Source organism: Myiozetetes cayanensis, unplaced genomic scaffold, assembly GCF_022539395.1.
Source record: "Myiozetetes cayanensis isolate MyiCay16 unplaced genomic scaffold, myiCay2020 scf1, whole genome shotgun sequence".
NCBI classification, from domain to species: Eukaryota; Metazoa; Chordata; class Aves; order Passeriformes; family Tyrannidae; genus Myiozetetes; species Myiozetetes cayanensis.
Window position 1 is genome coordinate 385,725 of NW_026086604.1, and position 67,747 is coordinate 453,471.

Here is a 67,747-nt window from a genome sequence, read left to right on the forward strand (position 1 = left end):
TTTCTCCAGTGATCACTGAGAGGGTGGTGAGGACAAACCCAACAGCTGTCACTCTCTTCTCTTCCTCAGAAGGTTGGCCAAAACCTTCCTTCCCCAGGCTTTTTGGAGGTGTTGCTGTAAATATTTTTCCTGGCAGGGCTGAGGTGCCTCTCACAGCCCGAGGTTTCCAAAGAGCCATCAGGGCCTGGCCTTGTCAGGACCTGTGTGATCACGTGGGGGAGGCCACGGTCCCGTTTTGGTGCCTTCACGTCTTCTGCTCGTGTTATGAAAGAGGATCAGCAGGGCTGGACCTGGGACAAGGGGAAAATTCCCACCTCCAGTGGAAAAAACCACGGGAATTATCGACCAAGGGGTGTTGTTTCTCCCCAGATAGAGTCATAGCCTCGGGAAGGAGCGGGGTTAAATATTTTTTGGGCAATTCCAAGAGGGCCCTGGTGCTTCTCTCCGACCTCTTCTTCCCCCTCCCAACCATCCTCTTCGCTGCCCTTTTTCCCTTCAGACCCTGCAGAGTCTCCAATACCCCTGGAACAACAAGCCCTGGCCCTGGATCCGAGGAAGATGATTCACATCCAGGACTCTCCACCTGTTCCCTGTCCGAGCAGGGCGGTTCCATCCTGGTGGCAGCCCCGTGTCGGGGCCCTGTGCAGGGTGATGATGTTTGGGGTGTGCCCAAGCCGTTCCTGATGCCCTGATGGCGTGGATGGCATTTGGGCTGGGCTTGGGCCCTGTCTGGGGAGTCCATCAGGGCTTTGATGGGGTTGTGAATCACGAGGGTTGGCTCCAGGGGTGATGGGGATGGTTGATGTCTCCCCACGAGCCTCCGAGCTCGTGGGACTTGAAACAAGGACTGGAACAAAGCCCTTGGGGCCTTGGAGTTGAAGGGAATGTGACAAAATGGTTTGGGCTGAGGCCTCAAAGGACTCAAGTTCCTCGAGCAACATCAAAGCTCCTGGTGGCTCTCACAGCTGCCATGGAAGTCACAGCACCATGGAATCATGGAATGGTTTGGGTTGGAAGGGGCCTTAGGCACCATCCAGTTCCATTCCCCCCTCCATGGGCAGGGTTGCCAACCACGAGATGAGGTTGCTCCAAGCCCCACCTGACCTGGCCTTGAAGCCAGCATGGATTCTCCCAGGTATTTCAGGCAGACTGGGTGGATTTGGGCTATTCCAACCCTTCCTAACTTGGTCATCCTGCCACGGGAATGACCTGAGGAGCTCTGTCCTCTTGTCTGGAGCCTCCCAGAAAAGCTACAAACCCAGGAGTGTTTTGGGCAGGGGTGAACAGAGCAGCTGCCTGCAAGAGGCCCTAGATGGTTTTCCAAGTTGTCCCTCTTGGGTCTTGCTGGGTTTTTTTCCTGGTATTTTCTGGATCCCACAATTTCCCCTGTTCCCCTTCACCAAACCCTGTTGCTGTTGCACATCTGAACGAAGGAATTGAGCCTTCCCTGAGCTTCCAAGGAAGGAGGAGAGGACCTGCCCAGCTCAGCCTGGTGTTATCAGGAGCCAGGCTGGACCTCTTGCCCTCTGTGCACCATCTGCACAATTCAGGGACACGGTTTGGGGGTGGAAACTCCTCAGCTCATCCCCTTGTCGAGCTCCACTTTCCCACCCTGAGCTGAAACACAGAGAGCTTCATCCTCCACACACCAGGCAGGAGATCTGGGGTCAGAGCCACCCTTTCAGACACAAAAAAAATTAAAAAAAAAAGGGAAGAAAGTGGGGAGAGCTGACATTTAAACGTCCCTGGAGCTGGCACTTGCTCCGGCACGGGGTGAAAACACGCTTTGTGTGCCTCCAGTCGCACAAAAAGGACTGGCCTTGCACAACCCACTGCCAAGGTCTGGCACAAACATGCCCTGCTGGCTGCCAAGCTCCAAGTGGGGGAAGGTTTTCCTTTCTCCAAGCTCCCGGGCTCTGTTTAGTCCTCGGTCCCCTTCGTGCCACCCACCTGGCCCAGTTTCTGCTTGAGAGATTCACCCCCCACCCCCCTGCCCTCCCCTCTCTTTTTTTAATGTCCCTGGGAAGCGTTTTAACACCTCCCCCTCCGTGTTCTCCTGGCACCATCTGCCCTCCCACTCCCTCCCTTGGCTTTGCCCTGGATTTTCTTCCAGCTCTTTCCACGCCTTCGCTTGGAAAAACTGGGTTGTTCCCTCTGCTTCCAAAGGGAAGAGAGACCTTGCAGTGGCCCTGGGTGTGACTGCAATGCCAACTTTGCCCAAGAATAGCAGCTGGGGCATTGCCAGCCCCCAGTCTGGCTCCCAAAGTTCTGGCAGTGTCCTGCAGGGACACGGGGATGGGGGCCAGGTGATGCCCCTGATGCTTTTCACCACCCAGGTCGCACTGGAGCCCCTCAAAGTGGCTGGTTACAGTGGGATTTTGGGAATTCTACAACCCCCCCAGAACCTGAAAGAACTGATTTTAATACTTAAACAGTGTCTGCACACAACAAGGTGTCCATTTGTCACAGCACTGAGTGTTGCCACCACAGGAACAACAGCAAAACACACCTTATCTTATTTCTTACTTTCATTTTCCTGTTTAATTATTTCTCCCCAAAATTTGTGTGTTTGTTTTGACTCCAGTGGCTGTTTAAACTGGGATTTGGGGAATTCTACAACCCCCCAGAACCTTAAAAACCTGTTTTTAACACCTAAACAGTGTCTGCACACAACAAAATGGACATTTTCCACAGCACTGAGTGTTGCCACCACAGGAGCAACAGTGAAACCCATCCCATCTAATTTCTTCCCCTCACTTTTCTTGTTTAATTATTTCCCCCCCACCAGATTTGTGTGTTTGCTTTGACTCCAATGGCTGGTTAAACCGGGATTTGGGGAATTCTGCAACCCCCCCCCAGAACCTGAAAGAACTGATTTTAATACTTAAACAGTGTCTGCACACAACAAGGTGTCCATTTTTCACAGCACTGAGTGATGCCACCACAGGAACAACAGCAAAACACACCTTATCTTATTTCTTACTTTCATTTTCCTGTTTAATTATTTCTCCCCCAAATTTGTGTGTTTGTTTTGGCTCCAGTGGTTGGTTAAACTGGGATTTGGGGAATTCTACAACCCCCCCAGAACCTGAAAGAACTGATTTTAATACTTAAACAGTGTCTGCACACAACAAAATGGACATTTTCCACAGCACTGAGTGATGCCACCACAGGAGCAATAGTGAAACCCATCCCATCTAATTTCTTCCCCTCACTTTTCTTGTTTAATTATTTCCCCCCCAACTTTGTGTGTTTGTTTTGACTCCAATGGCTGGTTAAACCGGGATTTGGGGAATTCTACAACCCCCCCAGAACCTGAAAGAACTGATTTTAATACTTAAACAGTGTCTGCACACAACAAGGTGTCCATTTTTCACAGCACTGAGTGTTGCCACCACAGGAACAACAGCGAAACACACCTTATTTCTTAGTTTCATTTTCCTGTTTAATTATTTCTCCCCCAAATTTGTGTGTTTGTTTTGACTCCAATGGCTGTTTAAACTGGGATTTGGGGAATTCTGCAACCCCCCAGAACCTTGAAGAACTGTTTTTAACACCTAAACAGTGTCTGCACATAATAAAACGGACATTTTTCACAGCACTGAGTGTTGCCACCACAGGAACAACAGTGAAGCATCGATATTCCCTCCCAACCCATCCCATTTCTCACCCTCACTTTCCTTGTGTTTAATTATTTCCCCTCCAACTTTTCTCTGTGTGTTTGCTTTGATTTATTTTGCTTTGCATTAATATTTCCTTCCTCTCCCCCCCCTCTCCCTGCCTTTCTGGGTGAAATATTCCTCTTGTTTATTATTATTATTATTATTATCACCCTCCCCTTGCTCTAATCTCTTTAAATGCTTTCTCCCATTTCCACTTCCTGCAGCCCCATTTCTCACCCGCAGATTTTTCTGTTCAGCTGCACTTTGCTTTAACAGCCCTCATTTATTTCCTGTGCAGTTACTTGGTTTTCATTTCAAAGCCCTTTCTCCTCTCCTGGCCTGGGCTGTGTCTCCTCCTGCATTTTTTTTCTGCTCGATTTGCTCCAAGATGAGCTGGATTTTGGGGAACAATTCATTTTCATTTGGGGTCCTTTTGTGATGGGATGGAAGAGTAGAAAGTTCCATTTTTTTTTTGTTCTCCCAGCTGCCTGAGACAACCCTGATATGATAAATAAAACAAACATGTAGATTAATGCACACTCTTTCCCTCCACGCTCCAGCATTTTTTCCAGCCTGATGTTGCATTTATAAGGAATATTGTTTGGAAAGGATTTTTTTTTTTTTTCCCCACAGATTATTTCTGAAATATTGTTGCCACATTATCTGTCACGTGGGTCTTTCACATCCTGGCTAAAAGGGGAGTTAAAGATCTGTGCTCAAGGTCAGAAATGGAGTGGAAAACTTGGCCAACAGGATGTTCATCCCCTCCAACCTTCTCTGGACACAGAACCACCGAGGGCTGGAACTGCAGCAGAAAAGAAGGAACTGGGCAAAGGAGGAACGACCAGAAGGAAAAGACTCATCCCAGGGGTTGGGAATGGGCCCAGCTGACCAGGATGCTGCAGGAAGGGGATCAGAGACTCCCCAGGGAAGTGATCATGGAACCAACCCAACCAGAGTTTAAGTGTTTGGACAACACCCTGAGGCACGTGGAGGGAATTTTTGGGTTGTCCTGTGCGGGGCCAGGAGCTGGGCTCGATGATCCTCCTGGGTCTGTCCCAGCTCAGGATATTCTGTGATTTTATGAGGAATTTGGGGACACAAAGACCAACTGGATGTTCTTTATTCTGTTTCCACATCATTTGTGACCTTACAACCCTTTCCTTTGAGCTTCCCTTGGTCCCTTCTCCCTCCAAAGGCCCAGGGTCCTGCTGAGGTGTCTCCTTGACCAGGACTTGTTTTGTTTCTCATTCCTTTTCATTCCCATCCCACAATTCAACTCCTGCAGGTGTTTCCATGATGTTTCCACGAGCCATCTGGCAAGAGGTGTCGTGGGAGCAGAAGGAGGGAGCCCAGAAACACCGGAGAGGTCACGAGGGACTGGAAAAACCTGGCGGAGCCCAGAGCTGATCTGCAGGTAACAACAAACATCGTTGCTTGGAAACCTTGGATGGTTCTGGAGGACAGGGGAGCGAAGCAGAACAAGAGCATCAGCCCCCATCCCTGCCTGGAGCATGGGAGCCTCTGAGGGACAACCTGCAGGCACAAATAATGGCATCAGGGTTGGAACTGGGTGATCTTTGAGGTCCCTTCCGAGCCAAACCTTCCCCTGATTCTGAGCTTGCTTTTCTGTTCCAAGTTTCTTTGTGCAAGTGAGATAAACCCCGGGTGACTGGGGCCAATCCAGCAGCAAATCTCCTCCTGTCCCACTTCCCACAGACACTGAGCTCCCATTCCATGGCAGAGAGGAGGGATGGAGGATGGATTCCAGGTGACACCTCCAAGAGAAGAGCCATCCCAGCCCGAGAAGGGAGTCCCGCCTTGGGATCAGATAAATTGCTCCCCAAATTAGCAATACAGGCAGAGTCAGCAGGAGAGGGAAAAAAAAAAAAACCAACCAGATCGGATCTGGAGATGAGATTTGAGAAAACACCTCCAGCTGCAGCTTTGTCATTGGCTCCTACGCACAAACACACCCAGCCCTGATCATACCTTGGGCGCTGTCACTCCCCAACCCTCAAATTACTGTAATCAGAGGAAGGAAAAGACAACTCAGTCCTGGTATAAAACCTTCTTGTGGTGCCCCATCCCACACCTTTGGGGCTCTGAGGGCTCTCCTTCAACCATGAAGGCTTTGCTGGTTGCCCTGCTGGCGGCTGTCCTGTGTGCCCAGCCAGGTGAGGAGCCTGGGAGAGCCGGGAGGAGAGGGTGGGAATGGAAACAGCAGCAGAGAAATCCGGGGAAACACAATCCCTTCACCCAGGGATGGGAGGGTTTGGCAGCTTTCAGTGCAGCTGGTGAGGTCTCGGGGGTGAAGTTTTGTGTTGGACGCGTCGAGGAATATTTTGGGTGGTTTAATCTCAGTTTCTGGGTGAGTTCTGCAAAGGCACCTGGAAATATTTGGGGTGGTTTAGTCTTGGTTTCTGGGTGAGTTCTGCAGAGGCACCTGAAAATATTTTGGGTGATTTAGTCATTTTTTTCAGGTTGAGTTCTGCAGAGGTACCTGGAAATATTTAGTGTGATTAAGTCTTGGTTCTGGGTGAATTCTGCAGAGGCACCTGAAAATATTTTGGGTGATTTAGTAGGTTTTTTCAGGTCGAGTTCTGCAGAGGCACCTGGAAATATTTAGTGTGGTTAAGTCTTTGTTTCTGGGTGAGTTCTGTCCAGGTACCTGGAGATATTTTGTGTGATTTAGTCTTGGTTTCTGGGTGAGTTCTGCAGAGGTACCTGGGGATATTTTGTGCGATTTCATCTCAGCTTTTGGGTGAGTTCTGCCCAGGCACCTCAAAGATGAGCTCCCCCCTCTGGTTTCTCACACCCTCCCCTCTGAAGACAGACACAAAAACGGTCACTGGAACTAAGCCAAGCTCAGAGCCCTTGCCTTTGGTTTTTATTTTTGTTCCTGGGTGAAACTGGAGGAGCTGCTGTTGACAGGAGGTTGTGTGGCTGCTGTTGACACCCCATCTCCTGCCAGAGCTTCCCTTTCCTCCCCAGCAGTGACATTCCAATTCAGAAATGGGATTTTTGGAAGCCCGAGAGCTCTTTGCTGCTGGGCTTGAGGAGCTTCTCCAAGTGGGAGCGTGTTTGTGTTTGGATCCACATCTCCCTTGTCCTCTTCCAAACAGGAGGTGCAGCTGTAACTGGATAATTCTGTGGAAAGATCCAGCTGGGAAATGTTGGCCCCGTGCATGTGCCTGCAAGCCCAGGGAGCACCACAGGCCCTTTTGCACCGTTAAGGTTATTTCTGGCTGCACTTCCTAAAATTCCAGCTCCTGGAGGGTGGAGCCCAGATGCAGGAAAGGTTTTATAGCAGCTCTAATGGCTTAAGCTGTTCTTGTTTCCTGGCTGGAAGGCATTTTCCTGCCCTCAGTCAGGGAGCACAAGTGCATTGCAGTGGCTTTCAGGCACGTGCTGGGGTCGGGGCTCCTTCTGCAGCAGGAAGTGGTTTGAACAACTCTGGCAACAAAAGGAACTCAGAGAGGGCTCCAGGGGCCTTAAAATGTAATAAATCCTTGCTTAGCAGCAGGTCTGGGGTTTGCTTTGCCTGCCAAAGGACAGGAGCCCACAGCTCGGGTTGGGGAACCTCCAGAAGAGAGAAAAGAGGCTGAAAATATCCGTGTGATGGAGCAACAGGGAGAGCTGAGCAGGGAGTCAAAGAGGAGTTAAAGCCAGGATTCAATCCGAGTTCAAAAGCAAGGCTGGTTTTATCTCCTGCTCTGGAGAGCAACTGCACTTGCAACACCTGGAAAAGAGCACAGAATCATCAAATAATTGAGTGTTTTGGGTTGGAAAGACCTTAAAAATCACCCAGCTCCAACCCCCTGCCATGGGCAGGGACACCTTCCACTAGACCAGGCTGCTCAAAGTCCAACCTGGCCCTGAAGCATCTGGGTCAGTCCAGTGCTGAGACACCCAGAGCACACTCAAAGTACCTGAAAACACAGAGGGGAGGCCTTTTCTCCCCCTGCTCGTGACAGTCAGGGACTTAAATGGCTTTTAATTCTCTTTCAAAGCTGCCTCTGGAGCTGCCTATCCAAGTTCATGGGCAGATTGAGCTTCGGAGATGAGTTTGAACCAAGAGCAGCTGGGCTTTGGAGGGTCCCTGGCAGGGATTTCCTGGCTAAAAACAAGTCCAGAGTCAGTTAGGAGAGGCTTCTGTGCAGCACTTGGAGTCTTGCTGGGCTGGGAAAAGCAGGAGGAACCAAAGCAGGGAAAGTTCAGCCACACAGAGGACCCTCCCTGCTTTATAATTTGATCACCTTCAACCACTAGCTGGTAAGGATGGAGCAGGACTTCCCCAGAGCAGCTGAACTCCCTCTGTCACCCCTGACCCAAAAGGAGGAGCATTCCATGGAACTCTGAGCCGGAGGGAAACAACTTCCACCAGCGAATCCACCTCCAGGGAGCGGGATGGCTCCGTGCCTGTGTTCCTCACACAAAATCCCACCTGGAATCTTAACTCAGCTCGCTTGGGTTGTGCCCAGCAATGCCTATCCCAGCTCCTCCTGGTTTGGAAACAGCCCTGGCTGGGTGCTGAGTTAATAATATCCCTGGGAACACGGCGTTCCAGGCGCTGAGAGGAATAACCTCTCCATTGTCCAGAGCAACCTCTCCCAGGGAACTCCCTTTATTGTGGGGCTGTGCTTAGTCATTTTGCTCCCAGGGGTGTCCCAGGCATAAATTAATTCATGTCTGGGCAGTGTTTTGTAGATGGTGCCTGAAAATCCCTCAGACTGAGCTCACACCTGAGCACTGGGCCAGTTCCTCCTTCCTCTCCTTGCCAGTTCTTCTCCTCCTTGCAGCTCGTGAGCTTTGCTTTTTGGAGCTTGGCTTCCAACCAGGCCAGTGTGGACCCTGGGGAGAAGGAAAAGTCACCCGGGAACGCTGCTCTGGCTGCAAAATGTGGTTGCAAATTTAATCCCCCCTCCCCCCAAATCTCAAGTCAACGAGGAAAACTCATTTTCTTCCTCTGTGTTTCCTCCCTCAGCTCCATCAATCCAAACCAACCCCTTCTTTCACTCCTCACAAACACTTGTTCACAACACGCTTCTCACCTCGTGTTTTCCCAGGAGGGAATGGCTGGAAACCACTAATCTGTGCCACATGTGCTGTGGTTTTTTTTTTCCCAGCTTCCTCCCTGTTCTGCTACACGTGTGAAAACGAACATTCCAACTGGAACTGCCTCAAAACCTACAAGTGTGAAGACCATGAGAAGTTCTGCACGACCACGTACAGCTCTGCTGGGATTGGTGAGTGCCAGCAACACATCCAGGCTTTCCTAATCTATATTTTTAGTCCTGGGAAATGGTGATTATTTTTTTTTTTCAAGTTCTTTTTGGAAAGAATCGATGATTGAGGTTTAAGGATCGCAACACGTAATTTGTGGATCCCTCGGTGGTGCTTTGTGATCATAAAATGGTTGAGTTGGAAGGGACCTTCAAGATCATCTCGTTCCCATGGGCAGGGGCACTTTCCAGTATCCCAGGTTGCTCCAAGCCCCATCCAACCTGGCCTTGAACACTTCCAGGGATGGGGAATCCACAATTTTTCTGGGCAACCTGTGCCAGTTCCTCACCACCCCTGTGGCTGGAACACACAGATTTCAGGAGCAGACGCTGTTGCTTGACCTGGGAACTCTCCCACGTGCTCTGGGATGAAGGATGGAAAGGGATTGGATGTAAATAATGTGGATTTAGAGGCATTTTAGTGGCATTTTAGAGGCCATTTAGAGGGAGATGCACTGGCAGTGATTTCCTGCTGTCCTACGGGAAGGACAGAATCCCACAGTGATTTAGGTTGGAAAAGGTCTCCAAGATGGAGCCCAACCTTTGACCGGTCTCCACCTGGTCCCCCAGACCACAGATTTAGGTTTGGTGTGGGTTTCTATCGAGGACTGCTTAGTGCCTTGCGTGGTACTCACCCAGCACTCATCAACCCCCCTGATAGCTGTTATTAATTACAATTAACCCCCCTCCTCCCACCACCCCCGGCTCAGCTCTTCCCTAAGAACCTCAAACTCACAGCTCTCCTTCCTCCTCCTCCTCCTCCTCCTCCCCAACCCAGGCAAGGACGTGGGCCACCGAATCACCAAGAAATGCTCCGTGGACTGTCCCGAGACGAACGTGAACTTCGGGGTGGCGGCTTTTTCCACCAAGTGCTGCAGCACCTCCCTGTGCAACTTCAGCGGCGCCAACAGCGTCCGAACCAGCTACGCCGTGATGCTCCTGGGAATCGCGGCCAGCCTGGTCTGCGCCGTCAGGGCAGGATGGTGAGGAGGGGTGGGACAACATGGGGCGACCCAAGAACCCTCGAGGTATCCCCCGAGGGAGCAGCCAAGCTCCTCTGTCAAGTGGTTCCAGCGGGGTCTGTGCTGCCCTGTTGTTATCCGAGACAGATCCCGTTCCCGACGCCACACGGCAGCGCAGCTCCTGGTTTTTTTTCCCCCCCTCCCCGTTTTATACTAATTTTCCCTGGAAAAGCTCTTTTGATAGCACAGCACCAGACAAAATAAAGATTTGTGTTATTCTAGAGTGTCTTTGTTAAATCCAGCCCGAGACAACAGCTCTGCCAGCCGGGGTTGTCCTCGGAATCTCCGCTTCCTGTTGAATTCCGTCCTGCGCTTCCGAGTCTTCTCCTGGCTGCCCTTCCCGGCTGACTCAGTTGCATCCAGACATTCCATAAAGCCAACTATTCTGATCTCTGGGAGCAGAGGTGTGGGTATGGGAAGGTCAGGGATGTTTGTGTTGTCCCCACTGCCCACAGCGGTGGGAATTGTGTTGTATCCGCTAGGACGCACGACCGGGGTTTGGCGGGAATTGCGTTCCCGCAAAGTTCTCCCGTGATCTCTGCAAGGTGGCTGGTCTCAGCTTTTGGAACAGGTAAAATTCCCACCTGGAGATGCTGGAGATGTCCGAGATGCTGCTGGAATGTCTCCTCCTGGGAAGGAGACTGCCATGCCTTCTTGGAGAAGGGATTGCTCGTGATTTCCCAGTGGGAAAATGGACAGGATGAGCCTGGGAGAGGTGATGGGTGTCTGGGCTGGTGGGGAGGTCTCTCCTTCCATTTCCAGTCACTGCTGCATTTCCAGGCCTGGGGAGGGAGGAGATGGGATGGATATCCCCTGCAACTCTTGGGGTGGAGATTCCCTCCTGCTCCTGGAAGAGAGAAACTATAATTAAATGGGCAAAATACACAGAATCTTGGAGCTGGAGAGTGTGGAATTCCCAGATGAGCAGCTTAAAACTTCAGCACTGAAGTTTGGGAGGGTCTGTATAATGGCACCTGGAAAAAAAGTCCTTACGCTTGCAGCCCAGCTGGATTTAAGGGGAATTCTGCTCTGGATTTGAGAGGAAGTCTGTGATGGATTTGAAGGGAATCCTGTGCTGGATTTCAGGGGAATCCTGTGCTGGATTTGAGGGAATCCTGTGATGGATTTGAGAGAATCCTGTGGTGGATTTGAGGGGAATCCTGTGCTGGATTTGAGGGGAATCCTGTGCTGGATTTGAGGGAATCCTGTGGTGGATTTGAGGGAATCCTGTGGTGGATTGGGGAATCCTGTGGTGGATTTGAGGGAATCCTGCTGCTGGATTTGAGGGAATCCTGCTCCACCAGCACGGCAAAGTCCAGGTGTTTCTGTGCAAAGGGAAGAAACCGCAGCTCTGTCCGAAGGCTGTGAAAATGGGATTAGGTTTAATCATCCCATAAGGGTTTAATTTCTGGTCAAGGAAGGTGTCGTGGCATTTATTTAAATGTTCTAACTAGAGGATGGGGGTGCTGCAGCATTTCTGTGCTGAGGGACCAACAGAAACTTGGGCTTTTTGCACATTTTTAACCACCTTTCCCATGGCTTTTCCTGCATTTTCATCACAGCAATTTCTGCTTTTGGCAGACTCGAAACTCCCCATTTAGTAACTGCATCTGAATTTCACAGTCACATTTACATACATTTACAGTTCCATTTCAGCTTTTGTTTTGGGAGAACTGCATTTCCCACCCCTCCAAAAATAAAGCAACTCTTTGCCCTCCTCACAGGGCAGTTTCAACCAGGTTTAGGACAAGATGAGGAAAACACTTTCCCTTCTTCCCTCAGCAGCTGTGTCAAGGGAAATAAGTCTTTCCACCTCCACCTCCAGTTAAATCCCCTGTTGCTTATCCCAAAGCCTTTATGGAGTTCATAACTTCCAAATCCTTGTAAACTGTGATTTTATCTTTGCCTTCTTGTGTCCTAATAAAACCCCTTCCGTGCCCTTTTTGCCCTCATGGCTTGTTTGGTTTTTTTTTCAATTTTTATCACCTGGTGAGGGACGAAGACAACGTTAAGAAGGACATAAGGGACCAGCTGGAAGATTCCAGGATCACCTACTGGAAAATCCTGCAGTAAAGCCTTTAAGAACTCCAGCCCTGCCTTCTCCAAATCTCGGCAGCTTGCAGGAGACAGGAGATATTTTAGGGTTTGGCTTGGCTGAGATTACGAGGGGAGGGAATCAAAAACAAGCGCCTGGTGGAGCTGCTATTTCTGTACCTGTGTGAGTGGATGCTGTTGGCTGAGATGACTGGGAATGTGGGCTGGCTCTGCTCTGCAACTCAACATTCCCTCTGCAGAGAGGCATCACCCCTCCGCCCCCCCATCCACCAGATAATCACCACCCAAAGCTGATTTACCAATAAAATCTCTCCTGGAGTGGGGAAAATCAAATATTTTCACAAGCAAGACAGAGGGTTTCATTGGCAAGGAGGGTCCCAGCTCCCATTTTCCTCCCTCCTGATGCCTCTGGAAGGCCGAGGAAGCCAAACACGCCCCTCCTTGGAGCTTTTTGGATTAATTGCCACCTCTGTTCCCGCTGAGTTTCGTGCTGTCCCCGTTGAGAAAGCAGAAATTTCCTCACCTCAGTCACATGGCCGGTGTTTATAAGCCCAGTTTAGAGGTGATGGAAAAACTTACATCACCCCAGGAACCCGGGGATGCTTTTTGGGTGAGAGAACGGCTGCAGGTGGGTCGTGTTGGAAGCCTGAAATGTTTCCTGGGAGAGGGAAACGCGAGGAATTTCGAGGTGGGAAAACAAGGGGAAAGGAGGCAGATGGGGAGCAGCAAGGGGCAGAGTCACCAGCAGAGGCTTTGGGGCAGCTCCTGCAGCTCCAAATGTCACGTGGAAGGACCCAGCTGGACCTTTTCTGGGGTTGTGCCTCCGTCCCCTCGAGGAGACCCCAGCGGGAGGGAAAAACAACAACAACGACCCGAAGAAAATGGGAAAAAAAATCTGGTTTTATACAGGGAGATGGGCTGAAACCTGATTAAAAAAAAATAAAAGGAATAAAGAGCACAAGATGGAAATCCAATTCTTGTTGGCATTTCACAGAATTTTGGCTGTTTTTTTCTGTGTTCCCTGAAGATTTAACAAGTTGAGATCCTCGATCAGCAACAACACCTCGTTCTGAGTGCTTTAATTGGTTGGTGTTTTTCTCCCTGACATTTATTTTTTTTTGAATTTGTGAGGGGGAAAAAAAAAAGCACAGCTTGTGGGAGTGGGTGTTATGTCTGGTTTTTAATTTAAATGGTCATTTTCCTTGCCCAGTGGAATTTAATTTGTAATAAGATAACGTTTTCTTCTCACATAAAACATCTAGTGTTTTTGGTTTTTTTTAATCAGAAACATTTGTGATTTCTCAACTGTTGCCTCAAAAAAGAGACACAAAACGTGCCTGGTCCCCTGTGAAAGGCACTGGAAAGATCCTGCTTATCTGATCTCGTGCTGTTGCCAATCCTGGGAGATGTTTTGCTGGGAAGCTTCGATCCCAAATTCAACTTGAAATTTAAATCCAAGCAGTGCCAGGGCAAGATCTTTCAGGGATTCAGCCCCGGGAGGCCCAGAAAGGAGAACCTTCCTCTTCTCATTGTTTTGGGGAGGGTTTTTTTGCGTGCTTTGCTTTTCCTCCACATCTCCAGAATTAGAAACTATCTCAGAGTTCAGGGAGGGCGAAGCAGCTGAGTTGTGAAACGAGGAGGAAAAGAAGTTTGGGAGGTGGGGGGGAGGGGAGGAAAACACACCCCCCTTTTTTTTTAGACTTCCAACTCAGACACACAAGCCCAGACACGCTGCTCCCAATTATCCCTCCTCTGACACAGCAGCCTGTGGTTATTATCCTGATCAAAGCAAACACTGCCCGGGTATAAAACCTGCCCTGGCCGAGTGCTGCTTGTTTTGGGAGCTGCAAGAAGCCACCAAGGATGAAGGCTCCTCTCCTCCTCGCCGCGCTCGTCATCGCCCTGGCCTCGGAGAGGGGTGAGTCCCCAGGGAGTGCTTTGCTCGGGGCAGACCCTCCCAAAGCCAGGGCACGGCTTTGATGGTGTGGGGTGATGATAAGAGGATTTCTCAGAGTGGATGGAGAAGCTGGAGGGTCATTGAAGTCCAGATAAGAAGCCAGGGAGATGTGTTTCCACCAGAGGTGGGATGGCTGAGGAGGAGGAGGAGGAGGCGAAGTGGGGGGTGAAATACCCACCTCAGGTGTCTCGTGAAGACCCAGCCCAGCCCTTGGAGTGGCTGAGAGCCCTCGGTGCAGCTCCGTGGGAAGGGGGTTGCTTGAGGGATCCACAGGGATATGGGGCAGTTCGTGCACTGAAGCTGCAGGTTTGACCCAGGACTTCCCACAGCCTAACCATTATTAACTGTTCTCGCTTGTTTATTGGTTGCAATTACCAACCATCATTACCTAAATCGGTCGAGATGGTCAGACCACAAGAGGAGGCAGTTGTGGCTCCCATCTCTTGTCTCTTTGAAGTGAAGCAAGGCTGGAAATCATCCCTGAGGTTGGAAATGACCTGTCAGGTCATCGGTCCTGACTGTTATCCTGCTGGGAAAAATGCCATCACTGAAAGGGTGCCCAAGCACTGGATCAGGGAAGGGGTGGGATCGCTGCCAGGGGAGTGGTGGAATCACTGCCCATGGAAGTGCTCAAAAAACATGAAGCTGTGGTGCTCAGGGACACGGTTTAGTGGTGAACACAGCAGTACTGGGCTGATGTTGGACTCGATGACCTTCGAGGTCTTTTCCAACCTCAGCAGGTTCTGCAATTCCCAGCATGGTGGATCCCAGGTCTGGGATGGAGATGCAGAGTCCCATTTTCATTCTGAGAAGTTTCTGGGTTGTTTTTTTTAAAGAGCACTGGGAACCTGCATTTCAATTTTCCTGGCTGGGCTCTGCCTGTGCCTCTGGGAGCCCACAGGGCTGGGCTGTGGGTCAAGCAGGGAAGGTGCAGCCCTGAACATCCCTCTATTTTAGGGGAAGAGTTGATTCCTTCGGCTCAGGGGGCTTTTGCCTTATTACAAACTGAATTTTTCTCAGTCTCTGCTGTAGAATTTGACCTGCAAATGACCACCACCCATGCTGGTCCTGATCTAACAGAGCCCTTCAGCTCACACTTCATTGGAGGCTGCAAATATTCTCAATGAGGGACTTTAAAGGCTTTTACACTTGACCTGTGCTAAATCACTGTGCTCAAATTGAGAAGGGTAAGGACCATAAAAGGATCTTACCAACTGCAATGACACTTTTTTAAAAGCAGCACCACCTTGCCGGGCAATCCAAGGTTGGTTCCTCTTCTGATTAAACTGGTGTCAACCCTTCCACTTCCTAATGCTTTACACATGGAAGGGGTTTACGTGTGTGACTGGAATTATCCACAAGATAATTTTCCTTGGGGAATGCTGCCCTTCAGTCAGAGCAGAGGTCCTGGTGGGTGCAGGCAGGAGATGTCCAGTGTAAAAATACACTGATTTTAGTTGAGGTAAATCACCTTAGGCCAGCCTGGTTTAACTCCAGGTTTACACCTTGAGTAGAGCACTGAAAGAAATAGTTTTTCTCCCTTTCTCAGCCCTCAAATGTCTCAGCAGGTGAAATAAATTAGAAGCGTTTTTTTCAGTAGAATGACCAAAATTGTCCTCCCTGACTTCAGGGTCTTAACTGAGCTGCCATTTAGGATTCCATCTGCTTCCAGAGCCCCCTAGGAAATGGTGAGGAAGAAACCTCCTGAGGAGAGCCAGAGGCTGGAAAAATCATCCCTGCATGGGGATGGAAGGCTCCCAGGGCAACTGGACTCTGAAATGGAGACTCCCAGCTTTGGGAGGATGGGATGAAACAGGATTTGGGCACATGACGAGCTCCACCATTTCCTGCATTAATTTGGGAAGTTATTCTGGGGATGGGCTTGGATTAACGAAGCTGTGTATTATTAAGGATTAAACCAGGCTATGTGTCTGGAAAATCCAGTTTGGGGACTGAGCTTTGGTGCGTTTCTGGGAGCAAAGGGTGGTTCCCAGTGGGGTGGAGAAGAAATAGCCCTGGCTGGGATTTGCAGGAGAAAAGAGAGTGAAGCCACACAGTCCTCACACAAATGGTCCAAAGGAGGGTCCCAGACTCGGACAAATAAATTTATCCATCAGGGTCAGGACGACTCTGAAGGCAAGAGCCAGGTGGGAGAACTGGTGAGGTTCTGGAGATGGAAATGACCGAGGTGGGAAGGAAATTGCAGCAGGTTTGGGGTGAGGTCAAAGAGAGCCAAGGGTGAGGGGTTTGAAACAACCATGGCAATGGAGGGAGGTGGAATCTGAGGCACTGCCAGCCCAGTTGTCTGGTCTTTGTGGCCTCTGTGGCCTCTGTGGCCTCTGCTCATGGCCATTTAGTGGGATATAATGGAGCAGGGAATGTGAGGACTACAGACCACAAGAGGAAAGGGAAGGTCAGCACTGAGAGGCCATGGAAGGAGAGAAGGGGCTGGGAGTTGGACAGGGAGAAGAAGGCAGTTTCCATGGATGCAGAGGATGAATGGTGACCCAAAAGGCATTTCCCTATGGAAACCAGTGATCCCGGGATCATGGGCTGAGCTGGAGCCAGGTCTGGGAGGACACTGAGGAGCCTGTTTGGGCCAGATGAACTTGTCTTAAGGTCACACAAGGGCAGGGATGAGGTGGGGACACTGCTGGCAAAGGTGCTGGTGAGCTTGGACAGGGGAGAGGAAGAGCAAGGAAGATGAAGGACAAGGGAGAAGCAGAGCAAGGAAGATGAAGAGCAAGGAAGGCAAAGCTAAAGGGGAGAAGAAGATCAAGGAAGATGAAGGGCAAGGGAGAAGAAGAGCAAGGAAGATGAAGAGCAAGGAGAGCAAAGCTAAAGGCCAGCGCTCCTCCAAGAATTAGATGGGTATTAACTGGCCACAGAAAGGGATATTCTGGAAATGAGGCTCAGTCTAATCCCCAGAGGGTGACATTGCTGCCGGGAGTGTCTGTGCCAGATAAAGAGATGAGGAGGAAATTCCTCTTATCATGCAAAGAAACTCTCCCCAAGGATCTCTTTGCCATGACTGGCTGTTTTAGCCTCCTCGAGTGCAAGCTGTTTGCATTCATTCCCATCAGCACAGCACTTGGTGGATGCAGAGCGTTCCAGATGTGCACATTTTGTGGAGAGAGGATGTTAACACCCATGGGTGGCTGGAAAAAGGAATCTGCTGCAGCCCAGGGGGTGATTTGCTCAGCCTCTGTCTTCTGCAGGTCCGAGATTTTCCTCCTGACACAGGAGAGCTCTGAAAATGAGACAGAAAAAATCATGGGAAGGTTTGGGTTCGAAGGGATCTTAAAGATCACCCAGTTCCAACCCCCTGCCGTGGGCAGGGACACCTTCCACTAGACCAGGCTGCTCCAAACCTTTTCCAACCTGATCTTGGACACTTCCAGGGATGGGGCAGCCACAGATTCTCAGGTCCAGTGTCTCCATTACAAGAACTCTCATCCACCAACCAAGGCTTGGAGGGGCCAGGCTGGAAAGAGACCCCCAAGAGCTTCACGCTGCAAGTGGCAGTAGATTGGGGTGCTCTTTCCAACAGCACCGTGGAGATGCCACACATGTAGATGGATTCAAGTCAACTAAATATCCAGCAGGAAGATCCCTGAGGGTTCCTAAAGGAGCAAAGCACATCCTTCAGGAACAGGAATTTGAGTTAAACTAACCTGGCTCGCGGAGAGTCGCCGGGGCCAAGTTTAACACACGGAGGTGCTTGTCAACCTGTGGCCACTGGGCTTGGCAGATCCTCCGTCCACCGCCAGTTTTGTGCTCCTGGGGATGTTTCTGGAGGTGACTGATGGGCGTTCTGTGCTTTTTTTGACAGCTTCCTCTTTGACGTGTTTCTCGTGCAAAGACGAGACTTCCAACATCCACTGTCTCAGCACGACCAAATGCTCTGACAACGAGAAGTACTGCCTGACCACCTACTCCACCACGGGCATGGGTAAGTGGGGAGCTTCTCCCAGGCTCTGATGGCGAGATGGGGATCAGGGGGAGGCTGATTGCAGAGCCTCCTCCCACCAGGAGGTGTGGTGGAAGAATTAATGAGGGTTGTAGCAAACCTTGCAGAACCCAGAGGTTGTCTGATTAAACACTCCCAGGAAAGGGAGATATCCCAATAGAAAGAATTTCCCTCCACAAACCCCTTGTCTCAACTCCAAGCTCAAGCATGTCCTCTCGAGGGGGTGGAATTAAAAAGGGCCAGTCCCTGTGGAAGGAGCGACCCCAAGGCGCGGTGACGACATCTCGGGATTGCACTTCATAGATGCCTCAAAACCCAAATATTCGTGCCCAAAGTTGCTCTCAGCTGGCCCTGAAACAGGCAGAAAGGTCATGAAGGCTGGAGATGGTCTCCAGAGGTCACAACATACGCAAATAATGGTACAACCAGAGGGGAAACCACCAGCAGCAAGCAGCAGTAGACTGGGCTCTACCACTGGATATTGCATGTGTACGTGATTGCTGAAGCCTGAAAAAAAAAGTGGGATAAAAATCCTGGTTTTTCCCGCTGTTTTTTCCTGCAGGCAGTGACAAGAGCCAGCGCATCACCAAGAAATGCTCCGCATTCTGCCCGTCCATGAACCTCAACATCGGCATAGCCGGGGTCGCCACCAGCTGCTGCGAGACCTCCCTGTGCAACATCAGCGGCGCCGGCAGCGTCAGAACCAGCTCCACCATCATCGCCCTGGGCCTCCTGGCCAGCCTGGCCTGCGTCCTCAGGATGGGCTTTTAAAGGGTTTCTGGGAGGGGGAGGTGTAAGGAGGCCTCACGTCCCATCAGGAAGTGTTTTTGCCCCGATGGCAACGCCCAAGGGCACTGCCCTACCTCGAAACGGTGCTTTTGGAAGAGAAAGGCATGATGTGGAGCCCCCCACGGGCACCGTGTACCCCCATCTCTCTCCTGCTATTGGAATTTCTAAATCAGAGCAGGTTTTCCCCTTCATTTTGTGCCTTTTTTTTTTTTCCCCCCCTTTATCCCGTTTTCTGCCCCGCCTCGTTTTGCTCCGAGGAAGCCTTTACTATCAGAGTTGTTAAGCAGCAAGTGGGCACAATAAAGTGTTATTTTATTCTCTCGTGTGGTTGTGTGGTGTGGGACGTGGGGAGGAGCTGTGGGACGATCCATGTCAGCAGGAATGAAAGTGGAGGCTGCAAGTGGATGGGAATAACGCTGGAATATATTCAAATTGCTCTGGAAGCCTCTCCCCAGACTTGATTTTTTTTCTGCATTGGCAGAAATGTCATTTTTTGTGACTCTGTTTCAGAATAAACTCTGTTTAACTTACTTTCAGTTCCTCTCCTGGGTCAGCTGCTCAACAAACAGAGGGGACAGGGCAGGACTCCACGGGAAGGGAACCCAAGCATTAAGTTTTCTTTAAACTGGTCGAAGATCTTCCAGTGGAAATTGCTTTATGGGAATTAAGGATTATCCTGAAAGGGCAGAAAAGCACCTTGCACAGTGCTGAAAGGAAAACCATCAGGAAAGACCGCTGGAGTTTGGAAATTCCAGCCTCATCTGCAACAAAATATGAATTCGGAAAATAAATCATTTTAGGTTTGGCAGCGTGGGTAAAATTGAAGGGACTCCTCACCCTGCACTGCCCTTCCCTGTGGAAAATCTTAGGAATGAGGGTTTTGCTCAGTCAAAGCCTCCCAAAGTGAGTCAGGGGAGGGTGAGCTGCTTTCTCCTGAGCAGGGCAGCTCTCCCCAGGGATCGCCCCAAGGAAGATCTCCTGGGATAATTAGTTGGGTGCAGCTCACCCAGCTGGTTTTCCCTCTGTGGACTCATGTCATGGGGGGAGCAGCTGCATTTTCTGCTCCCTCTGATGGGTGTCTGCTCAGAAACAGCCACGTCTTTATTATTTTTAACAGATTTTCAAGGGCAACTTGACCTCAAGACCAACTTATCCTCACCTGCTCTCAGCCCTTCCTCCCATCCACATCCCACTCCCAGCTCTGCACTCCTGGCTGTTTTCTCTCCTAGTTTTCCTCGTTGGCTTCTTCATCCAGTCTTAATCCCAGTTTTTCCACCCAACCTCTATTTTCTTGCTACAGCCTCAGCTCAGTGCTTTATCCTGGGTGTAAAACCTAGGTTGGCCAAGGATTCTCCATCTTTAGCCTTGAGACTCCTCCCTCTCCTCATGGGTTTTATCATCCAACCTTCCATCAGATTTACCCTCTCCCTTTTTCTTCCCCTCCTGCCACATTTAGAGATACTCAAGAGACACACAGATGTGACCACCCCACACGAGCCAAGAGCTGTTCCGTGGCCTTGGGTGGCCAAATTCTGCCCCACGCCCAGATCGCAACGTGACAACAACTGAACTATTTCGAATAATCCTCAGCCTTTGCCTCCCCACAGGTTTAGGATTCCTTAGGGACTGGGAAAGGCCAAGATGGGGTTATTGAGGCCCCAGGTCTTGCTGTGCTGAGCTTGTGAGCTCAGGCCAGCTCTCGGCAACGAGGTTTAAAACCAGGTCGTGTCTTGTGCTGCCTGAACTTGGCAGGTGCCTCTGTTTTAGGGTTGGGAAGGAACCTGGCATGGCCAAGGAGAAGGAGGTAGGTGGGACACCCTGCTTCTTGCCTGATTCCTCCCTGATCCCACAGGTTCCACTCCCCATCAGCAGAGCCCCGTGGGTTTGGTCCAAGGCTGACACACAACTCGAGCTCCTTGTCTGGAGGTGGGAGCTCAGACGCCCTGAGGCACAGGAGGTCCTAAAAAACATGGAAGCTCCCTTGGAGAACCCTCCCTGGGAGCGCTGGGTAAAGAGGAGACTCTCTGTCAGCCTCCCTGAGGAATCCTGAGTGACATCTCCCGCTCAGGTGCCAGTTCCTGATCCCACATCCCTCTGCCCAGTGTTTCTGTTGGATCCCGAGGCTTCACCCTCCTGGTGCGTTGAGGGTGTTGAGCTGCCCAGCAGAGCCACCTGGGATGCCTGGAGGGCTCTTGGGAAAGAGGTGGGAGTCTCATTCAAATAGCTGGGATTGCTCCCAGGAGGGAACTGCCTCCCTCTCCCTGTGGATTATATAAGGGTTCAGTTTTTGGCGCTCTGAGTCGCTGCACTAAGTCCTGCATCAACCAGGGACACCTTGCCCTGCCTAAATTAGGAGGTGCTTTGACTTTGGCCCTTCTTCTCCTTCACTCAGGGCTTTATCGCTGTTGGTTGTGAAGGATCTGTGCTGCCTTTCTGCTCTCCTTGAATAATTTGGGTGCCTTTTCCCTCACAACGTGAGATTTCTCCCCCTTTTCCCCCTTTATCTGCCCAGATCCAACCAACACCCAGGGACTCAACGACAAAGGAAGAGATGGGATGGATCCAAAAGACCAAAGCAAGGTCTGAAAAGTTTCTGGAAGCCATGGCAAGGGACAAAAGTGACCCTTCTCCAAAATTCACTGCTGCTCTGCTGTCATACAGCCAACTGATGGCTCCAGTTTGAGGTCCGTTGCCAAATCATGGTTCCAATTTGAGATCCATTTAATTTTCCCAAATGGATGGTGATGAGATGACTCCACAGAGGTGACTCAGTTTCCTTGGGGTTTTTTTGGTTCCAGTCTTCCTCAGTCTTGCTCCTCACTTGGTGGCCCTGGTGTGCCCGCAGGATCCTTTCTGGATCCTTAAGTGACGCTTTCGAGGTTCATAATCAGCCCTCTTGAGAAAGAAATCTCTCTTCCCACTCTCCAGACACTGGGAAGAGGGAATATTCCAGTGTCAGTACACCAAGGAAGGCATGAATGTCCTGGAAACGGCTCCCAGATAAATTTTTGACGTGGAAAAGCTCTTTTCCAACCCAAATTTCCCTCCTTGGATGTGCTGGGGATGCTTTAACATCACCTCTCCTCCAAAGTTGATTTTGTCCCATTGCAGGAAGGTTCATGTAGGAGTAAAATGGGTGTTGGGAAACTCAACAAGGCTTTTCAAAGCCAGGTTGGACAGGCCTTGGAGCACCCTGGTCTAGTGGGAGTTAAATGAGATGATCTTGAAGGTCCCTTCCAAACCAACCCAGTCTATGATTCTCCGAAAGCCAACAGGAGTCTGTGGGACAACCAGGACCAAAAATAAGGGGGTAATGGTTTCTTCCTTGCATCCTTGTTTGCAAAATCTCACCAAGAAGCCACACCCACTAATTAAGAAGGAGAACCTGTTTGTGACACCCTCGGTTATAAAAGTTGCCCTCTTGAGCAGCACCAGGCTGGGTTTGATCGTCACCAGGTCCTTGTTGACCTCAGCAGCCTCCAAACCCCGGAGTGGGAATGTCCAGTTTGGCATTAGGCTTGAACAACCCTGGAATTCACCACTGGATGACGCCGTTCCAGGAGGAGATCAGGAGGGCCTGGAAAAAAAAAAAAAAAAAAAGCATCTGACACTCCCATGGATGAGAAAATCATCCAATGTGGGGATGATTCACCTCAGAGACAGATAAAAATCCCCTCCTGGTGGCTGCATCCAGGGAATTCCTGAAGTTATTCTGCAATTGCCAGGAAAAAAAAAAATAAAAAAGGAGGAGTTTGACAATATTTTCCTTTGCACATTCTGCTCTACCTGCTGTCCAGGAGTGATTTGAGCTTGGAAGAAGCTCTGTTGGGATGGTAACTCCTGATGCATCATCGGGTTCCTCTATCCCAGACTGTCAGAAACCATTTTTTAAGAAATTTAGAGGAGAGAGGATGGAGTTGAGAGGGGAGAAATTAAAAAAGAGGCAGTTTGAGAGGTGGCTCTTTGCAGAGCAGAGCTGCAATTCCGGGGAGCCAATTTCTGGTTCCGTAAATGGAAGTCTGATTTCGAGAAACTGCTGGATTTCTGCTGGAGAAAATCAGCCCCTCTGAAGGATCCTTGAAAGAGGAGCCAGAGCTGATGAAATAAAAAGCGCACGGGGGTTTTTGAGGATTACAAGCGAGAAAAGGGGGATTAAGGGGAGCGAAATTGATAAAGAAATGAGGAGTGACGTGAAAATTGGAGGCAAATCTTCCGTTTAACCAACCATCGGATGATTTAACGTGGTGTAAAACAGGCTGATTTTATTTGAGGGAAGGCAGCTGAGAGCCTGAGCCTGCTCCTGGTGAATGATTCAGGGGAAGGAACGCTACAAACCCTGATGCATCAGGGATTAGAAAAAGTCATGGCTGGGACTGTATCCCTGTGCCCACAGGGCTCTGCTGTTGCTGAAAGGGAATTTTTTTCCCCCCAAGGTACCGGGTTGTTCCGAGGGCTCCAGCCTGGAGAACTCCCACGTGAAACACCCCACGCCCGTGGGCTGAGTGGGTGTCCACCCGCGGGAACCTGTAACACTGCTGCCAATCCACGGGTATAAAACCTGCCCTCCAAAAACACCTTCCCAGTGCTGCTGGGAGGATCTGCTGGAGATGAGGGCTCCTCTCGTCACCCTGCTGGCTGCTGTGCTGTGCGTGCAACAAGGTGAGTTAACATCGGGGGGTCACGGAGGAGGGGAGGACAAATTTTGCAGGTGGCAAAAATTTAGGGGGTTGTCCCCGGTTCTGGGGGGTTTTGTTGACAGCAGCTGCCTTTGGCAGCTCCACTGATGACCTTTTGCATGGCAGCTCGATGCAGGAATAAGGTCTTGATAAATTAATCTTCTTTCCAGTGACAGAGCTCCAGTTGGATGCCAGGTTAAATCCATGTAGTGGTCCGTGGGATCTTCCCAAAAGCCGCAAGCTGGAAGTGCCAGAAAGCCTAAAAACCTGTAATTTTTTTTAAATTAACACCAGCTGCTGAGTATTTCAGAGACTTTTCTCTACTTCTGCTTCCTCCACTGCGGTGATCCACGTGGTTTGCCACGTGTCCTCCACCCTAGGAAGTGCAACACAGTGGGAATTTAATAGATTAAATCAGAAAGAACTCCCCCTGTGCCTTTGTCATGTTAAAGGCATCCTTCTCCCAAAGGGAAGTCTGAGGTGCTGGGAAATGTGTGTCCTCCTCCTGGGACTGTTCCATGTGTTGCTCCACCAGCTCCTTGCACGTAGGAACAGTGACCAGATTGCCAACATCTGCCCCACACCTGATGGTTTCCCAGAAACCACGATACATATCTAGCAGGGCTTGAGAAAGAGGCACCTCATTAATTCCTGCTCTCTGATGCATCAACCCCCTTACTCCTACATTTTTGGGATGGAGGGTTTTGCAGAACTCGCCAGTTTGGGGGTGGGAAAAGGACTATTTATTATAAAATATATATACATATACACAAAGGGATTTTGTGCCCATAATTTTGTGCCCCAAAAGATTCCTGAATGAACCAACAGAATGGACAGAAGAGAGTAATTTTCAAGGCAACATCCTCAGGATAAAATGGGAAGCTCACAGAGATCCCAGACTCTGGAAGCACAGATTCCTGGTGGGATTCATCACCGGTGTAGTGGGCTGATGGCATCAGGTTCCAAATGGATTTAAGGAGAGGCTTTTACACCTTCCTAACCAGGTGTAGATCAAGAATAAGAGGTTGCAGTTTTCTGGCCTAAAACAGGGACAGCAGAAAACATGGAGGTAACTTGTTTGATCCTTCTCACCCATCTGGAGTCCCATCCAAGACCCCAATAACCAACTTTTGATCAAAACTGCTGATCCTTCAGCCCACCAAAGAGGGTCTGTTGCCTTTTCCACCTGTACATTCACTGCTACAGTTAAACTGTGTCCAGAAGAAATCTTAAAAGGTCATGATCCTTTCCACAGGAATTCCTCAAGGTTGGAAAAGACCTCAAGTCCTTGCTGTTGGACAAAACCAGGCAGATGTTTGTTTAAGGTGTCCTTGCAAATTTCCAGCAAGGAAGATTCCACAGCCTGGAATTGCTCAGGCTTTTAGGAATTTAGTCTTAATATCCCTCAGCATCCCTTTTTGTACAGTTCTTCCCCTGTTTTCACCACAGGACTTATAAACCAGTTTATTATTTTCTCCTCCGCTGCTGCCCTCCCTCGGCACGTTCCCATTTCTAATAAGCACTCCAAAGGCTTCCAACTTTTTCTAGGAGGTCACATTTCCAGGACTGTGGTCAGACCCTTTCTGCCCTCTCTGTCTCCAAACGCCCTGCGCAGTTTTTGAGGAGCCGCAGACGGATTTGGGCACTGGATTCGGTCGCCGGTGTTCCAGCTGGGGCTTTGCCAGGGTGGAAAAGCCACTTTGCATATCTTGCACATGACATTGTGCCTGTGTTCCCTTGGGTGACGTGTGTCTCCGTCCCTGGAATGTGACACTCTTGACTCCTGCTGTTTGAACCTTGTGCTTGATCATAACCCAACCACTTGTTCGTCATCTGATGTGCAAGTGTCTAATTTTTATCCAAGTGTGACTCATTTCTCTTTGTTGAACTTCATCCACTGTTTGTTGTTCTTTTTTCCCCCCGCCCTTTTATTACGTCTGTCTGTCAAAATCGCTTGGAATCAAAGAATCTTGGAATCATGGAATCACAGAATTACAGAATGGGTTGGAAGGGACCTGAAAGATCACCTCATTCCAACCCCCCTGCCATGGGCAGGGACACCTTGCCCCAGACCAGGTTGCTCCAAGTCCTTCCCAACCTGGCCTTGGACACTTCCAGGGATGGGGCAGCCACAACTTCTCCACAACCAGGACCTCACCACCCTCACACTAAAGAATTTACTCCTAACATCCAATCTAAACCTATTCTTATTTTGAAGCCATTCCCCCTTGTCCTGTCACTTGTTTCTCCATGTTTCTTGTAGCTCCTTCAGGTACAGGAAGGCCACAATCAGGTCACTCTGAAACCTTTCCTTCTCCAGGCTGAACAATCCCAGCTCTCCCAGCCTTTCCTCCCAGCAGAGCTGCTCCATCCCTCTGACCCTCTTGGTGCCTCCTCTGGACTGGCTCCAACAGCTCCATGTCCTTCCTGTGCTGTTCCCCAGGGCTGGAGGCAGCTCTGTAGGTGGGGTCTCACCTGAGAGGGGGCTGGAGGGGCACAATCTCCTCCCTTGACCAGCAGCCCACACTGGATGCAGCCCAGAATTCCTGAACTCTACTTGCAGCACTTACAGAACTCTACCCACAGCATCTTCTCACCTTTGTTGTCCTTGGTACCTTCTGCAAACATGATGTTCATCCTCCATCCCACTCCTGCTGTCTCCAGGGATGATGCTGGACAGGCCTGAGCCCACAGCAGAGTTCTGGAGCTGCCTTGCTCCAGCTGGTTTGATTTCCACTAATCATCTGGAACTACCCAGTCAGATGGTTTCCACATCTGGCTTTGCACCCATTTTGGGGCATTTTCACTGGCTTGTCTTTCCTGCTCTTGCCCAACACAGCATCACTCAAGACTGTGCCAAAAATTTGGCAAAACCCCACTGGGTCTCCTCTACTCTGCACGTGAAAATTCAGCTTATAGTGACAAAGCAAAGAAAGATTCACATTGTTCTGACCCTCACAGGATCAGCAACTGAGGACTTTTCCCTTCCCTTCCATCACAACCTTCTCATTTAATGATCTGACCTTCGTTGTCCTTCCACGTTCTCACTGCCAGCTCCTTATCGGGCAAAGCTGCCCTCCCAGGAACATGCCCTCGGGTTGCTTTCTGCCCTTTCCACCCTCACAGACTGTCCCCAGGCTCAGCAGCAGCTCACGTGGTGCTGTGCTTGCTTCCCTGCAAAAACTCTCCCCCCTCCTTCCCACAGAACCACCCGCTTTGCTCTGGGTGATTTCGTGAGCCCAAAACTCAACCGCCACCATAAAATCCTTCAAACCACCTGCCCAGCAGACACTTTGGTGTCTTCTCTCACCCAGACAGCGTCTTTGTTCTTTTTCCTCTTTCCTTTTACTTTCCAGAGGTCTGTCCTGCCCCGTTCTGGCTTTGAGGGCAAGTGTGTAAATTGCTGACAGGGAAGACAACTCATCGCTGCGTGATCTTGCGGCCGATCCTCCACCAGCGTTGCAGATATGAACTACCTCACCAAATCTGCCTTCACCACTTCAACCAGGCTTTTGGTTAAGACTTTTCCACTCATTCTCTGTTTCACACTACAACAGGAGCTTGGCAGAGCATTTGGCAGCTCTCCCCAGACTTCCTAGGACTGAGGTCAGGCCAGGTCAGTGAGCAATGCCCGACCTCAAGAAAAGAGATGTGACAGCAGTGCCTGAGCCAGATGAAGGACAAGTAGGACACTGGGCACTGTCCACCTCCTCCCAAAGCCCCAGGCACCCTCAAATTCTCCCTGCCAAGCCCTGCCTGCTGTTGCCCAGGAGAAACCACTGGGCAGGAATTGACAACTCACGTGGCAGAGCCCCGAGGACGGAGACACTATTTATTGCTCGGCAATAATCTCCAGCATAAAAGGCCCCAAATCCCTGAATTCCACTCACATCTCCTGCTCCCAGAGGTTGCAAACAGATCAATAAAACTCCTCAGCCTGAGGCACATGAGACAGAGAGGGATTTAGCACAACTGCCACGGGTCAAGGGATAAAGAAAGTCAGTGGTCACCCGCACACAATCATTCACCAACAAGGAAAATGGAGATCTCTGGGCTCCAGCTTTTGCAGTGCTTAAACCATGTCATGTGCTTTCTCTTCTTCTTTTTCCCCCAGCTTATCCATTCATGTGCTACATCTGCCAAGAGCAGGAGTCCAACAAGGACTGTCTGACCATTTCCATGTGCTCCAAGGAGGACAGATACTGCGTGACCGTGAGGAAGGACGTCAGCACCAGTACGTTCCTGAGCAGCACCTTGTTTGTTCTGCAGAGGAGCAGCCCCAGGAATGGGCTTTCATCCCAGTCATGGAAACAATAGGCCTTGATCACCAGCTTTTAGGGAGACATCGACCTTTCCTGGCTCCCTTTTGCAGTCACTCAGTGCCGGGAGGTGGGGAATGCTGGAGACAGGTTGAGCGGCACCAGGGAGTGAACTCAAGCCTAGGGACAGAATTCATGGGCATTTTTCAACCCCAGAGCTGTTTTTAGAAGTTTTTGGGCAAAACTGTTCCGTGGCTGACTCCCTGTGCCCTGAACAATCCTTCAGGTCTGTGCCCTCAGAGACCTCCAGGTGCTCTCAGCCCAAACCTAAGGTCATGCAGAACATTCCCCCTGGTTTTGTGCTGTAGGAAAAACCATCCTGGTGGGAAGTGACCCACCTTGGGCATCAGTTCAGGGAGCTTGTACTGAAAGGCATCCACAGGTGCTGATTCCTTCAGGAACAGAAGAAACCTGGAGCCCAGAGAGGATCAGCATCATGTTGGTGGACACACAGGGTGGATGTGACCACACTGATGCTGGTCCTGAGCAGAGGACCAAGTCATGGTTGGACTTGATCACCTTAAAGGTCTTTTCCAACCTTAACAGTCCTAGGATTCCATGACACTGTGGCTGCCCCATCCCTGGAAGTGTTACATGTTGTTCTGAGCAACCTGGGCTAGTGGAAGGTGTCCCTGCCCATGGCAGGGGGTTGGAATGAGATGATCTTTAAGGTCCCTTCCAACCCAAACCATTCCAAGATTCTGTGATTCATTCCACGAAATTTGCCTTGAGCATTGGTGCCTGCCCTCCTTTTATTCCCCAGCACAGATTTAGCCATGAAAACAATTTAACAATGATATTTACATCCTGCTTTTCCTTTTTTTTTAACCCCCTTCTCTTCTCCCTTAGAGCCCAACAAGCCCAAATACGTCATCTCCAAGATGTGCTCTCCAACGTGCCCGGCCGCAAGTCAGCACCAAAACCAAAGCTCTCAGAGGGTTTTCTGCTGTGAGAAACCCTTGTGCAACGTGAATGGAGCCAGCAGCAAGCAAAGCAGCTTTGGGGTGATGTCCCTGGGTGTCCTGGCCAGTGTCACCTGCATCTTTGCGTGTGGACTGTGACGGGTTGGGAAAAGCTCCCCAGGATGGCTTTGTTGGCTGAAATAAAAGTGGGATAATTTCTGCTCTCGGAGATCGATGTTTTGTGGCTCAGCTTCCCCCAAGGGTTTTTGACAGAGCCTGGATAAGTTGGGTGCTGAACTCCTATTGATTCCCTAAGCCTGCTTGAATCCAAAGCGTCCCCAGACACTCAACTCACCCAAGGAAACCCATCAAAGATGAGCCTTTTGACATGTTCAGGCTGCCAATTGTTTATTGCTCTGAAGAGATCCTTGAAGGCACCTTTTTGTCTGTTTAAGTTTCAAAGCAGTGTGAGGAGTAACAGCCCACCCTGGATAAAACACAGGGAATGGCTCTGTCAGCACAGAGGGATGATCAGGATCTTGTGTTCACAGGGAGTCTGGGGAGCACACACCAGTTTAGGAACAAGGAAGAAGACTTAAAGTGTTTTTTTCTGGTAGCATTTTGGGCATTTTGGATATTTTTTCCAGCCTCGGTGGGGAGCAGTTTCTGCCTCTTTGCTCTTGTTGAGGTGTTATCCCATTTTTAAATGACCAGCCTTTATCAGCCATGTGAGAAAATGGGGAAAGATGGAGAAAAAGGAGGAAAGGCAGAGAAAAAGGGGGAAAGGCAGAGAAAAAGGGGAAAGGCAGAGAAAAAGAAAGGTGGCTGAGAGAGGGAAAAGATGGGAGGGATTGCCCTCACGCTGCCTCCTCCTGGACCTGGTCCAGCTGGAAAACACATCCCCATATCTATTTCCCTCTTTTTTTTTCCTCCAGGGCCAAACCAACCTCGCAGCTGTTGCCAAGCCCAGTCATTTAGAGCTTTGGAGCTGGTTGCTACAATAACCACGTTCCCTGGCACAGAAACCACCGATTGTGTCGGGCTTTGTTCTGCTTTGCCCTCCCCGCAGCTGAGGGGACACAGAAAAGCTCTGTGGGAGGCCTGGGAGTGTCACAGAGAAGAAGGAGGGCAGCCAGCCAGGCCCTGACACAACCAGCTCAGAGCCCCTTGGGTCATAGCCCTGCTGCAAGCTCGCTTTTCCTGGAAAACACACACAAAAACAAGGGGAATCTGGCAGCATCACCGACTCAGCTGCGCTCTGGGAGAAACCAGAGCTGCTCCAAACGATTGAAGGGCGGGTTTGTTGGGTTTTGGGTTTTTTTTTTTTCGGCAGGATGAGATGTTGTATTTGATGGCTAAGTGAGATCTTAAGCAATGCCTTGGGACTCTGCTCTGTTTTGGTGGAAGGTTGTGCATTTTGGAGATGTTTCACGTTGCTTGGATGACAAAGCAACTGGTTTTCCAAGATCAGCCAAAGACAGCACATCAGCTCCGTGTTCTGTGCTGTGAACTCTCAATTCTGGTTCCTGTTTTTAAACATTTTGATCAATAGATGCAGGGAAATGAAGCAAATTAAGGAGGTGTACCCACACTGGTGGGAAGGGACAAGAAGATACTGCCACTCTGCTGTGTTTTAGTTGGACACGTGGAAAGATGTGAATTTTGGAGACATTTCAGGCTGCCTGCATGACAAAGCAACTGGTTTTCCAAGATCAGCCAAAGATGTGAAATCAACTCTGTGTTTTATGCTGTGAACTTTCAATTCTGGTGCCTGATTTTAAACATCTTGTTTAGTGGAATTCCGAGAGGATGATCAGCCAAAGATGCCAAATCAACTCCATGTTTTGTGCTGTGAACTCTCAGTTCTGGTGCCTGTTTTTAAACATTTTGTTAAATGGAATTCCGAGAGGATGATCAGCCAAAAATGCCACAACAGCTCCGTGTTTTGTGCTGTGAACTCTCAATTCTGGTGCCTGATTTTAAACATTTTGTTTAATGGAATTCCAAGAGAATGATCAGCCAAAGATGCCAAATCAGCTCCGTGTTTTGTGCTGTGAACTCTCAATTCTGGTGCTGGATTTGAAGCAAATGAAGGAGGTGACCCCACAGCGGTGGGAAGGGACAAGAAGATGCTGCCACCCCCTGATCTGAGCACACTGGGGAGCTGTGATGACAGATGTCAAAAGGCCCAAATGGGAACCTGCCAGCACAACAAGCTGACCATTTTCCCTCAGCACAAACAGCCACAAAAAGGAAGGAAATTCATGGTGCAGAAGTAGAAAAGTAAGAGATTTTATACTAAGAAGTAGGAAGAGATGGTGAGGGCAGGGCTGGCAGCTCTGGTAGGGGCTGTGCTGCATCCCAAGCCATGAGCAAGTGCTTCATGGATACCCAGCACAGAGGGAAGACATTTTTTCCCTGGAATACCTCGAGTGCCTTCAGAAAACTCCAGGAAAGTTGGGCTCTGGGCCAAAGCTGTGACTTCTCCTCCTCTTCACCATCCTGTTTTCAGTGCTGCCACCTGATGGGACCCACAACAAGACTGAGTGGAAAAAGCAGTTCCTCGACCTCCTTGTCCGCAAATTTAGAGGAATTTCTTGCCTTGGAATTTCTGGATGCCAAAGCACCAGGATTTAAACTGTTTGATGCCGTGGAGGTGAAGGGACTGAATTTAAAAGGATTCACCTGGTTCCTGGAGTGAAAGCTCACAGCTGTGGGAGCTGAAGGTCTCTCAAAAGTGAGTGCTGGGGGTGGGATTTAGGAATGGACTTTGCCAGGGCTGGTGCTTTGAGTGGGAAAATCCCTGAAACTCTTTCAAGTAAAGAAGGAAGAGGGACCTCCTTCTTGGCTGGAGGTGAGAAATGGCCCAATGAGAAGGTCACAGCTCCTTTTCCACACTGGTATCTGCCTTTCCTGGGCTGGAGGAAGAAGATCAGGGCTTCTGTGGCTCAGAACTTTAACCACAAAAAGCCAATTCTTCTCTTCCCCCCTGGAAAAAAAATCCAGTATCTGTCACATCTGCCTTTTCCAGTGAAGCTGCACCGTGAGGTTTGGTTGGTGGTTCTTTCCAGGCTGGCAGGAGAAGACATCCCAGGTGACACTTGAAGGTGCCACATCCAGGGTCAGGAGATGTGTTTGGCTTCCAGCCTGAACTATCTGGGGAGTAAAAGGGAGGACAAGTGTGGAGGCACCACCCATATTTAAGAGCAAGAACAATTTTGCTGCCACGGGTGTTAATGAGGTGAACCAATTAACACATCAAAAGCAAGGAAAAGTGATGTTTTGCCTGTGAATATGCACATGGCTGAGGGATGTGGTGGTGTCCACGAAGAGGCAGTGGGAGAAGGGATCTGTGGATTCATTGGAGATACCAAGCCCAGCCTGTTCCTCCTGCTCCTGTTTCTTCACAGCAGGGAAATCCGGGTGTTCACAACAACAAATCACAGACTCACAGAGTTTAGGGTGGAAAAGACCTCCAAGATCATCCAGTCCAACCTGTGACCCATCCCCACCTTGTCCCCCAGCCCAGAGCACCGAGTGCCACGTTCCTTGGACACCTCCAGGGACTCCCAACCTCCCTGGGCAGCCCCTTCCAGTGTTTAACAACCTTTTCCATGAAGAAATGCAGCGTCCATCAACAAAAAGGGGGCTGGGGACACTTGGGGGACATGCAGAGCTCAGTGGTGAGGGAAAAAAAAGCTCTGAATAAAGACCATCAAGCAATTTACAGCGGCGTGAGGAGATGCCAAGGAGATGGGGAGGGGGGGGTGGTGAGCAGCAGGAATTTAGTGACAGGTGGGTGTTATTCCCAACTGTGACAAGATAACAAAATGTGGATTTGAGGTAAAAGTGGTGCCTGTCACACAGCTCAGTGTTAATGAAGCTTTTGGCACCGTGACACGTGATGGGCTCAAAACGAAAACTAAGGAAACACAGTGTAGCTACAAATCCTGAGCAGAATAACCACCAGCAATCTCCTGTCAGGCTGGAATGATCCATTAAAAAGGGTCCCCCGTGGCTTGTCTCGGCTCTGGGATGATGCAAAGTTCTAATTGCCGGTTTGAATGACGGATTAGACAATAAATTCCTCGAGCTCCCGGGTGCCAAACGGAGAGAACCTGCGAACGGGAGGATTTTGGGGGGATTCTGAGGGATCTGAGTGGCAGGCTGAGAAATAAAGAGGGGGGTAATTCAGGCAGGACAAGCACAAAGCTCTGTGGTTGATGTGGAGCCAGCACAAATAGGGGATGAGGAAATCACCCTGGCAGGAGAAGAAGAGGTGTCACATCACAGGGTTAACACGTGCCAAACTTAGGGGGAAACTGTGGAAACTTGCTGGAAATTGTTGGAACTCTAAAACCCTTTGTGCTGGGGGATTAAACTGGTGTGAGATGGGACAGGATCCTTCCAGGCTCTTCTCCAAAGGGTTGCTCTGTTCCCCCCACTTTTTGACTCAGGGTTCACGCAGCGCCAAAGAGGATTTCAGGTAGGATCAGCAAAGATTCCTGGGATCTGGCACGTGGTGAAGGGCTGGAGAACTGCCTCCAGCATCAGCAGCTTTAGCACCACAGCCAGGATGCACCAAAGCAGAGAAGAACAGCAGACTCAGCATGTCCTTGGTGTCTCCAAGGGGCTGGAGAATGAACTCAGATGCCTCTCCTGGTTTTCTCTGTCTCCTTCCTGTAATTCCCACGTGGAGCTGGTTCCCTTCCCTAGAGCAGGATTGTGGTGTCTAAGCTTGACTTTTATTTGTCACAGAACGTTTTGGGTGGGAAGGAACTGTGAAAATCACCCCATTCCAACCCCTTTGCCACGGGCAGGGACACCTTCCACCAGACCAGGTGGCTCCAAAACCAAAAGCAGAGCTTGTCTACCAGCAAAGGTGACCCAAAGATGCTCCTCCACTCTCATCACTCTTCATCCTTCACTCCGAAGGATGTTTGTTCAACTTCCAGGACACCCCCAAGGCGTCCCAGGATCTCAGTCAGCACAAAAGTGTGTGGAGAGAGCTCTGCATAGGAATGACAGATGATTTTCCCCTCTTCCAGCTGATCTCTCACTTAGGCGAGTCCTTAAGCATCGTCATCATCCCTGGGGGGGGAGGAAGGGGGTCAGGGGTTTGATATTCCTTGGTCCAGAAGCGCCAGGAAAGAGGAGCTGGCTCCGTGCCCGGCGCTCCCAACAGCTCCCCTGGGACCTGCCTCCAACTCCAGGGCCGCCTCAGATGTTAATCAGCAATTAGAGGAGGTGCAGGCACCGCTCCTGGGAACGAGGAACTCCCCTCCGCAGCCTGCAGGAAACCGGAGTAATAAAAACTCGCTGCGAGATCTCCCGGCAGGAGAAAGAAGTGTTATCGTGCAAAGATCTCTACAAAAAAGTGGATTTTGTCTTCTCACGCTCCTCCTTAAGGGTTTTATTTGATCACAAGCACCGATATGTGGGTGAGACCTGGTGTCACTTCTACACCAGGAGGTGAAAGCTCCGCAGTTCTCCTCGTGCCTCGGAGGTTGAGCTCAAGGTAAAGGTGAAAGGTGGAAAGCAGAGCACAAAAAAAAATCCCGATTTTGCGCTTGCCTTTTAGGGCTTTTAAAGAGAGGGTTCTGTCTTGGCTCCCTTCCCCTTTTGTTTTCCCCCTTTGAGGCGAAATGGCTGAAAATTCCAGCTCTTTTGTTTCCTTGGGCGGGGTGTTTTAAGGCTCCCACCCTTAGGCTCTTATCTAAGATCGTTTTATCCGAGGTCACTTTTGACAGGAGGCAGACACAGGAAGCTCCACAGCAACCAAAACACGCCTTTCCTATTAACCCTCCATCCCTTGTTTCTTCTCAGTCCTTTCCCACCCTGGGACACCCCCATTCCAATGTTTTTTTTACACCAAATTCAACATTTCTGCTGTAAATCTCCACAATCCCTTGCCTTCAGCCCCAGCATTGTTTGTGCTGCCTCGTTGGATCCTGGGGAATTCCTTGTTTGGAGAGAGCCACATTTTTGGGTGGAAGGGATGGGGGAAGGAGTGAAAAACTTCTTCCCTCCCCAAAACAATGTGTGGATTTATCTCATTCCCATGGGATGCAGCAGAATGGCCTGTCACATGCAGCAAAAAGCACCTGGAACTTGGTTTGCCCATAAAAAACCTGGAGCAGCCCTGGATGCTACAAACACCTTCCTGAAGGTCTTCTGGGCAACTCTGATCCAGAAGAAACCAGGAGGGACTTGAGGAGGAGGAGGAAAATCCAAGGTGGGATGATGAGGAAAGGCTGGGATGTGGAGTCAGGCCTCTCCTTCATCCAGGTGGAGCAGGATGCCTCGGGGATGGTCCATCACAATTCCAGCAGTGCCAGAGCCTGTGCCAGCACCTGGGCAAAGGGAATTTTGGGGATGAGAGGACACACCCCTTGCAGCAAGGGCGGAGATCCTGGGATCTGCTCTTCCAGCCTAAGGAATGGCTCATATGTCCTCCCAGTCCTCTGCCAAACCAAGAGTCCATGTTTTACAGTGAGGTGGTTTTGGGAGGTGGGACAGGACTCGTCCACAGAGCAGTTCCCCATCCTCTCCAGAAGAAGAGGAATCAGAACACTTCCCATCTGCAGAGAATGATGCAATTACTGAAAAGAAAGGCCTTTGCCCCTTCCTGTGTCGCTGACCCGTGAGCTGTGCGAGCAGTTTTGCTCCACTAAACATCTCATTTGCAAATCCCACCGGGTGAGACCCACGGGCACAGGCCCAGGGAGCGCCACACAAGCCCTGAAAGAGAAGTGGGGTGGGGAAGGAACCTCTCCAGGTGCCCCAGAAGCTGAGCAAGCTCTTAGTGAGCCCCACATTTCAAGCCTGAACTCCTCAAGTGCCCCTTCACCCTCTCACTGCAGCCCTGGCGGAGTGTGATGTGAATTGCTGCACCCTCTCTGCTCCCCTGAGCCACGAAAGGAGCTTTGCACTCTTCATTTCCTCATTTTAACCCTACCCCTTCCTCCTCCACGTGACAGTGACCTTGAAATATTTACCCAGGCACCAGTTTGCTCTCTGATCCAGCCCCTGCCTTATCTCCTTCTCCCTTAAGAATGTTCCTGTACCTGTCTCTGCCTTTCCCTGGCACACACCACATTCCTGCTGCTGGACTCTCCCCCTGCTGCCTTTTTTACTGTGTCCCTCTTCCTGTGAAGAGATATTTTTTTGGCCTTGTATTCACAATATGAAGACAACGATTCAGTGACACCTCCAACAACCACAAACAACCCTCCAACAACCCCAAAACTCCAACAAATTTGCAAGAAGAGGCTGGAGCGACCAGGGCAGTGTTTTGTGTGTCAGTTTAGAGCAGAAATCTCTGTTGAGCTTTGCAGTCTGTCCCACACCACAGCCTTGGTAAGGAGGTGGGAGACACGAGCTTAGACCATGGAATAACGAATATTTTGAGCTGGAAGGGACCCACAAGGGTCATGAAGTCCAAGCAAGCCTTCAGGTGGACTTCCTTCCTTTCCTGGTGCATCGTCCACCACAGGGAATTGGTTCTTAGGTCACCTGTTCATTTGCAGCACCCTGTAATTAAAGCTGTCCCTGCCCAGAGTATCGGGATGACTCCGGATCCTGTGGTGGGTTGAGTCCCATGTGACTCTCAGGTCCTGCCTCTTCCTTCCTATTAGCAGAGCTAATAACAGACAGGTCCTCTCCAGGAAGCAGTGGGACTGATAATGTAATTTATGTGTGGGAGAAAACCAGGAAGCTGCAGATCCTTGGACGCTTCTCCTGGGGATGAGGGGAGAGTCTCATGGAATCACAGAAGAGTTTGGGTTGGATGGAACTCAAAGATCATCCAATTCCAACCCCCTGCCATGGGCAGGGACAGCTTCCACTAATCCAGGTTGCTCCAAACCCTGTCCAACCTTTCCTTGGACACTTCCAAGGATCCAGGGACAGCCACAGCTTCTCTGGGCAACCTGTGACAGGGCCTCCCCACCCTCCCAGGGAAGAATTCCTTCCTAATATCCAACCTAAATCAGTTTAGCAGACACTGAGGGAAGAGAAGAGCTGAAGGAACATACCTTTGCCTTCCTGACACCCAGAAATTAAATCCCAGGTGCTGCACCTGATTGCTCATGTGCAGCCACAAAAAGCCAGACAGACTCTCATGGGCAAAACCTCAACTTGTTAAGAGACAGAGCTTTTGTGAGTTTGAATTATAGTTTCTCAGTTACCACAAAGCTGAAACTTCCCAGTTTTTTAGCATTGGGTTTGTGAAACAGAGAAGGAAAAGGTCCCAGCAGCCTGTTCCAGTAGATGTTAGACCACAGAAACTCACTGCTCAGAAGGCAGCTCAAGCTGCAACACCTGGCAGTGAGAAACAAAGATGAGAGAAAAGGGAAGTGGGAGTTTGCAGGCACGGATTTGTTTCCCAAGCAGAGTACTCTGAATGCACCCCGACAAGACAGGAGCTGGAATTTCTTCTGACAAATGCATTTGCCGGGAAATGCTGACTCTGCAGAATAAACTCCATCTGTGGCATGGAGTTTGTCAAGCCTGCTTGTTTCCTGCTGGCTCACCAGCCATCTCCTCCATTCCCAGGCTTTCCAGACAGCCAGCTTCCCAGGATCCCTCCCCCACTGCCCTTCCTGCAGCTCATTTCTTGGAGGATTTAGTGATTTCTATGGGATCCACTCAATTTGGGCCACTCCAACAAACCTTTCTGGTGGACTTATTTACGCTCTGAGGCCTCGTCCTGCCAAGCAGCCCAGGCTGTCCCATGCCATCCCAGCTCTTCAAGCTTCCCAAATCCTGTATGTCTAATCCAATTTAGGCTCTGGTAAACAGATGGGGAAGTTGTTTCTTTACGCGCTTGGCTCTTGCATGGGGGGCTGTGCATGCAGAGGGGTCCTACACGAAGAGGGGGTGTCACGCATGCAGGGGTGGGTTATGAATTTGGGGGATGCTGCATGCAGGAGATCCACGCAGGGAATACGTGGGCACACAAGGAATATGTGGATACAGGGAGTGTGTGGAGGGTGTTGTGTGGGTGTGTGCTCAGGGGGTCTGTGAATGCTGAGGTACAGAGGAGGGGAGGGAGGCACGAATCGGCACGTCCTGCGGGTACAGGGGAGCCGCGGAACAGCGGGTATCGCTTGAAAAGGGCTGCGCACGAGTGGGGGTCCGGCACGCAGGCAGCGCTCCCTCTCCTGCCTCTTCCTTCACGGAAACAGCAGGGACACTAGGAAAAAAAAAAAAAAAAAAAAAAGAAGGGGTTGGGAAAACCCCTCCAGAGCACGCCTAGGGCAGAGCTCGGCCCCGCTCCCCTCAGCCGGGGCGGCCACTCCCGCCCTTTTCCCCGGCGCCGGTTCTCCCGATCGGGGAACCGAAAGCGAGCGCGGCCGGGGGGGCGGAGGGGGGAGGCGGCGAGGGGCCGGGCCCGGCCCGCGGGCGGGGCCGCCGCCCTTGCCCACCCCGGAGCCTGGCCCTGCCGCCAGCCCTGCGCTCCGCCGGCAGCCCCTGCGCATCGCCACGGCCACAGCCCCGCAACATGAAGGCGCTGCTGCTCGCCGTGCTGGCCGCGGTGCTCTGCGTGGAGAGAGGTAAAGCGAAGGAGGAGGGGGTGGCCTCCGCCGGCATCATCTCTCCCTGGGGGTATCCTGGTCCCTCGCCAGCTCTGCGTTGCGAGCAAATTGGGGGCTTTAGGGGAAGAGAGGGGAGTGATGCGTGTGGGCGCTGGAAGTTGGAGGTTTGCAGGGGGATGTAAGGGTCGGAAAGGGGCTGGCGGCGCAGAGCTGAGCCGTGGTAGGGTTTGGAGCGGGCTGGGGGGGTGTCTTCGCCAGCCCTGCCTCGGGTCAGTGTCCCTCTTGAAGCGGGAACTTCGGGGCTCGCCTGCCTCTAGGAATAGGTGAGCATCTCCAGCTGTAGCATCTCCGGCAGCGCGCGTGGATATCCTGGAGCTTTTCCCAGTTGCGGCTCGAACAAAGACCCAGGGCCGGCTCCGCTCCCCCTTCTTCGGCGCGGCGAGCCGGGATAACGGCGCTGGGATGGGCTGGGATGCAGCCGAGAGGAAGGAGGGTGGAGGGGAGATGCAATGGCTGATGGAGCAAAGTCTGGGCAGATCCACTCGTGATTCTGCCCGCCCCCCCCCGAGCATCCTTGGGGGCGATGACCCCCCAGGGGACAGTGCCCTGTGAGGAGCACCTTGGGGCTGCCACCGAGCCCGGGCAAAACCCGGGGGAGAACGTGGTTCCTGTTGCTGGCTGTTGAGCTGCCAAGTTGCCCAAGTGGCAGGGCCTGCCATCCCCTCCTTCCCGCGGGCTCCATTTCTTGACTCTCCCAACTCCGAGGGGGCCGTGCAAAACGGCGTATTGTTTCCATATGTCGCTGCTCGGAGGTGCCAAACAAAGAGCGAGCAGGAGAGTCCCGGCCTCTCGCAGCCCTTACTCGGCAAACGCGGGGCCCTTCTTGCCTTCCGAGGGCACCGGCGAGACGAAACGAGTTGTTTGCTGCCCTTCCCACTCCCCCCTCCCGGTGGGATCCGGCAATTCAAGCGCTGAGTGTCGGGCAGAGCCCAGCTGGTGCGTGCTCCGTTCCAGCGGGGAGGATGGGCTGTCCAGGCCAAGGCGGGGAAAGGGTTTCTCTTCCCTCCCCACCCCCTCGAAAAAAAACCTTTCAGCTTTTAAAAGTTAGTTCTGAGCCAGGCAAAAGGGTTTGGTGCAGGGAGTTTTATCCCCGAACGCTTCCAGCATATCCAGGGGGTGCTTCAGAGGAAAGCTTTACCTCCCGCTCCAAGATCTTGTCCATGTTATTCAGGGATCTTGCCTGTGGTTTACAATGATCCAAGAGCCATGGAAAAGGGAAGAGTTTTTGGCATCGGGACTGAATGGAAGAGCTCCCCAAGCCAGCAGCATTTTCCCTTGTGCTGCCGAGCTTCAGACTCGGCTTTTCCAGGCTTTTTTCCCCCACACACCTTTGCATTGCTTTTCGCAAGAGCGATTCACCCTCTTATCTGAAGGAATTCCCCCAAACGCTCTGCTCTGTTTTGGGAGCTCTTTGTTCCTCCGAGTAGCTGAGCAACAAACAAATAAATACCTCAATCCTTGAGCTGGCGAAAACGCGGCTTCCCTTTTGCATCGCTCGGGTTTGGGACTAATTTTTATTTTTTTTTCTTTTCTTGTAGCCTTGAGCTCCAACTCTTTCCTCCTCCAGCTGCATTAAATTAATTCTGCCACCCTTCTTGTGCCTTTTGTCTAAAACACTCAGCCTGCCTGTGCTCTCCCAACTCTGCAGGGGTTTATTGAGCTGGTTTTTGGGGGGACAAACAGTAACTGAATGTTTCCTCACTTAAATTATGTCGAAGGACTGGAAAGATTCTGTCTCTGTTGGGGGTAATAGGTGGGTGTGACAAAGAAAAACATGGGGACAGGTAGGAGATGCTGTAGATTTAGTCACATGGCAGAGAATTTCATGCCTGAATGCACTTCGGTGTCGTGGACAAACATTTCTGGTGCGTTTGTTCCTGGAACCTCTTAAGGTTTAATGAGTATCATTGAGCCACTCGTGCCTCCAGCATCATGAGCAAATCCATATGGGGACATCTGTCCTGCCCTAATGCCCACAGGAAGCCTGTAATCCCCTTCATCCCTGCTTGCAGAGGGCTCCTGTGCAATGGGATGAGTCAATTTTACCTCCTCAGGGTGGTTGCACAGTGGAGGGGTTGGGACAGGTCACCTGAGAGGGACAAAGGAGCAGATCTGGGCTCTGCTCTGACGTCCCACCTTGAGTTTTGGGCAAGCCAGGGAAGTGCTTGGAGGGCTCCATGACTCAACAGCTGGTTCCATCCTCCTCCCCCTCTCCTAAATGCAGAGCCAGGGTCCACTGAGGAATCCCTCCTGGGGTTTTTGACTCAGCTGGTGGCCCTGGAATCTTGTGTGTTGGCTGTGGCTGCCGCTCAGGTAACCCGGCTTTGTTGCAGGGATCGTTGCCAGAGTGATGATCCTTGGAGGGTGGATGAGACACTCCAGGAAATTCCTGCTCAGGGGGTTGTGGTGTTGGCTTCCACTCCAAAGCAGAGTCCTTTGGCTGCCCCGATGTGACATTCAGGACCTCCCACTAACCCACTTCAATCTGTTTCTGGGAGATTATGTTTTCTTTTCTTTCCCCTCCTTGGCTGTGGCTGCTCAAAAGTCATTCCCCTGAGAACAGCTGTTAGGGTTTTCTTTCTCAATTTTCTTGTGGAAATCTTTTATTTTCCTGAAAGAAACAGGATCAAGAAGAACCTCAACCCTTTTGTTTTCCTGAGAGAAACAGGACTGAGAAGGAGCTCAAGATGTTGTGCAGTCCTACAGCAGAGTGGGACAGCTCTGAGCATTGTTTGTCTAACTTATGCTTCCAAATATCCCTGACAGGGACTGCTGAGCTCTCCCAGGGCTTCACCAGCTTCACATCCTTGGGATAATACTTGTAGGGGCCTCCAAAAAAGCTGGAGAGGGTTTTTCTTAGTGATAGAACAAGCAGGAGTGGCTTTAAACTGAGAGAGAGTAGGTTCAGATTGGATATGAGGAAAAAATTCTTCCCTGTGAGGGTGATGAGGCCCTGGAACAGGGAAGTTGTGGCTGCCTCATCCCTGGAAGTGTTCAAGGCCAGGTTGGATGGGGCTTGGAGCAAGCTGGGCTAGTGGAAGGTCTTCCTGGGGCTTGGAATGAGATGATCTTTCAGGTCCCTTCCAACCCAAACCACTCTGTGAATTCTGTGCTAATCTGTCTGTGGTGGGAGCAGGAATGATTCTGCCTTGAACTTCCCATCCTGGATCAGCCCCTGCTCTGTTTTACATCCTGTAAACACGGAGGAGGAAGGAGGTGCCTCGTGGAAGGGCTCAAAAATCAGAGCCTCTGAAACCTTGGGAAGAGCCCTGATCTGCCTGCAGATGTAGGTCAACAACTGCAGTGTGGCTGTGATGTTCTTGTGTGCAAAATACAGAGGAGATCAAAGTCCCTGTGTCTCTGCTTGGTCCAGGCTGTTTCCACAACCATCTCCCACCCCTGAATTCCAACCTTTCCTCCTTTCTGAAGGATGAGGGATGGGAGCCAGCCAGTGCAGCCCATCCTGCTGGTGTAGGGTAAGCCATAAATGTTGTGCCAGGGAAGGTTTAAACTGGATATTAGGAAAAATTTCGTCACTGGAAAGGTGGCCAAGCATTGGAATGGATGGAATCACCATCCCTTTGGAAGTGTTCCTAAAACTTGTAGGTGCTTTGCTTAAAGACTTGGTTTAGTGGTGAACTTTGCAGCGCTGGGTTGATGGTTGGACTCTGGTGATCTTCGAGGTCTTTTCCAGCCTAAAAATGATTCCATGATTCCACGGTTTAGGTGACCTGCCTTGGAGGAAGGCATGCAAATGAATGCTCCTGCTCCAGATTGAAAAGCTTGGATGCATCAACTGCCCTTGGAGTGCTGTGACTCCCTGAGCAGTGGGATGGTGGTGCAAGTCCTTGCAGGTCTTGCTGCAATGCTGGACTTGCTCCAGCTGAGAAATCGTTTCCACCAGGTGATGCAGGTCAAGTGGGAGCCTGACCTTGGTGTCACAGAATCACAGAATATGCCCAGCTGGAAGGAACCCAGGGGGATCATCGAGTCCAACTCCTGGCCCTGCACAGGCCCAGCCCCGAGAGTCCCACCCTGGGCCCAAAGGCAGGACGTGGAAAGCTCGAATCCAAATGTGGTCACACCTGGCGTGTGTCACGGAACCATGGAATGGTGTGGGTTGGAAGGGACCTTCAAGATCATCCAGTTGCACAGGCAGGGGCACTGTGTCCGTGGTGGCTGAGCTGGATAAGCCCAAATCCCAAAAACTTGCCTCTGTTGCTCAGTTTTGAGTCGGCAACCGTGGCTTGAACTTGGTGCAAACAGGAGGGTGACATCAAGTGCCAGGCTGTGGCTGTATCAAGGCTTTAGCTGATCCTACCAGGAGCTCAAAATATATTCCTTGCTTGAACCCTTCATTAGGTCAGGTTTTTTTGGGGGGAAAAAACCCAGTTTCAGGTCGATCCAGGTGAAAAGCTGCGGGGGGATGCGACACGTCCCGCGTGTCGGAGGTGGGGACCACCAAGTGAGGAGCTCCTCCCACCAGCCTTAACCGAGGTGTTGCTTTCCTCTTGCAGCCCACACGCTCATCTGCTTCTCGTGCTCTGATGCCTCCTCCAACTGGGCCTGCCTGAAGCCTGTCAAGTGCGGGGAGAATGAGAACCACTGTGTGACGACGTACGTGGGAGTGGGACTCGGTGAGTGCCGCCAGCGCCTCCTGCCCCTCTCGGCCGCTGCCCCAGGGCACCTGCTGAGCTGCGGGGAGGCAAAAAAAGGGAAAGTTCTGCTTAGCAACTGAGCAGTCAGACCCATCCCCCGGGAATTTTGGGGAGGGACGGCCGTGCTGCCGGGAGGAGTCACGTTAAGGCCCACGTGCCGCTCCGACGCCGCGGACTCCGAGGGGAATTCAGGGAGGGGGCGGGGAGGTTGTGCTGATGAATAAGTGAAAGCGTGGAGGATGCTGCAGGATTCCTCTGTGGGAAGCTCCAGGGTTGCTACTCCTGCTTTTTTTTCCTCCCCCACCCCAACCCTTGTGTTTGGGTTGTTCATCCCCGAGTCCCTCCTTGGCTCCTGCGTTTGCCGTGGACGAGGCGGGAAGGGACGTTGGCATTTTTCCTCCCTGAGTGTCAGGGAAAGGTTTGGGAGGCTCTGAGCTTCCCAGCCGCTGCTCTGAGAGAAGCAGGATGCTCTGGGAGGTCTTGGCAGAGCCAGGATCCCATCCTGGCTGGGCCTTGCAGGAGAGGGTGGGTTGTGGATGCCTGGGAGCTTTGATAAACTCCCATCTCAGCCCAGTGCTGATGGTTTCCTCTTTGCTGCCCCTTGGTTTGGGCTGTGCCTCTCTGGAAGTGCACACTTGGCTCCCAAAGTGCCTCCCTTGAACAGCCAGTGCTCCTTGTCTCGCTTGAGGAGTCCCAGGGTGAAGCTGGAGTGAGATTTTTGGGATTCCTCAGCAGAGCTTTAGATGAACTTTGTGTGAACCAGGCCACGATAACAACTAAAGGCCAAGCTGTGCCCACTACACATCTCACACATGGGCAGCACTCAGAAAGTTTATCAAGTCAGAGCCCAGAATGAGCATCAAGGAAAGGACAAAAAGAAAGCAGAAGGGTTTTGTGTCCTCCCAGTCTCTGCTGGAATAAATGGGTGTCATTACCTGAACAAGTGATGGCACAGAGCACAGAAATACAGTTAATGAGAGCACAAACCCTTCTGCTGTCCTCAGCTGAAAGCCTCAGCTCCTGATCAGGCTCTGACTTTGCCATTGCACATTTGTGTGGGCTCTTGTGGAAAAAAATCCTGGCTGCTTTTTTTTTTTTTTTTCTTTTTTTTCCCCAACCAGAGAAGAGCCAAACTTCGCTTTATAATTGTTAAATCCAACTGAACACTTGAGCCTTTATAAATCTATTTAAGATATGTGCTAAACCAAATCCAGTGTTTAGACACAGCAGAGAAATCTAAAATTTTTTTTTCCAGTGCAAAATTTGCCCTCACACATTTCCACTCTTTTTCTAAGCCTGTCTTAGGAATACTTTAAACCTGTCTTTAGAAACATTCTAATCTTGTCTTTAGAAACACTTTAAACCTGTTTTGGGAACACTCTAAACCCGTGTCTTCAGAACACTTTAAACCTTAGTTTTTGGAAGCACTCTAAAACCTGTCTTGGAAACACCTCTAAACCTGTCCTTAGAAATATTCGAATCTTGTCTTTAGAAACACTTTAAAACCTGTCTTGGGAACACTCTAAACTCGTGTCTTGGGAACACTTTAAACCTGTTCTTTAGAGATATTCTAACCTGTCTTGAGAACACTCTAAACCTGTGTCTTGAGAACACTCTAAACCTGTGTCTTAAAAACACTTTAAACCTTAGTCTTAAAAACACTTTAAACCTTAGTCTTTGGAAACACTCTAAACCTGTCTTGCAAACACTCTAAACCTGTCTTGGAAACACTTTAAACCTGTCTTGGAAACACTCTAAACCTGTCTTGAAAACACTCTAAACCTGTCTTGGAAACACTCTAAACTTGCCTTTAGAAATATTCTAATCTCGTCTTTAGGAACACTCTAAACCTGCCTTGAAAACACTCTAAACCTGTCTTTAGAAACATCCTAATCTCGTCTTTAGATACACTCTAAACCCGCCTTGAAAACACTCTAAACCTGTCTTTAGGAACACTCTAAACCTGCCTTGAAAACACTCTAAACCCGCCTTGGAAACCCTCTAAACACGCCTTGGAAACCCTCTAACCCACCTTATTTCCTGCCTTTTCCCCCCCTTCCCCCGAATGCAGGTGGCAAATCCGGCCAGTCCATCTCCAAGGGCTGCTCCCCCATCTGCCCCAGCGCCGGCATCAACCTGGGCATCGCGGCCGCCTCCGTGTACTGCTGCGACTCCTTCCTGTGCAACATCAGCGGCTCCAGCGGCCTCCGGGCCAGTTCCACCCTCCTGGCCCTGGGAATCCTCGTCAGCCTCTTCTACGTCCTGCGGGCCCGGGAGTGACGGGAGCGTTGGCCGAGGAAGAGCCGCCTCCCCGAGGCCCCCCGTGGGTCTCGCTGGCCACTGTTCTTCTCTGTCGGTGTCTGCAAGGAGATCTTCCACTTCCCAGCAGGCTCCCGAGGCCGTGGTTTCCCAGACTTTTCTGCTCTTCCAAGCGTCGGAGCTGTGGGCTGGTCTCTCTCTCCTTGTTTCTCTCTCTCTCTCTCTCTCTCCCTTCCCGTGGACAAACCCCCGCTGCGCCCTCGCGCCTCCTTGGCGAAGGTGGATGGTTTTGGAAGGGTTTTTTTCTGCTTTTTTACCTAATAAATAATCTCCCCCCCCCATCCCACACACGTTTCTAAGGTTGGTTAAAAGCAGGCTGGGACTCGCCAAGATTAACCCCTCCCCACACCCCCCCTTCCCCACCAGGTGAAGAGCTCAGATTTTTCCTGCCTCTCTCCTGGCTCCAGCACGGGCTTTGGGAATGCATGATCCAAAGGGAGACACATTCCTGGCCCTCCCACCACCTCCCCCCGCCGCCACCACCGTCACCCCTTGCAGCTGCAGCCTCTTTTTATAGAATAATTTCGTTTCTTCTGAATCCTGGGCTGACTTTTTCTGGAAAAAAAAAAAAAAAAGAGTGACCTGTACCTTGTCCTTGCCAGCTCTGTAAGTGCCAGGCCTGAATAAACACGCTCCTGTTGTTACCTCCGGTGGGATGTGTGCTGTGTTTCCTTGCTCCAGGCAGAGATTGGGAATTCTCTCATGGAAGATCCCAACATTTGGGCCTCTCGACCTCCTGAGCAGCTTCATCTCAACGTTCCTCTTCAGCTCTGAGCAGCAAGTCCATCTCTCCTCCCTGTTGCTGTCCTTGCTGATAAACACCCCTGGGCCTGCTCGTATCGCCTCTCTCGGGAATTGCTTTTTTCCCAGGTGAATTTTAGCGAAAAATGCCAGTTTTCGAGGGCTGAGTCAACCCCTAATGGAGCAAACACAGCGGGAGCAGGACCTCTGGAAGTTCGTCTGCATCTTACAAAGACTTGGTGCCTCAGTTTCCCCAACTTTGGGCTTGTGATGGTGAGAGACAACAGCGTGGATCCCTGAAAGAACTGCCTGCAAAACTGAGTGGAGTCACAGGCCAAGACCCCAATATTCAGTTCTTTAGGCTCGACCTGCAATGCCTGGAGATGACTTCCTCATTCCTGCTGTCTCTCAGCTCCCAGGATCTTCCCAGCGTTGCTCCTGGAAGTTCTGAGCTGTCCCATGGGATATGTGTCCTCCTGACATCTCCGGTGTCACCCATCCCACCTGCTTTGCTCACCTGTGGACCTGCCAGACACAAAAACCAAGCCAAAATCCAGCCTTAAACTTCCAGGTGAAAGCTTGTTGTCGCTTCCACTGCTTGAGGTGCACTGGGGTTTTTTTTCTTCTTCCTAGCAGCAAAAAAAGGTTGTTGGCACTCCTTGGCCATGCCTTCCTCGTGGTTCTCCTGCTTGGTGTCAAAAACCAACCTAAAGCTCCACTCGCCGTTCAATTTTTATCTCTGTCCCCACTTAAATGAGTGTTGATAAACAGCTTCTTTGGAGAGATGGTGTAGAAATATTCGCAGCCAAAAAAAAAAAAAGTGGTTTGGTGGTTTTGAACCCCTCCTTCTCCCCCGTGTTTTAATTAAAATGACACGTATTAATTAAGGACGGGCTTTCCGACAGGAGGGACCGGTCACGAGGACGTGCCCTGCACTTAATGAGGAGTTTGGGAAGGGTGAATCACGTGTGTGGGTCCTCAGATGTGCCTTCCTCTGGTTCAATCATCCTCCCTCACCTCCTGGGACCTGCTGGGGCCACAGGGCCCCCCCCCCCCAAACCTCTGCTATGCACGTGGAGCCCAGGGAAAAATCGGGGGAAAAACTTCCTAAAAATAAGGTGAATGTTTTTTCCCACCTTCCCTGTGCCCCAGCCTTCCTCCCAGGAGGGTTCCAAACCTCCTTGGGTGGGGCTGTGACACCGAGGTGGCACCCAGAGTGCTCTGCCTTGTGGGGATGGGGCTGTGACTCTTTTCTGGCCACCTGATAAACAGGTTTGGGGGTTGATTTTTGGGACTCAAACCACCTTTAGGAAAGAGTTAAACTTCTAAGCTGCGTCCTAAAGCCTGGCCGTGCCTTCAGGAGGCTCCTGAAGGTGCCAGACCTGAAGCCACAAGACCTGGTTGTCTCTTCCAAAAAAAAAAAGCCATTTCCTTCCTATCTCAGCGTTCCAGAGGCTGCTGGTGCCAAGGATTTGGTTCCAAAAGGGAGCAAAGGCTGGTGGGAGGAGCATTCCAAGGCTGCTTATCCCATAAAATAACAATTTATATTAAAGGCATTGCCAGGGGGACAGAGCTGAAGGTCGTTCTCTCGTGTTTTTGAGCTATAAATGATGAATAAGTTGCATATTTTGGAGATTTGTTTTCTCTCTTCACTCCCTTTTTTATCTTCCCTCCTCGTGTGCTATAAGCCTTATGGAAAAAAAAGAGATATTTTCAGTTTTGAACACATGTGCAAAGATCTCTTTGACAGATTTAAGTATCTCTTAGAGAGGGAGGGTGTGACAGCTCCTCACAGTTTAATCCCCAGCATTTTATCACCAGTTCTTCCAGCCCTCCCAATATCTGCTCCTACCACAGAGGGGCTTTATTTTGCCCCACAAAATCCCCAGAATGAGAATCCATGTGAGAACCTCAGCTGTTGTAAAACCCAGGAGGTGAAAAAGGCCTGAAAATGGGCAGCTGAAGTGATTAAAAACATTGATAATAAGACAATAAACAGGAAGAACCCCATTTTGAAGTGTTAAAACTTGTGGGTTGATGAACCAAGTGCTGGATTTGGAACTTGAGGGCCGTGGTGGGACAGCCCTGAAGTGCTTTGGGGTTGTTTATGTGGACTTTGGAATTCAGAGATGGAGATCCGAGCAGAGGAACTCGGATATTCCCCTTTTGTGACAGGACAAGAGGGTACGAGGGGAGGCAGCTTTGCTCCCTGGAAGCCTAAAATATCCTGGAATGGTTTTTACTGGAAAAGAAGGAAGAGCTGAAGTGAAATACCTGCCCACTTTGGAGCATGTTCGTGAGAGAAAAGGGGTTCAGCGCTCCCATGCTGGAAATGGCTGCATTTCAACAACCAGCTACCACCAAGGGCTCGAATTTTTGGTGTATTGACCAAAAAAATGCTCAGAATTTATTGTGGCATCACCCCTTTCCACCCAAATTCCAGGTGTTTGCTGTTTGCCAGAAAGAAGGACTTTAAAATGACCCAAGTTCTTCCGGGTGTTTTGAAGAATTGTGGGTTGTTTGTTTGTTTGTTTGTTTTTTTAAGGGCAAAATTTCTTCTTTTGGGAAAGACAAACCAGAGGTGGAGGAATTTTGTACGAACAGAAGGAATGAAGGTGGTTGTTTAATTATTACTCCAAGGATCCACCTCGTTACTCAAAGAATGTTCTTTCCTGGTGTTGATTTACTGCTGGTTGTGAGTTATTTGAAGGGATTTCTTTCCTGGGGACCTCATTTTCCGTGGAAGAGGCTTTGCTTCCATCACCCCTGTGGGAAGTCTGGTGGCTCTGTGTGTCCAGGGAATGAGTTATGGGCGTCTGTGCCCTCTGGGAAGGGCAGATGTGCTGCACATCTGGATAGGTTGGAGGTTTAGGACCCTCAGCTGGGGCAGCGCTGTGGGTCTCGGATGTTCGGGATGAAGGTGGCTCTGAGTCCTTCCCGGATCCTGAAGGAGTTATTTCCCCCCTGGGGTGGGAGCTGAGCTGGAATGGGATCACAAACACGCAGTGTGGCGTTTTTGGGAATGTCCCTGGTGGCCAGGGAAGGGAAGCCCTGGGTTGGTCCTGCCATCTGCTGGTTCTTACCAGGCTCGGTCGAGGCTTTGAAACCCCAAAACCAACCTCAGAAATCGAGGAGGAGCAAATAACTGCCCACCAAGCAGAGAATCAGCAACATCAGAGATGGATTGAAGGTTTTAATTCATCCAGCTTTGCTCTGATAGTGAAAACTTAGAAATTAAAAGCTCAACAGGCTTCCCAGGTCCAACATTTTCCAAGGGAATGCCTTTTTTTTTTTATCTTTCTAATTTTTTTTTCCCCAGCCCAAATCTTACTGTTTCATCCAAACTGAAATGGGAAAATCTAATAAGCCACTGAAGTGTTGCTGAAAAATAAATAAATAAATTTTATTTCAGCTCTGTTGGACGATCTGGTTTCACTGAGGTGGTTCCACTGAGGTGTTGGTTTTACTAATCCATAGGTGTGAGGTTTGTAACTGTGTATTGCCTTCGTTGTAACAGAATAAGCAGGAGAAATATATTCCTTTAAATATATATTCATGTAAGTACCAGTGAAGTGTATGTCACATTATTGTTTCTTATACTCTAATTAAAAAAAAAATATATAATGGAATTAATAAAAAAGAGACACTTGGAAGCAAAGTCTTTGGCTGATTCTGCAGATATTACGGATATTATTCCTTATTTTGTGTGCTTGGATGGGATTCAAAGCCCAGGGCTGGGTCAAAAGGACAGCCACGAGGCTGAGCCTATGGAATACAGGAGGGATAAATCCATCCATGCCATCTCCAGGCCTCTGGAATGTCTTCCTGTGATGGATAAAGAGCAGGGATTGTCTTTGCCTTCAATAGCTCATAAATATCCTTGACTTTGCCGTGACCCTGCCGGGAGCGGGGGTGGGATTTGTCCTTGGAGCCGCAGTCCCTGTTGGAAAGGGAGGATATTTTGGGCACAGAGTGGCCCCCACCCTGGGGGGGTGTCCGGGGGCAGCTGCTCCTCTTCCTGCACTCCCAGGGTTTGCAGGGATTGCTCCAAGCCTGCTCCTGCCTGTGGGCAGATGGACACGGGGACACACGGACACGGGGACACACAGACACAGGGACACAGACAGGGGGACACAGACACAGGGACACATGGACACGGGGACACAGACATGGGGACACAGACAGGGGGACACATGGACATAGACACACAGACACGGGGACACAGACACGGGTTTCAGTGCTCTTGTAGCAAGCGTGGGTAGAGCCCTTCTCAAATCTTTGTTTGCGAAGCCTAGCCACGATGATTGTCCCTCTGGACTTGCCTCCCCTCCAACCATGGCAAATACAGCTTTTGGAGGAAGGAATAGCTCTGGAGCTCTGGAGAGGAGTCTCCAGAAAGGTGATTCCTTGGGAAGTTTGGACGTGGAGGAGTCAAGGAAAGCGCGGGGGTGGAGAATCTGCGATTTAAAATTCGAGTGATGCTGAGGGAAGGCAAAATAAAAGAGGGCTGAACCAAGAGCTCCACCTTCCTGCCAGCACTGACCCTGTCCTCCTTCTGTCCTCCTGGTTCCCTTGCTCCCCACTTTTGAGGGCCACGTGAAGGGTGAGGATGGCACCTCCAGGTGCAGTGGGAAGGTGGGAGAAGGCTGGGAAAGTGGGAAGTGCTTTGCATGGCTGGGTGAATGCATTCCAACTTTCCTGATTATCATCTCCACAAGGAAAAGAGATTCCAGAACGTTGCATGGCACACCTTGGCCTCCTTGGGTTTGGGGACCTGGCCCTTCCTGGGATTACAGGGACACTTGGCCGGTTCTGATGATTCTGGTACCTTTGTGTAGAAGGAATTAAAGTTGCAGGAGTGAAATGTAACATTTACAGCATCGAACTCCTGGAGGCAGAGGTGTGAGGAGCATCAAATTCCTGGAGGCAGAGGTGTGAGGAGCATCAAACTCGTGGAGGAAGAGGTGTAAGGAGCATCCAGCTCCTGGGGGAGAGGTGCAAGTAGCACCTTGCTCTCCTTCTCCACTCCAATTAACACCGACATCCACGGGGTGTGTCGCATTTCACACACATTCCTGTGACATTCCTGTCACCCCAGAGCCAAGTCTGGTGTTTTTCCGTAGGTTCCAAGATCTCCTGGCTCACATTTGTTGCCTCTCATTGCTAAAATTGCAGGGATGTGGTGACCCCCTTCTGGCTCCAGAGCCTGAGTTTCACCCCAGGGTGAGCTCAGACCTGTTAAACCTGCTGGGTCCAGCCCCCATTTGGTATCACATTCCAAAATATTAGAGGAGAAATGACCCCGAAAAACGAGAGCTCTCAGCAGATGAGGGATGGTGGCACCTCGTGTGGGATCACTTTGGAGTGTTCAGGGTCTGTGTCACATTGGAATTTAACTCGTGATTTGTTCAAGGCAATATAGATAATTTTTCACCTTATTTAGGAAAAATGTAGAGAATTTCTCTCCTTATTCAGGAAAAAAAAATAGAGGTTTTTTTCCTGCTCAATTTATTGTCACACGGAGGTTTCTCACCCCAAAGCTGGTTGCAACCAAACGATTCCGAAACATGCATCTTGGAAAGAGTGAAAAATTCAAAACTACCGAAATAACCCCAAAAATTCCTGCCTCCCTTCCTCGGGGAACGGGCTGGGACGCGGGATTTGCATTCTCTCCTCTTGTCAGGAGGTGGCAGCGCCGGGCCCCAGTTTTACCAGCGCATCCCGGTGGGATGTACTGGGATGGGTGTGTCGGCATTCCAGGACCGCAAGCCCCTTTTTCCCAAGGGCCGGGATGCAGAAGGAAGTTCACCAGGAGTCCGGGGAGGAGAAGAATTCCAGCCCAACCTTCTCCCCGACCCTTTCTCACGGCAGGTGCTGTTGGGCCTCCTGAGCCCTCCCTTCTCGTCCCGATTTTTCCAGGCTGAACAAATCCAGCCGTTTTGTGATTCCCTGTCTTGCCTCTGGTCGAGTCCATGGCCAAACCACGTGGAATTTTGGGATCACAGGGTGGGATAGGGCACAGAATTGAGGGCTACCATGGCTGGGCTCTGAGCAACCTGGGCTGGGGGAAGGTCCCTGCCTGTGCCAGAGGGGTTTGGAACCAGATTAATCCCAAATTAGAGCATTCTATGGCTGGATATGGAATGTTTAGGAAGGACAGGCCAGAAAAGTGAGGAAAAGGAGTTGCTTTTATGTAAGACAGGAGCCAAAATCCCTCAGGCTTGGCCTGGGGATGGATGATGAGCCAGCTGAGAGCTTTTGGGCAGGTGGATCAGCACAGGTGAGGTTGGGGTGGGTGTCTGACACAGAACACCTGGTCACAAAGTGGATAAAACCTCCCTCAGACAGCTGGAAAAAGCTTCCCATTCCCCAGGTGTTGGTCCTCAGGGAGGGTTTTCAGCATCCTAATATCAGCAGGGCAATCTTGGAGGTTCCTGGAGTGCACTGGAGGTCACAGATTCCCGAGGAAAGAGGGACTTCCATGGACCTCACAGCTGTGGAAAAGGAAGAACTTGCTGAGGGTGTGAAGGTTGGTCTGCAGTGACCATGAGGTGGTGGAGTTTGAGATCCTGAGGGTGGGGAACAAGACAAAAAGCAGGATCATGACCCTGGAATCAGCACAGATTCCCAAGGGAGATGTTGGGCCTCACCAGCATGAAATCCTTCAGTGACGAGGGCACTGGTTTGGTGGATGATGGAGGGAGAGGTGGATGTGGGTTTTCTCCACCTCATTAAGGTTTTCAACACTTGTCCCACCACATCCTCATGGGTGAGGTGACAAAGTAAGGGTTGGATGAAGTGGGCAGGGAGGTGGATTGATTGACTGGTGGAGCAAGTGGTTAAAGAGGTTTGTAGCCAGTGGGGCACCACTGGACTCGTTTTTGGGGTCAAAGCTGTTCGTGACCTCGAAGATGTGTCAGAGCCTCACCTTTGGTAGGTTTGCAGATGACACAAAAGTAGGAGGAGTGGTGGACGTGGACATGCCACCCAGAGGGAGTTGAGCAGCTTGGAAAAACAAACAGGGGCAATAAAGAAGAATAAACCTTGGGAAATGCAGCAAATGGAAATGCAGAGTCTGGGATCTGGGGAGGAGCAACCCCAGGCACCGGGGAAGGCTGTGGGACGGTGGGGATGGAAACCAGCTTTGCAGAGAAGGAACTGGGGACGGTGGACATCAAGCTGCACGTGAATCAGAAATGTCCCTTGGTGGTCAAGTCAGCCAAGGACCTTCTGGGTTGTGCCAGGAGGTTCAGGGAGATGATCCTTCCCCTCCCACTCAGCACTTGTGAGGAGTCCTCAGCACAGGAGACACATGGACATCATGGCAGAAGCATCTTCCCAAAATCTTCAGGCACCTGGAGGCAAAAGCTGGGGTGTTTTTTTGGTGTAAGGCACACAGGGATACCTTCATTTAGGTTTTGGGCAGAAATCCTAAGAACACATTCCAAGATGTGGCCGTTTCCAGCTTCAGTTCCAAGCACTGCAGTTTAGAGGGAGGTGAAAATGGCCTGGAGGCAAAGCTGGTTCTTCTCAGTCGGGTCATTGACTGTTTTACAGTCAATGTGTTGTCCTTGTTGTCCCCTCCCGGGTCAGCCAGAAGTGACTCAGGGAGGAAAGTATCTCCTGTCCCTTGGATTGAAGAAGGCAGGGGATAATTAAAGCAGGTGACAGCGACACTGAGCAAGTGGTTTAGGTTCCTGCATCATTAACAATGCCTTGGAAAGCTGGAAGGAGCAAATCATCTGCAAACGGAGTGATTAGTGCCTCAGTCAGAGCTGACAGGGAGGGGAAAAGACACGAGCTTGGAAGCAAAAAGAACAAAAAGGAAGCTGGAAGAAATCTGATAGGGAAGGAAGACAAATTCCCAGCTGTTATAAATATATGATCAATCCTTTCTGTGCACATCATAAACACAGAGAGAGAGGGAGAGAGAACACACTTGAGTAGTTATGAATTCCTACAAGATTCTCCCACAGGACAACTCTATCCATGGCCACCGGCCAGGGAAGTGATGGATATGGAAGTCTCACCTAGAAGGAGTTAAGTGCTACACAGAGGTTAATCTAAATTATAACCTGGAGATAAGAGGTGCCTGCATGAAATTCAAAGAGGGAGAAAAACAGGTTGGGGGAAAAAAAAAAATAATAAAAATAAGGAGGCAGGTGAATGTTTACCTGGAGGGAACAGAACTCCTCAGGAAAATAGATCAGCTTGTTCCTGGTGAATATATAAAGCATTCCTGATTTCCCAGCACAGCTCCCGTGGCTGGGGCAGAGCAGGGGGGGGGATATAGGGAGGTCTGCTGGGAATGTGGGATGAGCAGCAGGGTTGGAGAAACCCTTTGTGCTTGTGGTGTGGTCTGACCTTTCTGCCCCAGGTCCGGCACTGACCTCATGTCTTGTGAACCCAGAGAGCCAGCAGAGCCCTGGGATGCAGCAAAAGGGTTGGGGGCAGCAGGATGAGGGAGGGGATTCTCCCCCTGTGCTCCACTGCCTGTAGATCCCACCTGGAGCACCATGTCCAGCTCTGGGGACCTCAGCACAAGGATGTGGAGCTGCTGGAGCGAGTCCAGAGGAGGCCACGGAGATGCTCCAAGGGCTGGAGCTGCTCTGGAGCCAGGCTGGGAGAGCTGGGAATGTTCACCTGGAGAAGGGAAGGAGCCAGGGAGGCCTCAGAGCCCCTTCCAGGGCCTAAAGGGGCTCCAGGAGAGCTGGAGAGGGACTGGGGACAAGGGATGGAGGGACAGCACACAGGGAATGGCTTCCCAGGGTTAGATGGGATATTGGGAGGGTGGTGAGGGGCTGGAATGGAATTCCCAGAGAAGCTGTGGCTGCCCCATCCCTGGAAGTGGAACCAGGCCAGGTTGGATGGGGCTTGGAGAAACCTGGGATAGTGGAAGGTGTCCCTGCCCCTGGCAGGGGGGTTGGAAGGAGATGATTTTTAAGTTCCACTCCAACCCAAACCATTCCATGAGTCACTGTCCCAGCCCACTAGCAAGGTGGAAACCAGTGTGGATAGAACTGCCAAGCTCGCTGAATCCATCTGCAGCCCCAACCCACGTCAGACCCACCTGTTACCAAGGGTGAAAGCCACAACTCCCTGCCCAGCTGGGGATGCTTTGATCCTCCTGCTTGTCAGAGCCAGGGAAGACCTGCCCTTTGCCCAAGGGCACCTTCCAAAAAACTCACTTGTGGGAATCACCCCGCCTTTCCAAGCTCAGTAGGTGAGAGACAGAGAGAGAAGAAGAGGGAAGGATGAAGTGTCTTGAAGTGTCTTACAAAGCTATGCCAATAAAATGGTTTTAAAGCCAGGCAGGAACACGTTGGATCTCGGCCAGACATTGTAGGGAAGGGCAGTAAAATCAATTAGTAGGAATAAGGCTGCTCTGACTAATGAGCTAATGAGTGGTGCCTCGGTGAAAATGGCTCTGAAAGAGCTGCAGGGTTGGATTCCTGCTGAATTATTCACAGGGATAGGCCAGAGTCAGGCTTGGTGCTGTTTATGTTTTACTTTGCTTTTCCAAGAGATTTCTCTTTAACTTTTCGAGATGTTCCTCATTAATGGAGGAGGGTGGAGATACCTGTTCAATTCCTCCTTTTTTTTTTGGTGCAAAATGTCCCATCTCTGGAGAGTTGGGGTTTCTGGGAGGTGGAGGTGGGGGCTGTGATGTGTCTGAGGGGGAAATCCGTGCTGGTTTAATCCCTGGCACTCAGAACACCAGGTTTACTGATCAGACAAACCCATCCTCGCTGCTTCCATGAGTTCCTTTCATCAGTGACCCGTGGAGCTGCTGGAACAAGTCCAGAGGAGCCCATGGAGATGCTCCAAGGGCTGGAGCTGCTCTGGAGCCAGGCTAGGAGAGCTGGGAATGTCCAGCCTGGAGAAGAGAAGGCTCCAGGGAGACCTGAGAGCATCTTCCAGGACCTAAAGGGACTCCAGGAGAGCTGGAGAGGGACTGGGAACAAGGGATGGAGGGGCAGAACACAGGGAATGGCTTCCCACTGACAGAGGGCAGGGTTAGATGGGATATTGGGAAGAAATTCTTCCCTATGAGGGTGATGAGGGGCTGGGATGGATTTCCCGGAGAAACTGTGACTGCCCCATCCCTGAAAGTGTTCAGAGCCAGGCTGGAACAACCTGGGATGGTGGAAGGTGTCCCTGCCCATGGCAGAGGGTTAAAACTGGATGATCTTTCAGTCCCTTCCAACCCAAACCATTCCATGATTCCACAATCCCATAATATTTACTCCTCTTACAGGAGTGTTTTGGGATTTAAACTGCCTGTAGGTGTGTGAGAAGAGCTCAGCACTGGGATTGACACTGTCCTGTCAGCATTCCTCCCTTAAATCCGATCGTGGTTTTTGCTCCTACATCCCTCTGCTCTGGAAGAAATCTGGGATTCAGAGGAGATACACAAGAACTTATTAGAGGAATGAAAAGGCAGAGTTTTAAAATAATTAAGTCAGGAAGGCTCTCAAACCCTGAAACTCTGCCCTGGAGGTGGATGGGCAAGTTTAGGACTTCCCAGTGGGAATCTTCTCAGCCTGGTCATGGGGCAGCACGAGCAGATCTGCTGGGAGGTTGTGGGACTTGGAGACTCTTTCAGTGTGGATGCAACTGCTCCCATCAGATGCCTCCACTTGGCTCAGGTTTCTCAGGCTGGAAGGAAACATTTGGCTGAACTTCTCCTTTTATTTATGGTACAAACTCCCCTGAAACGCTGAGAGTTCTTGTATTAATTTACCTTTGAACACAGCCACGAAAAACACCTTTTTTTTTCTCCCCCCCCAAATATCCCGTGGGTCTTTGAGGCAGATTTATGCAGCTTCATAATCCTTTTATCTGCAGTGAATGGACCCTCCACACACACACACCCCGACATAACAGGTTATGGTTTCCCCCCAAAATAATAAAGGGAATTCAACAAAAGCCTCGCGGGATGTTCCCATTAGTTCTTGTTATTCCTCTGGGCAGCTGCCAGCCCTGCAAGGCGGCTGCACGTAAAAGGGGAGACATTTCAGGCCTCCGAGACTCAGATAAGATCAACTGAAACTATAAACAAGCCAGGTATGTTGACACCCCCCAAAAAACAAGAACAAAAAAACCCACAACCCTCCAAACCCAAGGAGGGACCAGCATTTAAGAGCAGGGTGTTGGCACAGGCTCTTCCCTCCAAGATTCGACAATTGCAGCAGGAGATCACATTTCAGATGTGCATGTGAAACCAGCCATTTAGCGCATTGTTCGAGGCCTCTTAATGCCAGAAACCACACCCCGGCCGCGGTAAATAGTTTGCTCTTCTCTGGGTTTCCCCCTCCCTTAAGAAGCAAGGCAAACACACAATCGGCATATTTCTCTCTTCTTAATAGGATTATAACATTCCCCGCTGAACCGTGAGGAACTGCGAAGCCAGGATAGACCCGAAATGTCTTTCCCTGGGTGATTTCGGGGCTGGAAATAACTGCTTAATTTTTATAATCGGCGTAATTGCTGTATTAAGAGAGGCAACTGTGAAAACAATCCGTCTGAATTCCTGAGGGTGCAGGTCACCCAGGAGCGCTGTTTGTAAAATAAATGGGGTTTGGGAAACACGTTTGGTTGAGATATTCGGGAAAAATCCTTCCCTGGGAGGGTGGGGAGGCCCTGGCACAGGTTGCCCAGAGAAGCTGGGGCTGCCCCTGGATCCCTGGAAGTGTCCAAGGCCAGGTTGGAGCAACCTGGGATAGTGGGAGGTGTCCCTACCCATGGCAGGGAGTGGGAACTGGATGATCTTTAAGGTCCTTTTCAGCCCAAACCATTCCCTAATTCACCGGAGCTTCAGATTTGGAGAGGCAATGATTGGGTTGTTTGTTCAGTATCCCCAGGAAATCTTTGGACATTTTAAGACAGAGCAAGACAAACTGGCCTCAAGTTGCACCAGGGGAGGTTTGGGTTGGATATTTGGGAAAAGGCCTCTGTGGAAAGGGTTGTCAAGCATTGGACTGGGCTGTCCAGGGAAGTGGTGGAGTCACATCCCTGGAAGAGTTCAAAAAACCTGTGGATGTGGCACCTGTGGACATGGATTAGTGGTGCTGTGCTCGTGGCTGGACTTGGGGATCCTAAAGGTCTCTTCCAGCTTTAATGATTACATGATTGTAGGAGTTCAAGTGAATAACCCTGAATAAAGTCCCTCTGATGGTGTGATACAACAGAAGTGGTGGGAATATCTCCTAAAATATCTTTATTTCTCCTTTCCTTCTTTTATTATTAAAAGCACGTGTTGGGAGGGCACCTGGAATAGCCAGGAAAGGCTCTTCTTGACCAGTTTTTCAAATCCCACGTTCCAACTTGTTCATCACACCTTGGAGGAGGAGGATTTACAAACATGGGACTGTCCTGAGGCGCAGGAAAAACTGGGAGACACCTGAGGCAGCAGGGATGGGGGTGGGAAAGGCGTTTGGGAAGCAAAGGAGTCACGAGGTGCAACCACACGTGGAGAGGGTTGGCCCAGAGCAGAGGAGCTTCTCCCTGCACCCTCCTCCACTTTTTTTTCCAGTGAGTAAAGGGATTTCAAGTCAGTTTTCCACTTTAAGGCCAGGTTGGACGGGGCTTGGAGCAACCTGTGATAGTGAAAGGTGTCCCTGACCATGGCAGGGGGTTGGAATCGCCTTTAAGGTCCCTTCCAACCCAAACTATGATTCTCCTGGTGATCAACTCCAGGCCCAACTGAAGGTACAAACACAGAGAAGTCCTGGAGGTTCACAGCCTTCAAGTTCCCAGCCACGAATGCTTTTTCCCTCCTCCCAGGATTTCTGGAAACCGCCCAGAACTCCTCAAAAACAAAAGAAGGAGAAAGATCACCAAAGCTGCAAGGCAAGACACCAGGATTATTTAACCCCCCTCCCTGGGCTTCCCTGTAACAAAGCACCCACCTTAAACAATCCCAGCTATTGTCCCAAGTCTGAGCCCTAATTTTCTTCTCCAAAGAACATGAAAAGAGGTGACGGTGGAGGAGGAGGTGGGGCCTGACCTACGGCTCCTTCCGTTCGTTTATAGCTCGATGGGACTTGTTTTTCCAGTAGATTTGGAGCTTTGGGGACGAGGGCAGTGCATGGCAAACCCCCCCAGGGAGGTGGGACAGCAAAGCCAGTGGTGGAGAGCAGTGATAACCTGGGCAAGCAGGGACTGTGCAGGATGAAGGTGTTTCTGCCTCTTCTGTTGGCCGCCGCAATTTGCGTAGAATTCGGTAAGTTCTCACTCTGATTTACCCAAATCCCTGCAGGATATTTAGGGATATGGGATAGGATGTGTCCCTGTTCCCTCCCCTGAAATTCAGGCCTCCCACTTGGAGGGAATCTATCTTTGGAATGTCTCCAGCCTGTCAGATGTTCGGGATCACGATGGTGTCACCGGGACTGTCGGTTCAGGCTCTCTGGGAAGCGTCACAAGGCAGGGTGTGATTATACCATGTCATCTCTTTAATGCAAATTCCAGCTCTCACTTTCTTACATGTTCTCGTTCAGTCTCACAACTCTCTTTTTTTTCAATGTTATTTTTATCTTTCTGAACTGGTTTTTTTTTTTTTTTCCCCCTCTTAATACTCAACCCTGAAAGTTGCCAGCCCATGTAATGCAGCATGTGTGGAATCTCTCTAAAAATATGTTATGGGTGGGATTTATCAGATTTTGGCCACTAGAAGTGGGAAAGATGGGCTGGGACAAAGCTGGTGGCCCAGGTACTGCAGGGTTGATGTTTGTCATGGGCTGGTTGGGGTTGGAAGGGACCTCAAAGATTGTGGAATTCCAACACCTTCCACTATCCCAGGTGGTTCTGACCTGGCCTTGGACACTTCCAGGGATGGGGCTGCCACAGCTTCTCTGGGCAATCTGTGCCAGGGCCTTCCCACCCTCCCAGGGAAGAATTTCTTCCCAAAATTCCATCTAACTCTTCCCTCCTCATCCCCCTTTGTCCTGTCGTTGTATCTTTGTTTAGAGCTCTGTTTATTAACTCACTCTGGTTTACCTGAAGTAAAGAAAATTTCCTCAGGCTACCACGGAAAACAACCAAGTGTGAAGCATTTTGGGGTCTTTCCCCATTTTTTTTGAGGATTTGGAAGTTTGTCACCGTAAGGAATGACCCCACTATCCAGGATTGCCCAGAGAAGCTGTGGCTGCCCCATCCCTGGAAGTGTTCAAGGCCAGGTTGGAGCAACCTGGGATAGTGGAAAGTGTCCCTTCCCATGATGGGAGTTGGAACGGGAAGATCCTTAAAGATCCCTTCCAACCCAAACCATCCTGTGATTCTATCCTAGGATTCCATGATCCTCCCTCCATCCTTTCTGTCCCTGTTGTTCTCCCTGCCTCCTCACTGGAGGGGACAGGCTTGGAGCAGGAGGTGGGGCCTGACCTACGGCTCCTTCCGTTCGTTTATAGCTCGATGGGACTCGTTTTTCCAGTAGATTTGGAGCTTTGGGGACGAGGGCAGTGCATGGCAAACCCCCAGGGAGGTGGGACAGCAAAGCCAGTGGTGGAGAGCAGTGATAACCTGGGCAAGCAGGGACTGTGCAGGATGAAGGTGTTTCTGCCTCTTCTGTTGGCCGCCGCAATTTGCGTAGAATTCGGTAAGTTCTCACTCTGATTTACCCAAATCCCTGCAGGATAGATATGGGATAGGATGTGTCCCTGTTCCCTCCCCTGAAATTCAGGCCTCCCACTTGGAGGGAATCTATCTTTGGAATGTCTCCAGCCTGTCAGATGTTCGGGATCACGATGGTGTCACCGGGACTGTCGGTTCAGGCTCTTTGGGAAGCGTCACAAGGCAGGGTGTGATTATACCATGTCATCTCTTTAATGCAAATTCCAGCTCTCACTTTCTTACATGTTCTCGTTCAGTCTCACAACTCTCTTTTTTTTTAATGTTATTTTTATCTTTCTGAACCTTTTTTTTTTTTTTTCCTCTTAATACTTAACCCTGCAAGTTGCCAGCCCATGTAATGCAGCATGTGTGGAATCTCTCTAAAAATATGTTATGGGTGGGATTTATCAGATTTTGGCCACTAGAAGTGGGAAAGATGGGCTGGGACAAAGCTGGTGGCCCAGGTACTGCAGGGTTGATGTTTGTCATGGGCTGGTTGGGGTTGGAAGGGACCTCAAAGATTGTGGAATTCCAACACCTTCCACTATCCCAGGTGGTTCTGACCTGGCCTTGGACACTTCCAGGGATGGGGCAGCCACAGCTTCTCTGGGCAATCTGTGCCAGGGCCTTCCCACCCTCCCAGGGAAGAATTTCTTCCCAAAATTCCATCTAACTCTTCCCTCCTCATCCCTCCTTGTCCTGTCGTTGTATCCTTGTTTAGAGCTCTTGTTTATTAACACACTCTGCTATACCTGAAGTAAAGAAAATTTCCTCAGGCTACCACGGAAAACAACCAAGTGTGAAGCGTTTTGGGGTCTTTCCCCATTTTTTTGAGGATTTGGAAGTTTGTCACCGTAAGGAATGACCCCACTATCCAGGATTGCCCAGAGAAGCTGTGGCTGCCCCATCCCTGGAAGTGTTCAAGGCCAGGTTGGAGCAACCTGGGATAGTGGAAAGTGTCCTTTCCCATGATGGGAGTTGGAACGGGAAGATCCTTAAAGATCCCTTCCAACCCAAACCATCCTGTGATTCTATCCTAGGATTCCATGATCCTCCCTCCATCCTTTCTGTCCCTGTTGTTCTCCCTGCCTCCTCACTGGAGGGGACAGGCTTGGAGCAGGAGGTGTGTGGACAACAACAAGCTGATATTTGGGATGACATCCGGGATGTGGAGGTTGGGAACAAGCCCCATGAATCCAGGGATGCCCTGAAAACCTCCCCTTTCTGTTCCCATCAGTGGCATTCAGTTGTTTCTCCTCCATCACCAGCTCCATGAAGCCAAGTGTGGAATGACATTTGGGACATTTTAATCCCCTGGAAAGTAGGGAATCCCCTCATCCCAGGCACATCTACACGAGCAGTGATGCCATAACCTCCAAGGGAGGAAGGTGGTGGCTGCACAGAGGGAAGGACACCCTGGAATAGGTTCCTCATCCCTTGTTTCTGCCACCACCACAACTTTTTGCCCCTTCTGATGATCCCAAGCTCCCTTGGTGTTCTCCTGGATGGCCAAGGGAAGTCCTGTGCAAGAGCTGGGACTGTCAATTGGGATATTCTTCAATCTGATTTTTATCTGTGGAGCCCTGTCAGGATCTTTTTCATTTCTACTTATTAATTTATATTTAATTTTCTATTTCAATTTTCCTTCCTAAATCCTTGGACCTGCAAGGGCAGGCTCTGCAGGGGAGGAGCAGGTGCTCTGTTTGTTTTTTTTTTTTTCTTTTCAAAGAGGAACAGAAAACGCTTCGGTTTGGATTTGCAAAGTCTCCCGAAACCTGAGACCGATGACGACTCTTTCTCCCCAGAGCTGTGTTTGACAACTGTCAGAGAAAGAATTAAAGCAAACAACACCACTGTGAAGTTTGCTTGGAATAAAAGAAAGAAAATTCCTGGGTCTGTTTAGAAAAGGGCTTTTTTGGGGTGGTTTTTTTTGTTTGTTTGTTTTTGGGGTTTTTTTTCTGGCTTATTTGATATCTATTTTCATAAGGTGACTTCCTTACACCCCGTTGGATTCAGCTGAATCCATGAGCTGCATCCTTGCTCTTTTTTCTCAGTGGGATTTAAAGGAATTGCATAGGGAATGTCACACAGATAAGGTGACAACTGCCTTCCAGACCAAAGAGGGGCTGCTGGGCTCGGCCAAAATGTGTTGCTATGATTTTAAGACGAATTCAGGTGTCTCTAAGGGGGTGGAAAAGAGGATCTGGAGTAGAGGACCCACATCAAGTGTTGGGCTCCTCAGAAAAACCCTGAAAATCTTGTCCTAAAATGTCTTTCTCGGTGATGGGAGACACCAGACACTGTTTTGGCTTGATACCTTGAGCTTGGAGTGCTCTGTGTCACAGCAATTTGGGCTCTTCAGTGTTTTTATCAATAATTCCTCCATCTCAGAAGATTTTAGACAAGGAAAAACGTGGGCTGTGGGTATTTTGTGTGGTGGGAGCTGAGAGGAACCTGCAGCTGGAAAGGGCTTTTGCAGCTCCACAGGGAGGTGATGAGGGACATCCACAAGCTGGTGAGGGACAAGGCAGGGTTGGGTTTGGAGCCCTGAGTACCAAATTTTGTTTCTGTGGCCTCTGCCTGGAGCAGAAGATGTCCCCATACAATCCATCAGTGTGGTTGCTGTCGTGTTTAGTTCTTCCCTGTGAGGGTGGTGAGGTCCTGGCAGAGGTTTTCCAGAGAGTTTGTGGCTGCCTCATATCCCTGGAAGTGTCCAAGGCCAGGCTGGAGCAATGTGGAATAGTGGAAGGTGACCCCTTCCTCCATGGCAGGGGTTGGGAATGAGAAGATCTTTAAGTTCCCTTCCAACCCAAACCATTCTGTGATTCCATGACCTTTCTAAAGTACCAGGATCTCAGAAGGGTTGTGCTTGATTTGTTCTCATGGCTCAGGAAATTTGATGGAGACATTTCCTTCCCTGTGGGACACACCCCCCCCACACCTGAGAGCTCCCCATGGGTGGAGTGGACAGCCCCAGATTTGGCTTCTGGGTGTCCCCAGATCCTTCACCAGGCGAAAGTCACAACCTGACAACCTTCTGTGATGAAGTGACTGACCTTGCAGGTGAGGGCAGAGCTGTGGGCGTTGTCTGCCTGCACTTCAGGAGGGTCTTTGATGCTGCCTCCCATAAGATCCCAGAATCATGGAATGGTTTGGGCTGGAAGGGACCTAAATGACCATTTCATTCCAACCCCCTGCCACGGACAGGGACACCATCCACTATCCCAGGTTGCTCCAAGCCCCGTCCAACCTGGCCTTGAAGTGGAAAGCTGATCTGAAATCCCTTTACTCACTGGAAAAAAACATGGTTAGCACTGGGAAGACAACGGGATCAGGCCATAAATTTGGGCCAAGGGAATGTCTGGTTCATTCTCCCGAGGATTCAGGGAGAAGCTCCTCTGCTCTGGGCCAACCCTCTCCACGTGTGGTTACAACTCGTGACTCCTTTGCTTCCCAAACGCCTTTCCCATCCCCATCCCCGCTGCCTCAGGTGTCTCCCAGTTTTTCCTGCGCCTCAGGCCAGTCCCCTGTCTGTAAATCCTCCTCCAAGGTGTGATGAACAATTTGGAATGTGGGATTAGAAAAACTGGTCGAGAAGAGCCTGGATGATGGGTCAGAGCCCCCTCAGCAAGTCTGTGGGTGACACAAACCTGGGAGGAGCGGCTGATCCAAGGAAAACCTGGGACTGGTCAGCCCGGAGAAGGGAATCCTCAAAGTGGGGAATCTCATAAATGTTGATAAATCCCTGAAGGGAAGGGGGCAAAGAGGCTCTTCCCAGTGGTTCCCAGTGCCAGAGCTGGAGGCAAAGGCCACAAACTGGAACAGAGGAGGTTCCCTCTGGACACCAGGGAACACTTTAGGATTGGGAGGGGGACTGAGCGCTGGCACAGGTTGCCCTGGGAGGTTTGGGAATCTCCATCCTTGGAGAAATTAGAACTCAGTCTGGACACGTTCCTGGGGGAGAGGTTTTAGGTGGTCCTGCTTGACTTGTCACACCTAATTACTTAATTAATTAATGGACTGATCCAGGGGATCCCAGACTGATTCAGCAGGTCCTGTATTCATCCAGGGGTCCCAGACTGATCTGGGGAGTCCTGATTGATTCAAGAGGGGTCCCAGGTTGATCTGAGGGTCCTGATTGATTCGGGGGGTCCTGATTGATTTGGAGGGTTCCAAATTGATCTGAAGGATCCCAATTGATCCAGGAGATCCCATATTGATCCAGGGGGCCTGCACTGATCCAATGGATCTCAAGCTGATCCAGGGAGTCCCGTATTGATCCAGAAGTCCCAGATTGATCTAGGGGTCTCAGGTGGAACCAGGGGATCCTAAATTGATCTGGGGGGTCCTGGATTGATCCAGGGGTCCTGATTGATCTGGGTTGTCTCACATTGATCTGGGACTCCCGAAGAGATCCAAAAGATCCCAATTGATCCAGGGGGCTTTGACCACCAGCCCCTTTTATTTCCCATTCCCATCGTCACAAACACATTTTACTCTTCCATTCCCTTTCTCAGCATGAGGATTTGGGAACATTTACCCCCAGGGGAGGGGCACAGACACCCCCTGGTGTTCCCCCCTGAGTCCAAGCTGGTGTTTTCCCTCCTCCCAGCTCTCACCTTGCAGTGCTACACGTGCAGGACCGAGACCCCCGTGGAGAAGTGCCTGACCATCGAGAACTGCTCGGAGAGTGAAAACATGTGCAAGACCACCATGTATTCCCTGGAGGATGGTAAGGACAACCACCTCTCCCTCCACACTTCTGGACGTGGATCCTGAAGGGTGGTCAGGACCGTGGCTTCTTCATCCATGCTTTAAACAAGAATCAGTGTTCCTGCAGTGAGAAATTGCTTTTTTTTTTCACTTAAATGTGGGAAGGAGCTCCTGAGGGAGCAGGAGTCTCCTACTGCTGCTGCTGCAAGCAGAGTTTGTGTGAGTTAATATTTAAGGTTTGCAAGCTCCCAGTTAATGCTGAGCGTTAGATATGAGAGTTTAATTTTTTTGCTACGCTCGTGCAGTGATAGGACAACAGGGAATGGCTTTAAACTTAAAGAAGGTAAGTTTAGATTGGATATTAGGGAGAACCAAGGCCAGGTTGGACGGGACTTAGAGCAACCTGGGCTAGTGGGAGGTGTCCCTGCCCGTGGCAGGGGGTTGGAATTCCATGATCTTTAAGTTCCCCCCCACCCCCAACCCAAACCGTTCTGTAGTTTTATGACACCAACTTCTGGTCATCTGAAGGTGAAAGAGAAATGCCCTGAAGTTCTTTGTAGCTCTCCCAGAGGCTTTGCCAGTCTGTCTGGTGGCCCTGAAGGTTATGGAGCTGGAGGTTCTCCCTTTGGAAGGTCCTGCTGATAAGTCCCTGGTCCCGCTTGGGAGAGGCAGGAGATTATGGAATCATAGGATCATAGAATTAACTGGGTTGGAAGAGACCTCCGAGATCATCAAGTCCAACCCTTGATCCAACCCCAGGGATCAAGGTGATGGTGAGGAGAGTCCAAGGAGAGGCAGAAAAAGTGGCTGATCCACCTTTTTCAGGGTAATGCTGACCCAGGCAGGACACAGAGGATGCAAAATGCCATCCAGCTCCTGGCCCCTCAGCGGGAGCTGCTTCCCACATTCCTGGTAGGAAGCTCTTTGTGTTTGAACCAGAGCTACGACTTTCTTAGTGAAGGCAGGAAGAAGCAGGGACGGGGAGAGCCCTCCTCCGTTTCTCCCAGCCCTGAACATTCCATCTGTCTGTCCTTGTGTCAGTTTATCCCTTCACTGGCGTCTCCACCGTCACCAAGATGTGCTCGTCCGTCTGCGTCCCGTCGAACGTGGACGGGATCGGGATGACCCACCCCGTGTCCTGCTGCTACTCCGACCTGTGCAACGCGGATGGCGCAGCCAGCCTGAGGGTCAGCCTCGTGCCAGTTGGGATGCTGGCCACTTCCCTGTGTGCCTTCCTCTGGACTAGACCCTGAGGAGCTGATGGGAAGGTCTTTCACTCCGAAGAACCCAGCAAAGAAGAGGAGAAACCCCCCCCCCCCAGCTCAGCTTTCCCTTCGGATGCCTCATAAACAACCTTCGACAGCTCCCAAAAATCCATCCTTTTTTTTTTTTTCTTTTAATTATTATTATTATCCACTCCTTTCCCACGACTAACAGAGGAGCAAAACTCAGGAAGCCCCCCCCCCAAAAAAAAAGGTTTTTTAATTGATTTTTCAACCATTCCCACAGAACCAGCCGTGGAGTTCCATTGCTCTGCCAGGCTGGTTGGTTTGGAATTAAAAAATTCCGCTGTGTGAAGTATATTTAAGACAAAAAAATCCAAAAAACAAAAACCTCCTTAGAGTAGGTCTTCTCCACTCCAAAGTTTTGGGGCTGGCTCTTTGTTCTGTCTAGGTCTTCTTTGTACCCAAGAAATTAAGGAGATCCTTCAGTGTCCAAAATAGGAGGCAGGAGATTCAACTTCCCATGCCAATGATCTGATCCAGGGAGGCTGAAATCTCTCGTTTTCTGCACCCCTTTTGGGCAGAATAAAAAGAATGTTGGGTTGAAAGTGTATTGATCCCATTTAATTGTGTTATTTTCTGTCTAAACCCCAGTTCCAGCATGTTTATACACGGAGATGGGTGAGGCTTTGTGGTCAGTTTTGTAGGAGATTTCCAAGAAATTTCCAATTATCCCTCATGGGCAGTGGCCTTCCATAGACAGTTCTTCCACCAACTCCACTGGAACAAAACTGTATTTACTGGGAATTTCAGGTGATTTGTGTAATGATTCTGGCCTGAATTTGAATTAAGTGTAATTTCCCCCCCTTTATTTTAATCCTACAGAGCATCATCCGAATTCCTTGCGTGTTGGTCAAAGCCTCCCACATTTTGCCCCATCCTGACCTGGTTCTGTATTTTCCTATAATCCCCTTTTTCAAATTCCAGCAAAAAAAAAAATATTCTCCTCGCAGTAATCACTCTGTGATATTTGGAATAATGAATAAAGTTGTGATTTAAATGGGATGTGATTTAAATGGGATGTGATTTAAGTGCCACTAGGCATGTGAAATACAGGAAGGCTTCCAAGAGAGGTGGTAGAATTCCCACCCTTGGGAGTTTTCCTGGCTCAGGTGGAGGAAGTCCTGAGGAAACTTGGGAGCTTTGATCAGGAATTTGGATCAGAAGCCTCCTGAGGTCGCCCT

The 67,747-nt window shown here is 50.4% G+C and overlaps 5 protein-coding genes across 6 annotated transcripts; all 5 read left to right on the plus strand.

Moving 5' to 3' along the window:
- Positions 1 to 5,684: 5,684 nt before the first annotated feature.
- On the plus strand, positions 5,685 to 10,190 carry LOC126639061 (lymphocyte antigen 6E-like). Its single transcript, XM_050313531.1, has 3 exons — positions 5,685 to 5,839; positions 8,792 to 8,911; positions 9,726 to 10,190. The coding sequence occupies exons 1-3, from the start codon at positions 5,788 to 5,790 to the stop codon at positions 9,932 to 9,934; spliced, it is 381 nt and encodes a 126-aa protein (XP_050169488.1). The 5' UTR covers positions 5,685 to 5,787; the 3' UTR covers positions 9,935 to 10,190.
- Positions 10,191 to 13,737: 3,547 nt separating this feature from the next.
- On the plus strand, positions 13,738 to 19,057 carry LOC126639052 (lymphocyte antigen 6E-like). Its single transcript, XM_050313493.1, has 3 exons — positions 13,738 to 13,942; positions 17,814 to 17,933; positions 18,514 to 19,057. The coding sequence occupies exons 1-3, from the start codon at positions 13,888 to 13,890 to the stop codon at positions 18,720 to 18,722; spliced, it is 384 nt and encodes a 127-aa protein (XP_050169450.1). The 5' UTR covers positions 13,738 to 13,887; the 3' UTR covers positions 18,723 to 19,057.
- Positions 19,058 to 23,347: 4,290 nt separating this feature from the next.
- On the plus strand, positions 23,348 to 28,796 carry LOC126639070 (lymphocyte antigen 6E-like). Its single transcript, XM_050313575.1, has 3 exons — positions 23,348 to 23,399; positions 27,531 to 27,650; positions 28,585 to 28,796. Exons 1-3 carry the CDS (start codon positions 23,348 to 23,350, stop codon positions 28,794 to 28,796), a joined length of 384 nt encoding a protein of 127 aa, XP_050169532.1.
- An 8,454-nt stretch (positions 28,797 to 37,250) lies between these two features.
- LOC126639054 (lymphocyte antigen 6E) lies at positions 37,251 to 45,864 on the plus strand. 2 transcript variants are annotated; one of them, XM_050313519.1, is made up of 3 exons: positions 37,251 to 37,405; positions 42,754 to 42,873; positions 44,966 to 45,864. In XM_050313519.1, exons 1-3 carry the CDS (start codon positions 37,372 to 37,374, stop codon positions 45,172 to 45,174), a joined length of 363 nt encoding a protein of 120 aa, XP_050169476.1. In that variant the 5' UTR covers positions 37,251 to 37,371; the 3' UTR covers positions 45,175 to 45,864. The 2 variants fall into 2 exon arrangements, with proteins under 2 accessions (XP_050169476.1, XP_050169466.1); XM_050313509.1 differs by lacking the exon at positions 37,251 to 37,405 and adding an exon at positions 38,071 to 38,194.
- Positions 45,865 to 60,501: 14,637 nt separating this feature from the next.
- Positions 60,502 to 66,732, plus strand: LOC126639066 (ly6/PLAUR domain-containing protein 2-like). The gene is made up of 3 exons (XM_050313545.1): positions 60,502 to 60,553; positions 65,180 to 65,299; positions 66,322 to 66,732. The coding sequence occupies exons 1-3, from the start codon at positions 60,502 to 60,504 to the stop codon at positions 66,531 to 66,533; spliced, it is 384 nt and encodes a 127-aa protein (XP_050169502.1). The 3' UTR covers positions 66,534 to 66,732.
- Positions 66,733 to 67,747: the final 1,015 nt, after the last annotated feature.

What these genes read in the sequence shown, in the direction of transcription:
- LOC126639061 (XM_050313531.1), top strand. Translation starts at nt 5,788, where the DNA reads ATGAAGGCTTTGCTGGTTGCCCTGCTGGCGGCTGTCCTGTGTGCCCAG. An exon ending in TGTCCTGTGTGCCCAGCCAG is followed by an intron (nt 5,840 to 8,791) that starts GTGAGGAGCCTG and finishes TTTTTTTCCCAG; the next exon opens with CTTCCTCCCTGTTCTGCTAC. An exon ending in GTACAGCTCTGCTGGGATTG is followed by an intron (nt 8,912 to 9,725) that starts GTGAGTGCCAGC and finishes TCCCCAACCCAG; the next exon opens with GCAAGGACGTGGGCCACCGA.
- LOC126639054 (XM_050313509.1), top strand. Translation starts at nt 38,143, where the DNA reads ATGAAGGCGCTGCTGCTCGCCGTGCTGGCCGCGGTGCTCTGCGTGGAG. An exon ending in GGTGCTCTGCGTGGAGAGAG is followed by an intron (nt 38,195 to 42,753) that starts GTAAAGCGAAGG and finishes TTCCTCTTGCAG; the next exon opens with CCCACACGCTCATCTGCTTC. An exon ending in GTACGTGGGAGTGGGACTCG is followed by an intron (nt 42,874 to 44,965) that starts GTGAGTGCCGCC and finishes CCCCGAATGCAG; the next exon opens with GTGGCAAATCCGGCCAGTCC.
- LOC126639066 (XM_050313545.1), top strand. Translation starts at nt 60,502, where the DNA reads ATGAAGGTGTTTCTGCCTCTTCTGTTGGCCGCCGCAATTTGCGTAGAA. An exon ending in CGCAATTTGCGTAGAATTCG is followed by an intron (nt 60,554 to 65,179) that starts GTAAGTTCTCAC and finishes CCCTCCTCCCAG; the next exon opens with CTCTCACCTTGCAGTGCTAC. An exon ending in CATGTATTCCCTGGAGGATG is followed by an intron (nt 65,300 to 66,321) that starts GTAAGGACAACC and finishes TCCTTGTGTCAG; the next exon opens with TTTATCCCTTCACTGGCGTC.
- LOC126639052 (XM_050313493.1), top strand. Translation starts at nt 13,888, where the DNA reads ATGAAGGCTCCTCTCCTCCTCGCCGCGCTCGTCATCGCCCTGGCCTCG. An exon ending in CGCCCTGGCCTCGGAGAGGG is followed by an intron (nt 13,943 to 17,813) that starts GTGAGTCCCCAG and finishes TTTTTTTGACAG; the next exon opens with CTTCCTCTTTGACGTGTTTC. An exon ending in CTACTCCACCACGGGCATGG is followed by an intron (nt 17,934 to 18,513) that starts GTAAGTGGGGAG and finishes TTTTTCCTGCAG; the next exon opens with GCAGTGACAAGAGCCAGCGC.
- LOC126639070 (XM_050313575.1), top strand. Translation starts at nt 23,348, where the DNA reads ATGAGGGCTCCTCTCGTCACCCTGCTGGCTGCTGTGCTGTGCGTGCAA. An exon ending in TGTGCTGTGCGTGCAACAAG is followed by an intron (nt 23,400 to 27,530) that starts GTGAGTTAACAT and finishes TTTTTCCCCCAG; the next exon opens with CTTATCCATTCATGTGCTAC. An exon ending in GAGGAAGGACGTCAGCACCA is followed by an intron (nt 27,651 to 28,584) that starts GTACGTTCCTGA and finishes CTTCTCCCTTAG; the next exon opens with AGCCCAACAAGCCCAAATAC.